Source organism: Sminthopsis crassicaudata, chromosome X (genome assembly GCF_048593235.1).
Source record: "Sminthopsis crassicaudata isolate SCR6 chromosome X, ASM4859323v1, whole genome shotgun sequence".
Classification (NCBI taxonomy): domain Eukaryota; kingdom Metazoa; phylum Chordata; class Mammalia; order Dasyuromorphia; family Dasyuridae; genus Sminthopsis; species Sminthopsis crassicaudata.
The window spans coordinates 67,788,478-67,858,477 of record NC_133623.1 but is presented as its reverse complement, the minus strand read 5'-3'; the positions used below and the strand labels follow the sequence as shown (position 1 = coordinate 67,858,477).

General features: G+C 40.8%; 1 protein-coding gene across 1 annotated transcript; it reads left to right on the top strand.

Annotated features, from left to right (window-relative positions):
• The first annotated feature begins 18,925 nt into the window (after positions 1-18,925).
• LOC141549050 (insulin receptor substrate 2-B-like) lies at positions 18,926-58,177 on the top strand. The gene is made up of 2 exons (XM_074278393.1): positions 18,926-22,994; positions 54,576-58,177. The coding sequence occupies exons 1-2, from the start codon at positions 19,178-19,180 to the stop codon at positions 54,578-54,580; spliced, it is 3,822 nt and encodes a 1,273-aa protein (XP_074134494.1). The 5' UTR covers positions 18,926-19,177; the 3' UTR covers positions 54,581-58,177.
• The last annotated feature ends 11,823 nt before the right edge of the window (positions 58,178-70,000 follow it).

The window sequence follows — 70,000 nt, the reverse complement described above, 5'->3', positions numbered from 1 at the left end:
TTAAAAGCATTTGATAAAATTTGATAAAATACAGCTTTTAAAAAGTTTTATAGATGTTCCTTTAAAAAAGTCATCAATAACTGTCCCATCCCAATGTTTTTCCCTCTCCAATAAAATCCTATCTTCAAACAAAAAAAATACAGTCAAGCAAAACCAATCAGCATTCTGGCCATGTCTGGCAGTGTATTTCTTATTCCGCACCTGGAGCTTACCACCTGTCTGCTAAGAGGTAGAAGGCATGTTTCACTGTTACACCCCTGAAGTCATGACTGGATCACTGACGCGATCAGAATTGTTGTTCTTCACATTATTGTGGTCTTCATGTAATTGTTCTCCTGGTTTTGCTTAACTCATTCCATATCAGTTCATGTAAGTCTTCCCAAGTTTCTCTGAATGCTCAATAGTTTAATTTTTATAGGAAAATAATATTCTATTACATGCATATACCACAATTTGTTAAACTACTTTTTCCATGCACACAACAGAAATCCAAAATAGGGTTCTATATTAAAAGACAACTGTCCCTGCATGCTTTTTGCTTTAAATATATAGACTTCTATGAATTAAGGCAGTGAGCAGAACCAAAAGAAAGCTGCACAGAGTACCAGCACTTTTGTACAATAATCAGCTGTGAGTGTCTTGGTTGTTCTTATCTAAGACAATTCTGAAGGACTCGTGATGAAAAATGCTGCCCACCTCTAGAGAGAGAACTGAGAGAATCTCAGTACAGATTGAAGCATTATTTTTTTCAACTTTCTTTTTTTTTTTTTTTTTTGCAACATGGCTAATATTGAAATATGTTTTGCTTGATTTCACATGCATAACTGATATCATATTTCTTGCTTTCTCAATGGGTGGGAAAGGGATAAAAGGAAGAGAATCAAGAATTAAATTGTTTTAATGAATACTAAAAATAAATCAATAAAATTACTTTTTTAAACAGAAAGAAAAAAAGCTTTATCCTTCCTGCTTTTCACGTGGAATACTTTTTGTTCTTTTCTGTCTTGCTGTAACATTTTTACAATTATCTTTTTTCTTTGGCATCACTATCACATTTTCTACCCTCCTAAATCCCCTCCCTTCAAGAGGGAAGAAGAAGGAAGGAAGGAAGGAAGGAAGGAAGGAAGGAAGGAAGGAAGGAAGGAAGGAAGGAAGGAAGGAAGGAAGGAAGGAAGGAAGGAAGGAAGGAAGAAAGGAAGGAAGGAAGGAAGGAAGGAAGGAAGGAAGGAAGGAAGGAAGGAAGGAAGGAAGGAAGGAAGGAAGGAAGGAAGGAAGGAAGGGAGGGAGGGAGGGAGGGAGGGAGGGAGGGAGGGAGGGAGGGAGGGAGGGAGGAAGGAAGGAAGGAAGGAAGGAGGGAAGGAGGGAAGGAGGGAAGGAGGGAAGGAGGGAAGGAGGGAAGGAGGGAAGGAGGGAAGGAGGGAAGGAGGGAAGGAGGGAAGGAGGGAAGGAGGGAAGGAGGGAAGGAGGGAAGGAGGGAAGGAAGGAAGGAAGGAAGGAAGGAAGGAAGGAAGGAAGGAAGGAAGGAAGGAAGGAATGGAGGGAGGGAGGAAAAAAGAGAGGGAAGAAAGAAAATAACTTGGCAATAAATAAGTGTAGTCAAGCAAAATAAATCCACTTGGTAGTCATGTATGTCTCTTAATCTTATTCCCACTCTGTCAGGGATGGCTAATATGCTTCATTATAGGTCTCTGGAGACCATTGCATTGGTCAGAGTTCTTAAGTTGTTCAATGTTGGATTGTTTTTTGTTTTATTTTGGATAATTCTATTGTACTTGTATAATTTTTTTCCTGGTTCTGCTCACTCCACTCTACCTCAATTCCTGCTTCCTAGGATACTCTGAGATCTTACCTTTCATCATTTCTTAAGGGACAATCATATGGCATTCTATTCCTATATCACAATTTGTTCTGCCATTCTCCAACTGTCTAAGGGACAATTCAAGGCAACCTCTTAAATTCTAGTTCTTTTCTTTTCCCCCTACCTTTTCAGTATCATGAATTTGTTTTGCTGGTAATAATACTCCTCCAAGTATTATCCTCCCTCTTATACTCTCCGTTGTTTCCCTATTAAGGTCGGTGTATTTCTATACCAAAATAGGTGTTTTCAACAATCATTTGTTCATTTTGGATTAGAGTAAGATTCTCCTGATGCTCACTGTCCTTACACCTTCCTCCATGTTTGTATACTCTTTTTATTCATTCAATTATGAAAAAAAAAGAATTCTCTCTTTTTCTCATTTCTATACCAGTGTATTCCTTCTTTATCCTCACTTCTCTTTCTCTTCCTCCTCTTCAGACCCTCAAAATACAACTATATCCACCCTCTGACACCATTTTCTAACTTGACTCTTTCAATATTCTATGAAGGTATTAAGGTTCTCAAGGGACACTTGTTTCTGTTTCTCCTCTCCCCCATTAGAATGTTAGCACAGCATCACCATTCACCTTCCTCCAATTGCTCAACTAAATTTCCCTTTTCAGACCTCTCTGGACTTGTGTGCTTGTATGTCAAAGTTCCAAAATTCCCATGCAGCTCTGGTCCTTTCATTAGAAATGCTTCAAAGTCCTCTATTCCATTATTGGAATATTTTTCCCCTTGTAGGATTTTATTCAGAGTTGCAAAACAAATTATTCTTGATTGTAAGCCTGTCTCTTTTTACTTTTTGAATATGATATTCCAAACTGTCCTCATCTATTGTAGATGCTATCATGGATTATGTGATCCTGAATGTCATTCCTTGGTACTTCAAATGATTTTTCATAAATGTTTGCATTATTTTTTCTTTGACCTGGGAGCTCTAGATTTTGGCTGCAACATTCCTGGAACTTGTCATTTAGGAGTTCCTTTCAGGAAGGGATCTGTGGATTCTTTCTATCTTTACTTTGCTCTCTGGTTTGAATATATCTGAGCAGTTTTTATTATGATTTCTTGAAAAATAGTATCTGGACTTTTAAAAATTATTATTATGATTTTCAAGGAGTCTAGTGACTCTTAAATTATCTCCCCTTGACCTGTTTTCCAGGTCAATTGTTTCTGATAATCATACATCTTACATTTTCTTCCATTTTTCAATCTTTTTACAGTGTTCTAATATGACTTGCTATCTCATGGAGTCATTGATTTCAATTGGCAATTTATCTAGTATAGGTTAAATATGTACAATCCTTCCAAACATATATTCCATATTTGTCATGTTGTGCAAGAAAAATCAGACCAAAGGGAAAGAAAAAAAACAAGAAAAAAGGTGAAAATACTATTCTTCAACCCACATATAGTCCCCATAGTTCTCTATCTGGATATGGATGACATTTTCCATCCCAAATCTATTGGAATTGTCTGAGATCACCAAATTGCTGGGTAGCTAAGTCCATCCCAGTTGATCATCACATAATCTTGCTGTTACTGTGTTGTGCTTTTCTTTTTTATTATAATTATTAGTATTTTATTTTTCTAAATATATATATATATATATATACATATATATATATATATATATATATATATATATATACACATATAGTTTTTAACATTCATTTTTGTAACACTTGGTGTTCCAAATTTTTCTCCTTCCTTCCCTTCTCTTCCCCTCCCCAAGACAGCAAGCAATCTGATATAGGTTAAATATGTGCAATTCTTTTAAACATATTTCCATATTTGTTGTATTTTGTAATTTTCTCAATGGCAATGATTGGAAACATTCTTTCACATGGTTGTTGATATTATGAATTTTTTTTTTGAAAACTGACTTCACATCTTTTACCACTTCAGTCAAACGGTTTCATTGGCAGATCTACAGAGAACTGTGTGATTACAAACTTACTATGTAAGCCTCAGACCACAGGTCTTACTACAGTATGAAATTGGGAGAGTACCTTTCTCCTCTCTGCCTTGTAAAAAATTCTATTCCCTATGTGTCTTTGCACACTATACCTCTCTCACATACCTGTTGGTTTTCATATTTAAGTTTTTCTATTCCTTTCTTTTTTGGGGAGAGGGGTATGTTAAGTCCTTATTCCTCTCTCTCTCTCTCTTTCTCTCTCTCTCTCTCTCTCTCTCTCTCTCTCTCTCTCTCTCGATATATATAATATCAAACTTCTATCAGACAAAAATATTTTTAAAATTCTCAATTAATTACTTTTCTCCTTTTTCTAGTAACATTGATTTTGTCTATGTACAAACTTTTCAATCGTACATAATTAAAATAATCTATTTTATCATTTATAGTAACTAATCAAGAATTGCACTTCTACTAGTTGGTAATGGAGGAGATATAATATTGGCCAAGTTTTGAATTGGTCTAATAATTTTAAAGCAATTTGGAATTATTGAAAGAAAGTGACTAAAATGTCCAGAACTTGTCACTCTACAAGTTCCCCTTTCTAGGTATATGCCCCCAAGAAGGTTAAAGACAGAAAAAAAAAAGTCCTACCTACAACAAAATGTATATGAAAGGCCATGGCTATTATATAACTCTTTCAAGTTGTTCATCATTATTTATCTTTTTAGGTTTCTCTTATGTTACATTTGTTTTTCAAAGGACCAATATAGCCCTGGTTTTGATAACAGCAATATTTGAAAGTCATTGAATGTATTCCAGTTTCTGGATCCCTCCAAGTACCGAAGTAAAAATATTACACATAGAAAATAACTTTATTTTCTCAAGTGGATGCCCATCAATTGGGGAATGGCTAAATAAGTTATGGTATATGTATTTTATGGATTATTATTGTTCTATAAGCAACGATCAGCAAAATAATTTCAGAAAGGCTTGGAGAGACTTACATGAATTGATGCTAAGTGAGGTGAGTAGAAGCAAGAGAACATTGTGCACAGCAACCACAAGATTACATGATAATCAACTCTGATGGACGTGGCTTTTTTCAACAATGAGGTGATTCAGGCCAGTTCCAATAGACTCATGATAAAGAGATCCATCTGCATCCATCTGGGGACTGAATCTGGATCACAACATAGTATTTTCATCTTTTTTGTTATTGTTTGTTTGCTTTTATGCTTTCTCATTTTTTTCCTTCTTGATATGATTTTTTTCTTATGCAGCATGATAAATGTAGAAATATGTAGAGAAGAACTGCACACATTTAAGCACTATTGGATTACTTGCTGTCTAGGGAAGGGATGTGGGAGGAGGGGAGGAAGAAAAATTTGGAACCCAAGATTTTGTAAGAGTGAATGTTGAACGTATTTTGAAAATAAAAAAGCTATTACCAAATAAAAAATAAAACAAAGGAAATATATGGAAAGAGATTGAGTAGCATGCAAATAACACAGCCCTCCAAATAACACAGGCTTAATCTAGACAACATAGTCCGGAGATTCTTAATCTCTGTTGTGTCCTGGATACCTTTCCTTTGGCATTTGGAGAGGTCAAAACTATGAACCCCTTTCCAAATTCATGACTTTAAATACATAGAGTAAAATACAAAGTAAAGCAATGCTACTGGAGAAAAAGATGGCTTTTTTCCTAGCTGCCATCATGGACTCCTTGAAATCTATTAATGTATCTATAGACCCCAATCTCTTCTGACAGCATAACTAGACTCATTTTGAGGACTCTGAGGTTGGAATGACTTTTAGAATCGAGGAGCTAAGGTTAACATATTGAATCGGTCAGTACATAATGGGTCAAAGGCATTAATGTCGGCTAGTTTCACTCCCATCCCTACATCACTGATTCCACTTATATTTCAACCAAATCATATCCCATGTATGCATGGTGATCATTAGAGTTGAACTTTAGGTCTAGCACAGGAAGACTATAATGCATGTGTTTTTGTTATCTCCTGACACCAGGGTGAGAATGAGGTTCTCCCATTTTTATTTTAGCACTCAGTTATTTAATATTCCAGTTCTCTGCTCCTGGTTTTTGATTCTTTTGAATTGAGAACAATGACTTCTTCCATGTCAATATTTGAAATTTTTCAATAAAAGTAAATGTGAGTATTAATTTGAAAATACTGCTATGGATCATCTAAATGGTAAAAAAAAATCTTAGCTTTCATACTTTGAGGGGAGAGTAAGTTCAGATCTGTGAAGTTATATGGGACAAGGATATTAGAAATTAAAATGATGATCTTCATGTCTGTTCTTTACTCCTTTGCCCCATAATCCAGCACTTAGCACAAAGCCTTGTACATAACAGACACTGAATCCGTTTGTTTATTAAATTGGGTTTGTTGAATTCCCAGTGAGGCATATCTTTCAAACGAGGGGAGATTGAAGTTTGCCATATGGTACCTTTCTTTAAAACACTTTCACTTATTCACCATCATAGTTATTCTCACATAGAGACAGCATGGAATGGCACTATGGAAGCATCAATACACAGTTACTAGACTTCCAATTCAAACACCTGTTGAGCGTGGTCAGCTCTCTAATTCTGTTTCCTTTTCTGTAAAATGAGAGGGTTGAACTAATAGGCGTCGGAGGTCTCTCCCAGCTCTACTTCCATGATCCTCTGCTCATTTTCCATCTAGAGTTTTCCATCATGCCCTTATGCTAGTATTTTCCTTTCTCTTCATCCCCAACACAAACCTTTTCAATTTCCTTTTGTATGTTGTGTTTCACACATTTGACTAAGTTTTTTGAGGGAAGGAAAAGTCTTTCTCTTTTGTATTTGTATTTCTAGTGTTTAACTCTGTGCCTGGCACATAAGAGCTATTTAATAAATGTTTACTGACTGATTGATCATATGGATAGAGTACTAGAATTTTAGGAAGGAAGACATGGATTTAAATTCTATGCAGGCCACTTATTTTCTATATGATCCAGAGTTTTAATGAACTCTGTGTTCTTCAGGCAAGTCAGTAGGACTTAGTTACTAGTCAGATACCAATTGTGATCTTCCTTGATGGAAGTGTATTTTCTATAAATTTAATCAGAAGATATGAGCATACATACGAGGCATATTTTGTTCCCATTTTCTCTGCCAAGGAAAGATCTTAAGGGAACAAATATGGCCGATAAGGAGTTGGTAGCTGAGACAATTAAGGAGATAACAGGAAGTCATCTGGGTGCCTTTGATGAACTCAAGTCACCTGTCTTGGATGAACTACATCCTGTGGCAATGAAAGAACTGGCAAATGAAATCATTATCACTGATACTACTGTCAGTCATATTTGAAAGACATGGGGAGTGGGAGAGGTGCCACAGAATTGTGGGTAAATTTCCAATTCACAAAAATGGGAGAGAACAAATCTGCAAACTATAGGCCAATAATCTTAGAAATTCCAGAATGATCCAACCATTTTGTAGAGCAATTTGGAACTATACCCAAAGGGCTATAAAACTGTTCCTACTCTTTGATCCTGCAATACCACTGTCTAGATCCAAGAGACCTCAAAAAAGGGAAAAGGACCTATTTGTGCAAAAATATTTATAGCCGCTAAATATATATATTTTTTTGGTGGCTAAAAATTGAAAATCAAAGAGATGCTCATCAATTGGGAAATGGCTAAACAAGCTGTGGTGTATAATTCTGATGGAATATCATTATGCTGTAAGAAATAACAAGCAGGATGACTTGAGAAGAACTGGAAAGATTTACAAGAGTTGCTACAGAATGAACAGAACCAAGAGAACATTGTTCATAGTAACAGCAATATTGTGCCATGGAGAACTGTGAATGATTTAGCTATTTTCAGCAATACAGTGATCCAAGACAATCTCAAAGGACTAATAATGAAGCATTTTACCCACCTCAAGAGAAGGAACTGATACTGTCTGAATACACACTAAAGCATTTTTCTTTCTTTCATTCTTTTTTATTCAAATCTTCTTATACAAAAATGACCAATAGAGAAATGTTTTCCATGACTGCATGTGTATAAACTATATTGGATTACTCACAAATCTCAGGAGAGGGGAAGTGGTAAGAAATAGGATTTGGAACTCGGAACTTTTAAAAATTGTTTAAAAGGTGTTTTAACATGTAATTAGGGAAAATAAACTGTATTTATGTAAAAAAAAAAAGAAAGAAAGAGAAATTCCAGAATGTATCATTAAAAATGTAGGCTGTGAATATCGAGTAAGGGAAATCATAATTTTTTTTTTAAAAATCAGTATAAACTCATTAAGATCATGCCTGGTTATTTTATTGTCATTTTCATAGGGTTATTAAATGTCTGACAAAGTCTCTCATGCTATTGTCATAGAAAAGATAGAGAGATGACAGCTAGACTGTTATATAGTTTTAGAACTGGTTCAACAGCTGGACTCAAAGAGCAGTTATTAATGGTTAGGCCAGTTTCGAAGGTCTCCAGTGGAGTGTCCCAGGGATCTGTCCGAGGCCAGGTGTTGTTCAGTATTTTTATCAATGGCTTGGAGGAAGGCATAGAAAGCATACTTACTGAATGCACAGATCACACACAAAGGTTGGAAGGAGAGTATCCAACTAACAAAACTGGCATCCCAAAAGCCCTCGACAGGCTTGAGCATCGGGAGTGAACGTAAGCTTAAATTGAGTACAGATATATATGGAGTTATAGATTTTAGACTTTATGAGGGAGAGACAGAGTTAGACAGCAGTAAGTGGGCAAAAAGATCTGGCAATTTGAATTCATTGGGAACTTAATGTGAGTCAGCAGGGAAATGTGAAAGGCAAGAAAGCCAATGTGGGCTTGCGGGCCATTAGGAGAGTCAAGGCGTCCTTGAATAATGAGTTGATAACCCCACTGTACTCTGCCCTGGTCAGACTGTAATACTGTATTCCATTAGGATGATGCTCTTTGTGGATGACACAGTGCTCACTTCCCTGACATTTCTCCACAACCCTTCTTCCAGTTTTTCCTTCCTTTCTATTCACATAAGCACCCCGCTAGGTCAGCTTCTCATCAGATCTTTCCGTCTCCCTTCACCAACCTGTCAACCATACAGTTGACAAATCACTATTCCTAAAACACAGACTTAATCATACCACTGTCCTACTCAGGAACTTTCAGGAAATAGTCCTGCTGGGTGTCCTGCCTCCTGCAAGAAAAGGAAAACCATCATTCTACATCAGTCTCACTTCTCCAGCTTCTGTGGGGAGGGGAGAAAAGTGCCATTTTATTATGCTAGTCTCTTGCTTGGTCTCCAGCCTCCCTTAGGAAGTAGAGCAGAACAGGAACCTTCTCTGTGAGGGAAATAAAGAAGTTATTCCTTCAGGTGTCCCACCTGGTCTCCTGCCTCAAAGGAAGGGAGTATAAGGCTCTAGGTACCTATCCCCTCATCTGAATTGCCTGAGGTCCTGAAAGGACTCTCCCTTGAGGCCAAGTCCCTAGAGCAAGGAAAAGGTTAATGAAATTAATTACCCACTGATTAACAAACTCCCTCTTGGTCATCACCTTCTCCATCCCAATGGTTCTGAATCCCAAATCTCATTCCCTGCTCCCTATTCCTCTCAACCCCTCCTCCTGCCCCTCAAATGTCCCCCTCTACAGCTATCCACAGCCTTTCCATTGTGCCCTCTGGAATGCTTGTTCCATGACCAACATTATTTAAGATCTTCTCCTTTCCCACTTCTTCCAAATTTTGGCCATCACTGAAGCTTAGCTCCCTCCTGATGATCCAGACTTATCAGTCTCCCTTCCCAGCACTGGCACATTATTCTGGTCAGAGGGGGATGTCGGAATACTCTTTACTCCTCACTGTCCCTTCTAGACTCTCCCTCTACTACAATCACTCAGTAATTTCTCCTCCACTGAGGTTCATTCAAGTCATGTAGACATGTCTACTACCCATTCAAAATGCTGGTAGCTACTGTCTCCTGTAGACCAGCATCCTCTCCTTCTTTCTTCATTTGATCCTTCCATTCCTGATCCTCGTATTTCTTCTGTCCTTTGTAGATAATCCCCCCCCAAGCTCCTCAGCTATAGATACTTTCATTCCTGCCCCTCTCACTCTCTTTGTAATTCAGCTTTTGACTTTAGCATTCCACCCAAACTGCTCTCTCCAAAATTACCACTGATCTCTTACTTGCCAAACTCAATGGTCTTCTTTTCAATCCTCATTCTCTTTACCTCTATGTAGCCTTTGCCACTATTGATCACCCTTTCCTCTTTGGTACTCTTTTCTCGGGTTTTTAGGACACCCACTTTCTCCCAGTTCTTCTCCTGCTAATCTGATTCATCCTTCTCAGTCTCCTTTTGCTGGATCCTTAGCCATCTTTATTCCCTCAAACCTCAGGCATCCCTCAGGATTTTCTCCTGGGCCCTCTGCTCTTCTCTTTTTATACTTCACAGGGTGAGCATCTCAGCTGATGAGCAGCTCAACCACCTCTATGCTGATGATTCTCAAATTTCCCAATCCTCTATCGATCTCTCTGTGGACCACCAATCTTGCATCTCCAACTGCCTTGGATGGGATATGCAGCAGACCTCAAACTCAACACGTTCAAAATAGAGCCCACCCTTTCCTCCTATTAATGTAGAGGGCAACACCATCTTCCTAATGCCTCAGGCTTTTAAGCTAGGTGTCATCCTAACCTCCACTGTTTTTCACCCACCCAGACCCAATCTGTTGCCAAGGCCTGTTGACTTCATCTTTGTGCATCTTTCCAACACACCCCCTACTCTCTTCTGACACTGCCTCCACTTTGGCACTGGCCCTGATCAATTGACATCTGGACTACTGCAATGGGTTGCTGGTTGATGTGCCTATTGCTCTCCTGTCTATCTTCTATTTAACTATCAAATTAATCTTAAAAGACAGGTCTGACCATGTTACCCCCCTACTCAATAAACTTTAGTGGCTCCCTATCGCCTCTAGGATCAAATATAATTTTTTTTTGGCATTCAAAGCCTTTCATACCTGCTCCTTCCCATACCTTTCTTTCTTCCCCCCTCTCCTTTTCCCCCTCCCCACGTATCACACAGTGATCCAGAGCCACTGGACCCCTGATGTTTTTTTTTTTTTGGCATTCAAAGCCCTTCATACCTGCCCCTTCCCATACCTTTCTTTCTTCCACCCTTTCCTTTTCCCCCTCCCCACGTATCACACAGTGATCCAGAGCCACTGGACCCCTGATGTTCTTCAAACAAGACACTTCATCTTCCCACTAAGGGCATTTTCACTTGCTGTCTATCTCCCATGCCTGAAGTACTTTCTCCCCTTATTTCTGCCCCCTGGTTTCTCTGGTTTCCTTCAAGTCCCAATTAAAATCCCACTTTCTGCAAGAAGCCTTTCCCAATCCTCCTTAACATCAGTGTCTTCTTCTCTCTTCTAATTACATATCTTCTGTCTATATTTTATCTGTGCATAGTTGTTTGTCTCCCACATTAGACTGGCTGCTTCCTGAGAGCAGGGACTCTGGGATTTTGTTTTTGTTTCTTGCCTTTCTTGGGACCCTCAACACTTGGCACTGTTTCTGGTATATCATTAGGTGCTTAATAAATGTTTATTGACTTTCTAGTTCACTAGTTCCTCTTGCCTTCAAGGGAACATAAGGCTTTTAAAGCCCTTTAAAACTTGACTCTTTCCAGTCTTTCCAGACTGATCCACTTTATACTTTATCACTTTATTTACATATCTATATCTATATCTGTATATATATTTATCTATCTATATATACACATATATATCTATATCTCTATCTATATCTAATACACCACAGTCTCAAAAAGAACACTTTGTAGTTCACCAGTCACCATATTGACCGGATCTGAATTCAAGCCCAGTAAAGTCTAATCCTTTCCTGCCCAGAGCACTTACTCTGGGGTTCCAGTGGGCTGAGGGCTGCTTCTTAAAATGTGGTTCAAGACCCCATATATGATCTTGTAACTGAATTAGGAGTCATGAAATTGTGATTTATCTATTTATAAAGTTTTTTTTTGACAGTACATATGCATGAGTAATTTTTTTATAACATTATCCCTTGTATTCATTTTTCCACATTATCTCCTCCCTCCCTCTACTCCATCCCCTTGAGAAATTGTGATTTATCATCAGTAAATGTTGTATACCTATTTTTCATATCTACATATTAGAAGTCACATAAAATTTTCTCAGGCAAAAAGGAGTCAAGAGAGGAAACAGTTTAAGAAGTCCTGGTCTGTACTACACCTGAGACTAGCTGCAGCTGGGCTTCCCTTTCTACCTAGGTCCTCTCAGCAGTCAGCATCCTGCCAAATGGGTACCCCTTTCTGTCCCCTCAATTCTACTTTCTAGTTCTAGCCCTCCAGATAAGATTTAAGTGCCACACAGGGTGAAAATCTTATAAAATTACATTGGATGACTGTAATCCGTAGATACCACATGCTAGGTATAGCTAGTTCAAGTAACATGCGTGCTCCCAGGGCTGGTTGATCCTGACTAAATGCCCAGGCCCCCCACAACAATAATTCTGCCCATTGTTGACTTTGCGTAGCCATGCAAAGGAAAGAAAGGACACCCGGAGGAATGGAATAGATACATGACTAATGCAGAGGCAGCTAGAAGAGAAAAAGCTTCTGTGCTCAAGGAAAAAGGAAAGGAGAACTTCAGCTGGGGAAATCTACTAGATTTCACATTGGGCAGAATGCACTGGTCTCTCAGACTTTTCAAATCAAGAAAATTGAATTTGTCCATTCCTGGGGGGAATCTGAGAAGCACTGGAAGATTTAAAAGAGTAAAGAAGAAGACCAGAGCACAATAAAAAGGCTGAACGACTAAAAGTTCAAGGAACAAATCTTGAGTACAAATCTCTTACAAATATATAAACCAACAGTGACCCAAAAAGACAGGTGAAATGAGTAAAAATATTAAGAGCAAATGTTATATCATAAGGAGAAATAACCCCCAAATCCCTGATGAAAATGAAAATCTATAGTCTCTCCAAAAATCATGAAACAAAAGCATAAGACTCCAGCATAGTTCAAAGAGGAAGAAATCTTTAAAGAAAAAATATTGATATCTTTTGTTTTATAACATTCATTTCCCAATATATTCCTTCCTCCTTCCCCATTCAGAGAGCTATTCTTTATGACAAAGAAGAAAAAAGAAATATAAGAAAAACAACCAAAAGAGCAATCAAGTCTAACAATATATAGATAGAGTTAGGAGGGAGATGTATATTCATACGCCTTCTCTGGGGCCAAGCATTCAATTAAGTTGTATCATTGTTCCTTAACCTATTATGGTCATTGTGTATTTGTTGACTTATCAATTCATATGTCTTCCCATACTTCCCCATGTTCTTCATATTTATCATTTCTTAACAGAATGGCAACAAAGAAAACAAACTTTAAAAATGCTAGCAATAAATTAAGGTTTGAAAAGAAAAGCTCTTAGTGCAGAATTAAATAAGACAAACAACAGGAGAGAAAACTAGAAAATGTGGATATTATATTTATAGAAATAGAAGCTCTAGAAGACAAAGGTTACAGATGTGGAACAGAAAAATCCAGAGGAAAATTTGGCAGAAGAGAATCCAAAGACAATAAAGAACACATGGATTCTATAGAAGCCCAAATAACTGACCTGGAAGACAAACTGTGCAGTGATAACTTAAGATTCAGAGATTCCCCCAATGGGAACATACCTTAAAATCTTCCAAATATTGTACTGCAGAAAATAATATAAGAAAACTTCCCAGGCATTTCAAACATATCCAGCAAAGTATTGATTAAACAAATCCACAGACACCATCTGAGAAAAACCTCACCCTTAAAATTCCAAGGCACACAGTAGTTATATTTCACAATTTCAAAATGAAACAACACATTTTAAGTAGCCAGGAGAACGATTATAAACTATAAAGGAACTCCAGCCCAAATTGACTTTGCAGGCATGAGAAATAATGGAATAGATTTAAGTATTCTAAAAAGCAAAAAAGCTTAAACTGTAACCCAAAATGAAAAAAAAAATTGGACCTTCAACCAGAGGCATTTAAAGTTTTCCTATGTGAGGAAGGAGAAGAACCAGAGGATTCAATTTGCTAACACTTAAAAAAATTGTGAATCACAAGAATGAATGAAGAGCTACACTGAGTAAATCTTTTTTTTAATTCATTGACATCCCCTCCTCAGTAATATTATGCCTCCAGTTTGGTTTGTTTGCTTGACACAAACATCAGCTGTTAATTGACTGAACTACACTGTTCTGTTGTGTTGAGTAAAAAAATAAACAAAACAAAACAAAAAAAAACCCACTCTCACATCCAAGCAATAAATCTCCATAGTTTCATGTACAACCGAAAGGAATTAGCTGGCCACAATGTACTGATATACCCACCACTGGTTTTACTATTAGCACATTTACACAGTACATGAAATTTAGTTTACTGTTAAAACCTGTATGAAAATTCATTATAGATTATTAGAGAGGCAGCTAGGTGGCACAGTGGATAAAGCACCAGCTTTGAAGTCAGGAGAACCTGAGTTCAAATCTGGTCTCAGACACTTAACACTTCCTAGCTGTGTGACCCTGGGCAAGTCACTTAACCCCAATTGCCTCAGCAAAATAAATGAATTATTAGATACCAAAACTGTTAATTTTGTTAGTGTTAAATTTTTAACAGATTTTGATTTACATTAGAGAGAGAAGGTTCTCCCCTTCTTCCCCCTTCCCTTCTCTTGCTTTTGTGTTACCTTTTCCCATTAGATTATAAGCTCTTTGAGGGCAGGAACTATCTCTTACTTTTCTTTGTATTCCCAGAACTTAGCATTGTACCTAGCACATGGTAGCACAATAAAATTTTATTAGCTTACTGATATACAAACACACACATATGTATGTCTACTGATACTGAGATATTATATACATATATATATACTGATATGCAACATAACATGTGTAAAACTGAAAAAAAAGTTTTGGATGTGGAAAAAAAACTGAGATATACTCAATTTTGTTGAAAACAGACAAAAATATGAGAAATATAAAAGTCTTCTACTTTATATATTGCAAAAAGGCAAAAAGAAATATGGATAATCTCTTCAAATCGAAATCTTCCCTTGGAATGAACAATGTGGGTATAAATTCTGTAAATCTCTTTCTATGTGTAATAAACTAGATTCTGTGAAAGGAGAGAACAGAAAGAAAATCTCAGGGCTGGAGTCTTTGTCCATGCTCCTGTGAGGTTGTTATAAACTGATGATCCATTCTTTTGAAAGGCAATACCCCTTTTTATAAATCCCCTTTAAGGACTTCAATTTCAAACCAGCCATTTGACTAAACAACCTTAATAGAAGACAAAATGGGCTGTAACCCTCATTTTCGATCTTTGTTCTGGTGACTGCAAGAATTTGTAAGTTTTCCCTAAAAGAAAAACCAGCTAGCTGACTGGCTTAGCGGTCTCTAGTTTTTTTTTTTTGTAATTGTTTCAAATTGTACTCTTCTGACACCTCATCATGGTATGGAAGTAACCCTAATTTTTCAAAGGCTCCCGTGGAGCACAAGCTGTCAGGTTCTACCAAAATGGATAGATTTTGAAATAGACACTGTCAAACTATTAAATAGCATAAAACTATAAATTTAGAGCTGGAAGGAATCTCAGAGGCTCCCCATTTTACAGAAGAGGAAATTGAGGGTCCTTAATCTTGAGCCATAAGCTTGGTATCCATCAAATTCAATCTCTTCACTTTACAGAGGAGGAAAACTGCAGCTCAGAGAAGTGAAATGACTTGGTAGGGTCACATAGCTAGCAAACCCAGGTCATCTGACTCAGGAGCCTATGTGTGGGTTTTCTATCCCATTAACTGCCTTTGTCTAGTTAAGTGCAGAAAGGACCATCACCGAAAGAGTCTATCAGGTAAAATGTGGTTTTGCCACAGCAAGCCACCTGCTAAATTAGAACACCTATTACAGAGGCATAGGAGGAGGAAGTGTTCACTCCAATGAAGGATGATCTGGTATTGAGATGTCAACTTGAAGCTCCCCCCCCAATCTCCCAATTTTTTTTGTCTTTACTAATACTGTCAACTACTTGAAGGGCTGTCACTTGAGATTGTAAGGATAACATTTGCTCTGCTTGACCCCAAAGGATAGGCTAGAGGCAATGAGGAGAAATTGCAGGGGGAAGGGGAGAGGAAGGAAGGGAGGAAGGGAAGAGGAGAAAGGCTTAGGTCCTTTAAACAGTTGAATATATTAGTAAAGAAAAAAGGTCAAGGTCTTTGGGGAGCCTCAAGTCGACATTTGAGCCCAAGGATATGGGACTTCATCAGAATAGTCACCTCCTTCTTTATAACAGAATCATATGTGAGCCAAAGGGCTGTTCCTCTTTGAACTCCTTATAGGCTGAAGCAGCATGATGTGCTAGAGAGGGCAAAGGCTCTGCCATTCAGCAACGAGGCTCAAATCTTAGCAAGTGGTCTTCAGGTACTCCCTCCCTCTGCCCCCTCCCCCCAGCCACTCTTGTTGATTCTACCTCTCTCCCCTCAATCCCCTTTCCTCCATGCATTTCAAGCACCAGAGTAGTTCAGGTCCTCAACACCCATCACCTGAATTCTAATCTCCTAACACTCATTCTCTCCCTCTCCCAGTCCATCCTCCACACAAATGCCAAAAGGACAGCTCTGAACATGTCCCATCCCTGCTCAAGAAATTTCAGTGGCTCTCTATTACCTTGAGGATAAAATACAAAAGTCCTCTGGCATTTAACAGCTTTCACAATGTGGCTCTAATATATGTTTGGAGCCTGATTTTCTATTATTTCCCCCACTCACACTCCAAATTCCAAGCAAACAGGTTCATTTGCTACTTCTCATACATGCCATTTCTTCTGCCTCCATGACTCTGCACAAGCTGTTTCCCCTCTGCTTTCAATGTGCTCCTTCCTCACTTCGAGCTCGTGGAACCTCGCTCCCCTCCAAGGCTCAGCTCAAGTGCTACCCCCCACAAGAAGTCTTTTCGAATTCCCCCCTCCCTAATTAGTACACTCCTCTGCTCCAGGAAATGGCTGCATTTTGTAGAGATTCTGAAGCCATTCACCTATGAACATGTTGTTTCTGCTCTGTAAAATGCAGACTAGTGGACGGGAGGGACTGTTTGAATTTTCCATTTTTTTTTCTTTTTTATTATCATCTTAATCACCAGTCGACACAAACATTCTGATTTACAGGCAAAAAAAAAAAAAAAAAAAAAAAAGTTCCATATGAAGCTGTGATCTTCTGCCACGTAGTTTTGTTTTCAAGTGTATGTTAGCTTTAACACCATGATTTAAAGAAAAAAGAAAAAACAAAAAGCCCCGTGCTCCCCTCTGAGTTTTCTTGTGTTTGTTTGTCTCTTCTCCCTCAGTCATCCCTTCATAAAGCAGATGTACCATTTTATTTTTTTACATTGTATTTTTTTAGCACCTGGTACAAAGCCTGACCCACAGACACTAACAATTAACAATCGCTGCCGCCCCAAACGGGAGGGTTTGTCTTCCCTGGAGATTTTCAAGTGGACGCTAAATGACCACTTCTTGGAATCTCGGAAAAGGAATTCTTTCTGAGGTCTAGTTTGGCTAACGTGGCCTCCGAGGGCTCTTTCCAATCCGAGCTTTATTTTCTTAACATCGGGGGATGTGGTATACACTCCAAGTACCCTCATTTGTTCTTGTTATCAGTGTCTTTTTAAAAAAGACAAGTGCCTCAGTTTCACTCTAGGGAAGGGGCCGGACTCATGGAGGGATTCTTTCTTTGAAGGGGAATTTCCCCAGCATTCATCATCTTCCCCCCTGGCAGATGTGATCGCTTCAACTGGCTGAGAAATCACAGCCCCATTTTTCAACATGGCTGTAAGGATTTGGGGACTCCCTCACTTGTGCCCTCACACAAACGATCCTGAATCCGGGCAAGAGGGAGCTCGGTCCTCTAACCTGTGTCTCCCTCTATATGCAGGCATGCATCCATACTACAAAAGTTCCCTTTGCTTCGATGTAAACAACTTCGTGCCTGCTTCCTCCAGCTGAGATCTAGAATCGAGCGTGTTTCTGGGGTTTAGGGGAGCTCAGGCTGGGGTGCAGAGAATCGAAGATCTCGTTATCGTTCTCTCTTGAGCGGGTCTGTGAGCGGCGGCGAGACATATACCGAATCGTACACCCGCTCCTACAGAGGGGCAGGACGGGGGGCGGAGGGGCGGGAAGAGACAAGGGCCAGCGGATGCATCCACCCTGCGGGGTACTCGAGGGGCCCGGGTGTATGTGCTGGGGGGGGGTGGGGGGGAGACAGGACGGGCTTGCCCATGTGTGTGCACACAGCTGTATACGGGTCGCTCGCGCAAAGAACCTGCCTGGGAGGATCCCGCTCTCTCCGGGGTCCGGCCCCTCCCTTCCCTCTGGCCACACCCTTTTTCTCCTCCGGCGGGCCCGCTCGCCACCTCCCCAGAAAAAGCTGCCATTGGTCTCTCGGCCGGCCTATCAGAGGCGGTAGGGGCTTCACCTGGCTTCGCTTCGCCTAACAAACAAACCAACGGAGGCAAGCGAGAGACCATTCGGGCCGCCCTGCCACGCCCACCCCCTCTCCCCTCCCTACACACACACACATACATACATACATACACACACATATATACACACACGCACACATACATACAAACACACATGCACACACCCCTCTCCCCCCTCTATACATACACACGCACCACTCCACTCCACCGGCCCTCATCTTGCCCCTACCTCGGCGCCCCGCCCAGCCCCTCTGTACTCCAACCAATCCCAGAGCAGGCTCCTCACCCCCCCCTCCTTTCCCCTTCCCAGCCCCGGACAGCTCCCGCCCCCTCGAGCCCTTTGCAGCAACCAGCTCGGGCCGGCGTGACTGGGGAGCCCCACCTCCTTCCGCCGTTTCCCGGGCCTCGGTTGGCCAAGAGAGCTAATACTGGGGCGGGGGGCGGGGGACCGGGACCGCCCCTCCGTCCCTCGCTTTACTTTCACACACTTGCACCCTTGCACACTCACACTTCCACACACCCTCTTGCACCCGCACCCCGACACCGACACTCTCGTGCATCCGCACATACATACATACATATACACCTCCGCGGGAGGCGGCAGCGGTGGCAGCAGCGGCGCGCGAGCTCCTCTGCCTGAGTGGCTGAAGCCTCCGCCGCCGCCACCGCCGCGTGAGTCCGTGGTCACGTGTTGTTTTGCCTGCTGCCGAGCTCTATGTGTAGTGGGCGGGGGAGGGGGTGAGACGCGCGGAGGGAGCGACCCTTTTCCCCTCGTCCTCCTCCCCTCCGCCCCCTCCGCCCCTCCGGGCCCCTTAAAAGGATCCCGCAGCCCCATGGCGAGTTACTCCGCCGCTGGGGAGCGAGGGGTACGGAGGTGGCGGCTGGAGCGGGAGACTGAGGCTGAGCAGCAGACATCAGCCCCGGTGCCCGGTGGCAGTGGCAGTGATAGCGGGAGCGGCGGCAGCGGCGCCAGCAGCACTAGCACCAGCACCATCACTAGCAATAGCAGTAACAGTAGCAGTGGCAGTAGCAGTAGCGGCGGCGGCGGCGGCGGCAGCAGCAGCAGCAGCAGCAGCAGCAGCAGGAGCACCACCAGCACCAGCACCAGCGGCGGAGGCTCCGGCTCGGGCTCGGGCTCCGGCTCGGGCTCCGGCTCCTCCGGCTCCTCCGGCTCCTCCTCGGGCTCGGGCTCGGGCTCCGCCTCGAGCTCCGGCTCCTCCGGCTCGGGCTCCGGCTCGAGCTCCCGCTCCGGCTTCCTTTCGGGCAACGGCGGCAGCGCCGGCGGCGGGGACATAGGCAGCAGCGGCAGCAGAAGCAAAGGCAGAGGCATCGGCGGCATGTGGAGGGGCGCGGAGGACGGCGCCCGCTGCTGCTCCCCGGATCGCGGGGACCCGGGCCTGAGGCAGCTGCTGCAGGCGGCCGGAGCCGATGTCCGCAAGTGCGGGTACCTGCGGAAGCAGAAGCACGGCCACAAACGCTACTTCGTCCTGCGGACCGCCAGTCGCCTGGCTCCGGCGCGCCTCGAGTACTACGAGAGCGAGAAGAAGTTCCGCAGCAGCCTTCGCGCCGCGGCGGCAGCGGCGGCGGCCGCTTCGGCCGGCCCCTCCACGGGCGCGCCCCCCGGCGCGCAGCCCAAGCGCGTTATCCCGCTGTACCAGTGCTTCACCGTGAGCCGCCGCGCCGATGCCAAGCACCGCCACATCGTCGCCCTCTACACCAAGGACGACTACTTCGCCATGGTGGCCGAGAGCGAGCAGGAGCAGGAGAGCTGGTACCAAGCGCTGAGTCTCCTCATGGGCCAGAGCAAGTCGCGCAGCTCCGCCGCCGGGACCGAGGAAGGCGAGGACGGCGCCGCCGGCGTGGCCACCGACGAGGGGGGTGCCGCCGGCGGCGCGGCGGCCGGAGCCTCCGGGGCCGGGGCCGCCGCCTCCGGGGCCGGGGCCGCCGGCCGCGCCGCCGTGGGCGAGGAAGACGACGAGGACGGAGCCTTCAAGGAGGTGTGGCAGGTGCAGGTGAAACCCAAGGGGCTGGGCCAGAGCAAGAACCTGAGCGGCATCTATCGCCTTTGCCTGTCCAGCAAAGAGGTGCATCTGGTGCGCCTGAACGCCGAGGTTCCCAGCGTGAAGCTGCAGCTGCTGTGCATCCGCCGCTGCGGCCACTCCGAGCACTTCTTCTTCCTCGAGGTGGGCAGGTCGTCGTCCATCGGCCCCGGGGAGATCTGGATGCAGGTGGAGGACTCGGTGGTGGCTCAGCACATGCACGAGACCTTCCTGGAGACCATGAAAGCCCTGAAGGCCTTCACCGACTTCAGGCCCCGGAGCAAGAGCCAGTCGTCCTGCAGCAACCCCATCTCGTTCCTGTCCACCAGGAGGCACCTGGGCTACCTGCAGCCCTGCCTCGGCATGTCCCGCAGGTCCCGCACCGACAGCGTGGCCAGCACCCCGCCCTCCTGCAAGAGCGGCACCTACCGATTCCGGACCTCCAGCGAGGGCGAAGGCACCATGGACAGACCCTTCAAAACGGTCACGGGCAGCCTGATGCAGCTGAACCCCGGGCGCGCCCACGCGGCCCGGCCCGAGAGCGGCAGGTACGTCCGAGCCGCCCTCCACGCCTGCTGCCACGCCCGCTCCGCCTCCCTGCCCGTGTCCCCCTTCCCCGGGGCCAGCCCGGCCCCGGACGGCGTGGCCAGGCCCTCGAGCTCCGCGTGCGGGGCCGCGGGCGAGCACGGCCCCAGCCCCGGAGACGTGAGGTATTTCCGACTGCGGAGCAACACCCCGGATTCCGCGGGGCACACCCCACCCATCCGAGAGGAGCGCTGTTCCGGCGAGTACATGGCCATGAACAAGCAGCGCGCCGGCAGCAGGAGCGCCGGGGCTGAGCAGATGGAGGCGGAAAAGTTCTTCAAGAAGAAAACTTTCTCCCTGCCGAAGCCGGCGGCCGTAACCACGCAACAGAAAACCACCCAGACGACTCCCTTCGACGAGGACTGTGCCGGAACCCCGCGGCTGCTCCTCTCGGCCGAGGCCCCGCGGGGAAGGGACACCCCCAGAGCCGACCTCGGGGAGCACGGAGCCGCTCGGAGCCGAGGCAGAAAGCGAGCCGAGGACGACGGCTACATGCCCATGATGCCCGGAGTGGCGGCTCCCCTCAAGAGCAGCGGCGACTACTTGCCCATGGCTCCCCGGAGCGCGTCCGCCCCCAAGCACGGCGCCTCGTGGGCGTCCTCGCAGAAGGACTCCCGCGGCTACATGATGATGTTCCCCAGGGCCGTCCCGCCGCCCCCCGGCCGCAGCGCCCGCGGGAGGTTCGCGTCGAAGGCGGCCGCCGCCGCCGCCGCCGCTCAGGACGACGAGGACAACGAGTACATGGACATGTCCCCGCAGAACCCTCTCCCGCCCAAGCAGGCTCAGGAGGCGAGCTCTGCCCACCCTCCCTCCTTCTCCAAAAGCCTCAGCTCCCTCTTCTCGCTGCCCAAAAGTTTCCGCAGCATCAGCGAGCACCACGACGACGACAGCGACTACGTCCCCATGGCGTCGCCCGGGAGGCTGCTGGGCTCGGCGTCCGAGAGCGCCCCGAGGGCTGCCCACGAAGCGCCGCCGCCGCCCAAGAACTTGCCCAAAGCTCCGGCCGCCAGAGGCGCCGAAGGGGGCTTCCTGCAGCGCAGGGCCGCCAGGCCCACCAAACTCCCCCTGGGCTCCAGGGGCAGCAGCGTGCCCCGCATCTACGAGCGGGCCCGGGAAGGGGACAGCCCCGGGGAGTACATCAACATCGACTTCGGCCGCAAGGCCGGCCACGCCCCGTACTCCTTCTCCGCCGAGTGCTCTCCCTCCGCCTTCGGCCCCGGCGGCGGCGGCGACCGCGCGCGCCCCCCCTTCGCCGACTACGTGAGCTTCGCCATCGACTCCAGCTCGCTCGACACCGCCAAGGAGATGGTCGATTCCTTAACCCTGAACGACTCCGGGCCCCCGCGCGGCCCGCCGGCCCGCGCCAGGAGCCCCCGCGGCGCCGCCGCCTCCGCCGCCGCCGCCCGCGCCAGCACCCCGACCAGCGGGGACGACGACTACACCGAGATGACTTTCAACCCCGCCGCCGCCGCCGCCGCCGCCGCCGCCGCGACCACCGTGCCTTCCGCCGCCCAGAGCGACGAGCCGCTCCAGATGGACAGCCCCTGCTCCGCCGTGAATCGCCTCCGCATCGCCGACCCGTCCCCCGAGGGCAGCACCTCCTCCCTGCCCGACCTGGGCCCCGACCCGCCCGCGGCGCCCAGCGTGGTCCGCGCCGAGCCGCGGGCCAGACGCCGCCACAGCTCGGAAACTTTCGCGCGCGAAGCGGCCGGAGCCGCGTCCGCCCCCCTCTTCGCCGAGAGCAGATGGCAGAATTCTGCCTCCTTTGACAGCATCTGGGCCAAGGCGGGCGAAGGTGCTTCTAATTCCGACGAGATCAAGATGTCCAGAATCACCTCAGCTGGCTTCCAGAACGGCCTCAACTACATCGCCCTGAATCTGCGGGACGCTCCTGCCCAGAGCGGGGCCGCCGCAGCTGCTCCCATTCCTCGCCAGAGGCGCGGGGCTTCCGCCCGCGACAGCGGCGCCTATGTCAGCATCGACTTCTCCCTAGGTGACATCTTCCAGTGCGCTCCTGCGAAAAAAGGTTGGCAACTTTTCCCACTTAGCCCCCGGCCTGGGAGGAGCGGGCGAGGCAGGGTCGAGTTCCGGGGAGAGCGGCCGCCCGGCTGGGCGAGAGCCGGGTCTGCGGGGTCCGTGGGTGACTTTCGCTAGCCAGGGAAGGTTGAATGCGGCTTGGCTTAGTCATTTGCCGGCTGCCCATCTTGACTACATGTCTATTTCCAATTTAAAACAATACGAGAATCCGAAAGGCTGGATTCTCCAAGCCATTGTGCCTTACCTGGAGCACTCCAAACTCAGGGGCAGCTTGTTTTCTCGCATTTTCTTACCATCGAGGACCCCCCCTCCCCCCAATCAGTTGTAGAAACTTTTTTTCCCCCGGTTTTAAAATGCTAAATTCTGTTTATTTTCCTATTCCCAGCATTTGTAGGGCTAGAACCAGGCTCGGTGTTATGGAGCAATAATCAAGTGTCTATTTAGCACAGTGTCTGGCACATGGCAGGCGGTTAAGAAATGTTAATTGATTGATTATTGATTGGGGCTGGCTAACTTCTGATGAGAAAGATCAGTTGTGTTTGCTTTTTTCCTGTGCCTTATGAATACAGTAAAAATCCTCATTATTGTCGTTGGGAAAGAGAGAAATGTGGGTGATCAATTTTTTTTTTTTTTTTTTTTTTTTGCTGTAAATGTGTATTTTATACAGGATGGAGGCCTGAGGGGCTTTTTTTTTCTTTTAAAATTTTTTTCTTCTTTTAAAATTCTTTTCCCCCCCAATATTTAGTGGTGTGAATTTGGAAAAGGGACCTAATTGTTCTGTGCCTCAGTTGCCTCATTTGTAAAAGAAGTGATTTCCACCACCCCCATTTCAGATAGGAGGTTCAAATGGCTGATTTGAAAGATTCATATGGACAAGTGATTGTTCTGGTTTTTCCTGTGGCTTCTAAATGCAGTAAAATCCTTAGTATTGTCATTGGGAAAGAAAGAAATGTGGCTGATCAGGTAATCAATTTTTTTCCCCCTGTGGAAGGTGTTTTACACAGCATGGAGGGCTGAGGGGCTTTTTTTTTTTTTCTTTTAAAATTCTTTCTTTGCCAATATTTAGTAGTGTGAATTTGGGAAAAGGACCTAATTGTTCTGTGCCTCAGTTGCCTCATCTGTAAAAGTGGTGATTTCCACCACCCCCATCTCAGATATGAGTTTCAAAATGGCTGATTTGAAAGATTCATATGGACAAGTGATTGTTCTGTTTTTTCCTGTGGCTTTTAAACACAGTGAAATCCTCATTATTGTCATTGGGAGAGAAAGAAATGTGGGTGATCAATTTAATTTTTTTGCTGTGGAATGTGTGTTTTATACAGAATGGAGGTCTGAGGGGCTTTTTTTTTCTTTTAAAATTCTTTGCCAATATTTAGAAGTGTGAATTTGGAAAAGGGACCTAAGTGTTCTGTGCCTCAGTTGCCTCATCTGTAAAAATGGTGATTTCCACCCCCCCATCTCGGATATGAGTTCAAATGGCTGATTTGAAAGATTCATATGAACAAATGATTGTTCTGTTTTTTTTTTTCCCCCTGTGGCTTTTAAACACAGTAAAATCCTCATTATTGTTATTGGGACAGAAAAAATGTGGGTGATCAATTTTATTTTTTTTTTTTTTTTTGCTGTGGAATGTGCATTTTATACAGAATGGAGGTCTGAGGGGCTTTTATTTTCTTTTAAAATTCTTTCTTTGCCAATATTTAGTGGTGTGATTTTGGAAAAGGGACCTAAGTGTTCTGTGCCTCAGTTGCCTCATCTGTAAAAGTGGTGATTTCATTCCCCCCATCTCATATATGAAGTTCAAATGGCTGATTTGAAAGATTCATGATGATAAGTTATTTTTCTGTTTTTTTTTTTCTCCTGTGATTTATAAATACAGTAAAATCCTCATTATTGTCATTGGGAGAGAAAGAAATATGGGTAATCAGGTAATCACTTTATTTTATTTTATTTTATTTTTGCTGTGGAATATGTGTTTTATGCAGGACTGAGAATTAGCCTGAGGGGCTTTTTTTTTCTTTTAAAATTCTTTGCCAATATTTAGTAGTGTGATTTTGCAAAAGGGGTCTAGCTGTTCTGTGCCTCAGTTGCCTCATCTGTAAAAGTGATGATTCCAGGCCCCCCCCCCCTCGGATATGAGTTTCAAATGGCTGATTTGAAAGATTCATATGGGCAACTGATTGTTCTGTTTTTTTTCCCTGTGGCTTCTAAATACAGTAAAATCCTTAGTATTGTCATTGAGAGAAAGAAATGTGGGTGATCAATTTTATTTTTTGCTGTAGAATGTGTATTTTATACAGAATGGAGGTCTGAGGGGCTTTTATTTTTTTTAAAAAATTCTTTCTTTGCCAATATTTAATGGTGTGATTTTGGAAAAGGGACCTAACTGTCTTGTGCCTCAGTTGCCTCATCTGTAAAAATGGTGATTTCCACCCCTCTCATCTCGGATATGAGGTTCAAATGACTGATTTGAAAAATTCATATGGACAAATGATTGTTCTGGCTTTTTTTCCTGTGGCTTCTAAATACAGTAAAATCCTCATTATTGTCATTGAGAGAGAAAGAAATGTGGGTAATCAGGTAATCAATTTTATTTTTTTGCTGTGGAATATGCTAGTAATACAAGGTTGAATTCAGGTTGGATTACTCATTTGCCAGCTGGTCATCTTGATTACAATTTATATTTTTAATTTAAAACAATATTAGAATATGAAAGAGTAGATTGTTTTATGCAGGATTGAGAATCAGAAAGCCTGAGGGGCTTTTTTTTTTTCTTTTAAAATTCTTTGCCAATATTTAGTGGTGTGATTTTAGAAAAGGGATCTAATTGTTCTGTGCCTCAGTTGCCTCATCTGTAAAAGTGGAAATTACCCCCCCCCCAGTCTGGTAAATGAGGTTCAAAGGGCTGATTTGAAAGATTCATATGAACAAGTGATTGTTCTGTTTTTTTGTTTTTTGTTTTTTGTTTTTGTTTTTTTTTCCCCTGTGGCTTCTAAATACAGTAAAATCCTCATTATTGTCATTGGGAGAGAAAGAAATGTGGGTAATCAATTTTATTTTTTGCTGTGGAATGTGTATTTTATACAAGATAGAGGCCTGAGGGGCATTTCTTTTCTTTTAAAATTCTTTCTTTGCCAATATTTAGTGGTATGATTTTGGAAAAGGGATCCAACTGTTCTGTGCCTCAGTTGCCTCATCTGTAAAAGTGGTGATTTCATTCCCCGAATCTCAGATATATGAAGTTCAAATGGCTGATTTGAAAGATTCATGATAAGTTATTTTTTCTGTTTTTTTTTTTTTTCTCCTGTGATTTATAAATACAGTAAAATCCTCATTATTGTCATTGGGAGAGAAAGAAATGTGGGTAATCAGGTAATCACTATTTTATTTTTTTTTTTTTTTGCTGTGGAATATGTGTTTTATGCAAGACTGAGAATTAGCCTGAGGGGCTTTTTTTCTTTTAAAATTCTTTGCCAATATTTAGTAGTGTGATTTTGCAAAAGGGATCTAGCTGTTCTGTGCCTCAGTTGCCTCATCTGAAAAAGTGGTGATTTCACTCCCCCCCATCTCAGATATGAAGTTCAAATAGCTGATTTGAAAGATTCATGATGATAAGTTATTGTTCTGTTTTTTTTCTGTGATTTATAAATACAGTAAAATCCTCATTATTATCATTGGGGGAGAAAGAAATGTGGATAATCAGGTAATCAATTTTATTTTATTTTTTTGCTGTGGAATATGTGTTTTATGCAGGACTGAGAATTAGAAAGACTGAGGGGCTTTTTTTTTCTTTTAAAATTCTTTGTTAATATTTAGTAGTGTGATTTTGCAAAAGGGATCTATCTAGCTGTTCTGTGCCTCAGTTGCCTCATCTGTAAAAGTGATGATTCCCCCTCCCCCATCTCAGATATGAATTTCAAAATGGCTGATTTGAAAGATTCATATAGACAAGTGATTGTTCTGGTTTTTTTCCTGTGGCTTTTAAATATAGTAAAATCCTCATTATTGTCATTGGGAGAGAAAGAAATGTGGGTAATCAATTTTATTTTATTTTATTTTTGCTGTAGAATGTGTGTTTTATACAGGAAGGAGAATCGGAAAGCTTGAGGGCTTTTTTTTTTCTTTTAAAATTCTGTCTTTGCCAATAGTTAGTGGTGTGATTTTGGAAAGGGGACCTAACTGTTCTGTGCCTCAGTTGCCTCATCTGTAAAAGTGATGATTTCCACCCCCCACCACAGATATGAGAATCCAATGAGATATGGATATTATTTGAAAAATTAAAATAATGCTATCATCCTATGAATAGGTGATCTTCTGACTGAGTCTATATAGACTGGCCATCTGGAAAACTTCAAACAAAATAATGAAGCTAGACTGGGAAAATCTTACTTGGGCTTTCTAGTTTTCCCATCCTGTCCTCCTAGCTCAGCACACTCGGTGCTTGCTGGCAATAGATTACTCTTTTCACAGGCATCAGTCTCTGAACTGTTCTCGTTGGCTCATCCTGCAAGAGGAAAGATGGTTAAGGGTTTAGATTTCAAAAGGCTTCCCTGCAGGCTGCATGTAAAGTAAATAGAAGGGAGTAGGAGATGTTGAGACGTCAATAGAGCAGTGAAGGCAGAGTCAAACTTGAAAGCCTGACTTGCCAGTGGATCAATGTGGATAATTGGAAAAGGGCTTGTGTTCTCTTCAGTGTTACCACATCACAATCTGTCAATTAATCAGTGAGATGATAGGCATATATACATACGTAAATACATTTGTGGATTTAAAGTTTATAAAGCCCTGGACATACATTAGCTCATTTGTTCCTCCCAACAACTCTTTGAGGTAGCTCCTCAAGGTAAAATCACTTACATCTGAAGGCATTTTAGAGATTATTTAGTCTTCATTTCATAGATGTGGAAACTGAGGCCCAGACAGGTAATGATTTGCCCAACCCTGAAAGGGCAGCAAATGTCAGAGCCAACATTTGAATCCAGGTCCTCTGACTCTTTGGTCCACTCTAGAATGATTTCCCCCATTCTCCAGCTGAGGAGACAGGCTGAGAGACTTTTAAGAAGCTTGTCTGTGGTCAATCAAGTGGGAGTGCAGCCAAAGTCTTTCCTGACCCCCATCTGGCACTTTTTGGACTACGCCACATTAGCAAGATGTGATTTTTCAAGTAGCTTTCGAACTCTTGCTTTCTTTTATTTACAAAATTCTTTAAGGAGGGGAAATGGCTGAAGTCCAGCAGTTTTTATAATAGAAAGCCCCTTTGCTTATGGTTTTAGCTTTGTTTGACTTGTGGTATGCTCTTGTGAGATAAGTACTGTTCCAGACAGGTAGAACATGTCAGGTACTGAGGACGTTTACCTTCTTTTTTTTAGGTATATCTAACAGGGGTGCTTTCCCCCTATGCATAGAATTAAAAAAAATAGTATGCACAAATCAGGGAAAGCAGATGACTTAAATGATGATACTTAGCAAGGAAAAATGATCTCGAGTAAACCAGAGGATTCTGGGCAGGGCTTCTGGGTAGATTTTAAATGATTTTGATTTGGATATTATTTCTGGGGAGCTCAGTTTTTGGACACAGCAAGAGAGTAGTTGATAATTTCAGTAATATACCATTAGATTTATGACTGAAGCACTTGGGAAAGGATTTAATATTTAAATCTTCCTCTTCCCTCCCAGTGTTCTGACATCCCCAGATTCACCTGTTGAGAAAAAGATTGTTTAGAAGAAGTTTGTAGGAAATGTCTATTGATTTTTGCTTGCAGATTTTTTTTTTCCTTTTTTAAGTGAAATGCATTTTCCTGACTGAGAAAAATCTGAACTTGATGCTCAGAGGATAAAATGAGGAGATTCACAATTTTACTCGGGTTGAAGTTTCAACAGATTTCATAGAATCACAGAATCTGAGTTACAAAAGGACCTTAGAAGCTCACTAGTCTGGCATGTATTTGAAGTAGTCCTAAGTGATATTTACCAAGTGGTCATCTGGCCTTGGCTAGAACAAATATCTGTGTTAATGGGACCCTCTATCTCAGTGGAGAATGGAAGAATGAACACAAACTCCAGAGTTGGTGGATGTGGGTTCCAGTCCCATCTCTGATGCTTATTACCTGTGTGATCTGGGGCAAGTCATATCACCTCCCTGGGCCTCAGTTTCCTCATCTGTAAAGTAAGAGGGTGGAGCCAGCTATCTGTTGAGATTCTTTCCAGCCCTAAGATTTAGGAGGCCTTTTTCCTTTGGGGCTAGGTTTAGGTGTTAGGAAGGGGGGAAAGAATCCATCCTTTTTATCAAGCTTATCTTGTCTCTTTCTAGCTCCTATGCATTTTTCTCAGTTCTTCCCTCTAAAGTGCAGCAAAACAAATTTAATCCTCTTCTATATTGAAGACAGCTCTCAGTCTTCTCACCTGAGCCTCATATGGCATAAATTTAAACCCTTTTAGTCTACTGGTTGTCTTCCTGTGCACCAATTTATCAGTCATCTTCCTGAAATGTGGTACCTAGAGGTAAACTGTATATAGTCTAGCCAGGGCAGAATAGAGCAGAACAGTCCAGACCTGGACACTATTTCTCTATAATGCAGACCAAATTTGCATTAGGGCTCTCTCTGTTGCCTTAGCTGGCCACACCTTGTTTTTTTTTTGTTTTTTTTTTTGTTTGTTTGTTTTGTTTTGTTTTTAATACTTATGGGGTTGATTTTTTTTCTGTACCCCAAATATATTTATCAAAATTAAATGGTAACTGCTAAAATTCCCAAGATTTACAAGATCTGTAGATTATATTTCTTGCAAAAATGATTGGTCTTAATGAAGTGAATGCAAACCCATGTTTTTGTAGCTCAAATCTATAACACTGATAGTCTTAGCAGGATGCAGAGGTGCTTGATATATAAGGTACTGCAATGGATAACAAGGGCTGGCAGGTTCTAGCTTCATTGGAAGGGTTTGGGTAAGGATTTGCCAAGCTCTGAGGCACATTTCAGGGTGGTGAAGTTTTCAGGGGTAGGAGCCCAAGAAGAGGCATTGTCATTTGCTTCAAGGGAATGACCACTTCACCAGGAACAGTCTGGAGCCCTCCACATAGCACTTTACCAAAGTTTCTCCTTGTGAGATGGGAGGCACAAAAGGGTACCCCATTTTACAGATGAGGAAACTTAAACTAAGGTTAAATGACTTGCCTACAGCTAATAAATTGTTACAATTGAGATTTAAACTCGGGTCTCTTAACTCCCCAAGACCAGTATTCTGCTTCCAATGCCACAGGGTGGTGGGAGGGAAGGGGGGTGCAATGTAAAGATTCGATGCATGAAATTACTTTAGATTTTTGTGCAAATGAATGTGATCATGTTGATTGCATAAACTGTAAATGTAGTGATACCTTGGTTGAAAGTAAGCTTTATTTTTATTTTCAGAAAATCCAAACGAAAATATTCTTGACCACAATCTTTAGGTGAAAAATATTAAAGCTCTTAGAAAGCAAAAGTTCAGAATCATTTTTTTTACTGGGCTTTTTTCTCTGTCTTCCTGGCTATTTACAGTAGCTTTAGAAGAGTACTCTCACTCCCTGTATAATCTTCAACCAGAAACTTCCCCCTCTGTGAGTCTTGAGTTCAATAATGAAAAGATTGGATTAGCTGGCTTCTCTATGCCCTTCCAGCTAAAACTATGAGAAGAGGAGAAGAAAAATCAAAAATCAGCTATAAGCTATTATATTAAACCAGGAAAAATCTTGGTTGTTAAGTATGTCAAACGTTTGTTTTGATTTCTTTCTCTAGAATATTTAACCTACACCTGAACTAAAATTCTCTCATAGCCAAAGTTACACTTCCTAATCTGTTTGCTTTATGTCGAATGGATACCTAAGTATTTTAAACTGTGTAACATGGTCTGTTTATAACCTCAAAAGGCAAAGCATGCCTGTGAAATATTGAGACTGATGTTCTTGGGTGGCTGATGGAAATTAGCCTTGTTGCTTTACAGTCAACTATTGAAAATCACCCCTCACAATCTTCTTAAAATGTATGCATATTTAAAAAAAAATAAAATGTATGCCTATTAGAATCTCCAGTCTATTTGGAAGATCTTTCATGGAGGATTTATGGAAGGAAATATTCAGTCCCCGTAGATATGGTTTCACTGATAGAGGTACTACCCACATTAGCGAAATCCCGGATCCATCAAACCTGAGTGGATAATTATATTTATTTCTTCAAACCAGCTAAAGAGAGACCTAGAAATAGTATCTGGTCTTACTCTTTAAAACAAAATTTAAATTAAATGACCCAAAAGCTTTTTTTATCTTGAATAGTCTTTTTAATATCTAAAACAACTAGATTGTAGTTCAAGCATTTGGAAAATTTTCATTTCTAATGTGGTCATTTGCACTATTGAACCCAGTGTTCTTGTGCCTTTAATGTCCTGATATGGTATAGAATCAGTAGTTTCAAACAATATGAAATAGAAAATCCTCTGCATTTTCCATCCTCATCGGAGGATAATGAAGAGAAGTTACTCTTCTTATAAAGAGCAAGAGAATTGATCAAATGAGACAATAGTGAATATGACTTTTTTTTTTGTATATTCCAATGGATCTCTAATCTCATTAATGTGGTATTCCTTCCAACAGTATAGATGATAATTATCCACAATTATCTAAATTTACTGCCTAAATTCTCCCCTAAGTTCACAGTGGATCCACCCAACCTGTTCTTCATTCTCTCTTGACACATTGCAAGGATGCTAAAAGAGTGTGCAGGTTTTCCATAGATTTATCTCTTGCCATGTAAAGAGCCCATCTGGTTTTTTAGATCATTTATTTGAAATCCTTGTTTGTAAGGTGCTGCAACCTGTTCACATTTACCTTGCACTTCTCAGCTGCCTTTTGGGATAATCTTTCCCCATCCTTTTTCATGAGATTTACAGACAAATTGCACTTGGTTGCAGAGTACTCTCCTTTGCAAATAAGTCAATTGTTTGCAGACTAAGGCAGTTTTTCAGTTATTTTGGACTCTTCGTTATGGCTACGGGTTTTATCAGTAAAACCTCTGGATGTAATTGTAATCAATGTCAATGTCCTTTACTCCATCCCTTTCCCATTTTTCATCAATAACCTATTTAAATAGGTCAGGATAGTTTCAATTTGAGTGGTGTATATTTTTTCTCATTCTTATTTTTTTTCTAGCTTTGTTTTAATTTTGATGTTTGCTTTAACAAGCACTGACAACTAATTCAGTGATGACTCTCCCATAGGTAACAAATCACATCCTGTCTTATTAAATCTAATCGATTGCTTTTGTACATATGTGTGATTCGGTGTCCACCATTTATCTTTATCAGGAAAAAAATATATTTATGTGAGCTATAACTGTGAAGCTCGTGTCATCTCTAAGCCTTTGACCATTCTTATCACTTCTTTCTGAATCTTATTTCCAACATGATTTTTTTCCACCCTCACTTCAAAGCTGCCCCTCCCGCCCCTGTTCTTTTTATTGAAGGGAAAAAGTAAGATTTTTAAAATCAATATTCAAGTCAATAAAATATCAGAAGTAAAGTGGCATTATTTAATATTTGATTTAAAATGTGGTTCATTACATTCCTGGCTAATGAAATTTTGTACAGGTCAAATCCTGTCACAGTGGAGTATAATGGCAGTGTCAAATTGCTTTCTCCGTGCTAGATTTATTCACTAGAAATACCAGTACAACAAAAGTCTCACTGTAGCAAAGATTCTAAGCCCAAATTGATAGCCTATTAATTTCAGACTATAGTCCATAAAACAAAATAATTTTGACAGTGTCTTTATTGTGAGGTGTTTGAGTTTGAGCCAGTTTTAAAGAAGTACTTCATCTTTTTAAGAGTACTTGTAGGAAAATATGTGTCTTACGATATTCCGGGGGAAACATTTGGGCCAGTCCTTCCCCCACCATTCCCCCCCATACACACACACACACAGGAAAAAAACTAAACTAAAAACTAACATTTACTTTGGAGTAAAAAAAAAAGAGAGAGAGAGAGAGAGAGAGAGAGAGAGAGAGAGAGAGAGAGAGAGAGAGAGAGAGAGAGAGAGAGAGAATTTATTTTTAGTCCCTGACAAGAGTTTGCAAATTTTCATGGTCAGCCAAACTCCAGATCCAGTGCTCCTTGTCTCTCCCCCAATGCCAGGCTTTGTAGTATTGACACTCCCTGCCTGGCCCATGCACATGCCTTGTTGCCTGAAGCAGCAGTTTTCTCTGAGGGAGCTTCTTCAGGAAGATCCTTGGAGCATGGAGTGAGTAACCTCACCCCGCCCCAGGTAGCTTTCAAGGGGCTTTTTGACATGTTAGTAGGATCTGGAGGGAGCTGTCATTTAGATAAATGTTCCCCAGTTCAGGGGGCTGTGGGAGACCCACAACTTCTCAGGTATCAGAACATACCAGCTACAGGTGAAGAGACATTCACTCATCTCTGTCTGCCAGGAATCATGCACTGCTGCTAGAAGCTGGGAGTCACTCGAATTTGCCCAGGGATCTTTGTCTAGTTGGACTTACCTGGTTGCTATAGTGATAAGAGAAGACATTCACTACTTTAAGGTTTGCAGAATGCTTTACATATATTTTTTTATTTAATCCTCACAATGCCAGGAAGGTATCACCACTATTGCTCAGATGGAGAAAAATAGACTTGGGAAAGTGAAATGATTTTTCCCTGGTCATGTATCAAAATCAGCATTTGAACCCAGGACCTGACTTAGAGCCTCTCACCCGTTTCTCTACCACCCCTGACAGTGAGGTAGAGAGGTTTTCTCAGTCTATCTCAAGTATCCCAAGGACCCACCTACTAGTTGGGAATTCTAGTTGTAGCTAGTTGGATAAAGTCCTTTCCTACCTCCTTGAAGCAATGGATATTTTTTTTTTTTGAACAGAAGTGCTCTCCAGCTGTTCGCAGAGATTCTCCCACTGGGTTCCATTGCTCAAAAGGAGGGTGGCAGTGAGGTGGGATGGAGAGTCAAGAAAAGCTTAGTAGCAAAACTTGGTAGGATAAACTATTATCTCCCCCCCAGAAAAGATGAACATGGAGCAAAAGGCACATGACGACTAAGGCTTGGTGATTGCTGTTACATTGTTGACTCCAGTCCTTCCATTCCAACAACTGGGAATGTTTTTGCTCTAATGGAATAATGGAACAGGACCTGGTGGAGGGGGGCAAGTGCAGCCACTCACTCTGAAGGGATCACCTGAGAACGATTACAACAGTTAGTTAGGCTTTTAATTGTCGCAAAAAGATTTGACCTATAGAGGAACTGAGAGCTTTAAAGCTAGCTTGTGCAAGAGATCTCTCATTTTCCTTTCCGTTAAGTGTGGCTAATTGGGTCCATCTAGAAACTTTCAAGTGGAAAGTAAAGAAAACAGAAGTCAGTAGACTATAGTAAGCAAGGATGACCATAACTCAAGTCGCCTTGTCCCCAATTACTGTAGCCAAGTTTTCAAGGTCTATTATCACAAGTTAGTTAATGCTCCTTGTTGGCTTTTGAGACATCACACTGTTCAACATGGATAACATGAAGGGAACAGGCCTCTCTCCTACCTTTCAGTTTTACTTAGCCTGAGGTCAGAGGATGACAGGGAGAAGGAATAAAGGTGTAGCCATATGAACTCTACTGTTGTTTTGAAAAAGCGAACTTGTTTTGACAGGCACGCAAAGTGGATTTTATATATTTTGAAAATTAAAATCTGCCCTTTTTGGACATGATAGTTTAGCTGATGTTTTCATACGTCATCAGACTGCACAAAAAATAACTGACCAATTTTATTGACAGCATGGGAAAACATTTTTGTGCCAGTACGGCAAACCTGTGGTAAGAATTATTCAAATATATGTTGCTACACTTCTTGGTTATTAGAATCAATTTAGAACTGAAACTCACTCGGACTGAGGCGAAAAGTGTGATTTTTTTTTCTAACCCTTTCTGTAGGGTTGAAATGTGTGAGTTAGAAAAAACCCAGTTTTGACCAGTGACATGTCAAAATATATTTGATCAAATTACCAGGATAATGTATGTTTTCTAGAAACTTAAGTGTTCTTCAGTAATTCTGCATAGATTGTGTATAATTCTATTAATCATCTTTCTTTTGAAATACAAAAGGAACACTTTAGCAATTAGGACTTTAGAAGTTCTTTTATGTGTAGACATATAAACTAAGCTTGATTGTAAACTCCAGTTTTTGATCAGTGGTCCTTTTAGAGGCTGTGATTCAACTTCTGGCTTCTGAAAGGTGTAGCTAAGAACAATGGGGAGAAGCTGTGGATTCAGACCCAAAAGAAGGAAATCCTTCTGACTAAAAAAAAAAAAAACTGTCCAGAGGTGGCTTGGGATGCCTCCGAATTTCCAGATTGATTCCTATGGTGGAAATCTTTAAGCAGAAACTCGATGATTTTAGGGAGCAGGTAGGTGGCTCTGTAGTGAATGGAACAGGGAGATCCAGACTTCAAATCCAACTTGAGATTTGAATTAGTTATGTGACCCTGGGCATGTCATTTCACCTTGTTTGCCTCGGTTTTCTCATTTGTAAAAATGAGCTGCAGAAGAAAATGGCAAAGCATTCTGGTATCTTTGTCTAGAAAACCCCAAATGGGATCACACAGAATTGGACACACTTGAACGCCAAAAGATGTCTAGGTGTGATTTGATCCCCGTTAACTCTTTTCCATCTTCAGGAATCTTTATGCTTCTATGCCAATAAATTGCTTTGGGCATCTTTTACTGGACAAAGATGTCTAGAAAGGGACCGATAGTTTCTTAACTTACCTTAGATAGAAAGGCAGACGTGTTACGACAGGTCTCCTCCTTGTCCCCCAGACATGACATGGTGATTCCTACCTCCCTGCCTTTTCCTTGCCCAGAACATGCATTCCATTCTTTTCTCCCTACCTCGAGCCTCCCTGTCTGAGTCATAGCTCAAATCCTATCTCTTCCATGAGCCAAAACTCATCTCCCCCTTCTTCGAATTCTTATAATGCTTATTGTCTGTAACACATAGTTTAGGGCATAATTATATTCTGTTTGGTGGCAATAGTGTTATTCACAGATGTTGATTTTTTTTTCTGTTTGTTTTTCCAATTAGATTTATAATTGTATAGACATTAGGTAGTCAAATGATAATTGTTTATATTCTTCATAGCCTGGAATCGTGAGTGCTCGTGATGATTATAATAATAATAGCTAACATTTCAGGTTTGCCAAGTACTTTTATATGTGTTATCTCATTTGATCCTCACAACTCTAAGTTATTATTATTCCCATTTTACAGAAGAGAAAGCTCATGCATGGAGAAGTTAAGTGACTTGCCCAGGGCAACACAGCTAGTGTGTGAGGAAGGATTTGAGCTTGGGGTGGGGTGGCCAGTGTTTCGATCTCTAGACCATCTAGCTGACCACGGCTCACTATTATCTAGTGCTTTGCCCTGGATAAAATATTTTCCTTGCAATAACCCCGGGAAAAAGGGAGGAGCCTTTGTTGTTTTTACAAATGAGGAAACTGAGGCTTACAGACTTTGGGTTTGCCAAGATTCTGTGGATAGTAAATAAGCTAAAGTTCAAACCTGGATCTTCTGGCTTCGGGCACAGGGTTGTTTCTACTGTGTTGTGATGCTTCTCATATTTACATGGTAGGTGTTCATTAATTATTTGTTGAATGGATAAACAAACGATGACTGAAGACAGTTTGAGACTAGCCAGGTTGCTAATTGCTACATGGGAACAATATATGAGGCAGGCCAAGGTTTGAGCACGTTACAACTCTTTGGGGTATTGCATTATTTCCATTTTATGATGGGTTTTTTTAAAAACTGATTTTTGAAGATGTCACTGTTATTTGCACAATAAGAATTATTTCTGGTTGTATTTTAAAATACTCCTTTACTAGTGTGCCACATTCAGATTATATCCAAGGGCCAACTTTGTATTCTGGCAATTGGGATTCAAAATTGAGATTCTTTCAAGAAATGAGAGATCAGAGTATCCGAGTTCCATTCCTAGCTCTGCACACTCACTAGCTCTTTCTCTCTTTGGGTTTGTTTCCTCAGGTGCAAAATGAGGGACATGGATTAAAGTTCCCTTTCAGTTCTAAATCTATGATCCTAGAATACCTAGAGAGCAACAGATTAAAGATCTGCTGTTTGAAATGTGAGAGCAGAAAAGACAAGGCCAAGCTGATGCTGCTTGTAAACTATAGATCAGGAGAGAAACTATGCCCATTTCATTGTTTACCAGAATCCTCCTGGCTGACACTTGGAAGCATCTTTTCTACAAAGAGAGTTGCCTAAAACAGTGGTGTCAAAATCAACTAGAAACAGGGGCCATTAAGCCACACTAAAGATTCCTTTGGACCGCTTATTAGTTTTTAAATGTGGGGTTAGCAGGTATTTATCAGATTTTGATTTATTTTGTTAAACTTTTCCCAGTGATATTTTCATCTGATTCTGGCTTGCTGGAGAGCAGCTGCTGTGTTTAATGTGTTTGGTTTAAAGCACTGAGGGTCATGTAGCCAGTATATGTCAGTCAGGATTTGAACCCAGGTTTGCAAGGCTTCAAAGCCAGATTTCTAGCCATTATATCACTTTACCTCTAACATTATTACTAGGAAGATATCCACACATATTTTACGGTCCCCATATCTGCAGAGACTTTTAAATCCTTAGTAGCTTTGTCTAGACCTGCAGGAGGAGTGACATTAGTTAATTCAGGGTCCCCAGACTCCTCCAGTAGTTTCTTCTTGCCTCTGGGATAAAATATAAATCCCTCTATTGTAACATTTAAAGTACTTCACGATATGGCCCCAAACTCTCTTTCCCCTCACTCCCTTTCATGTTACTCCATTTTATATAGTGCTTTGGCTTTCGAGCCAAGCTCTCTGGCTCATGTCACATTCTACCATCATTCCTTGATACAGATTTGCTTGCAGAGTTCCCTCTTGTCACCTCCAAATTCATTCATTTCTCTATATTTTGTATTACTTTCTCTATCCACCTGCCCACATACCAGAATCCTTAGTGCCTGGCATATAGTAGCCACTTAATACATATCTATTGAATTTCATAGAGATCACTTCTTGAGCTTTACAGATATTGGTTTTGGCATAATTCCTGTGAAACACACACACACTCGGAAGACTTTTTAAGAATTGTGGTAACCAGGTAAAAAATTTATCTCATAAAATTTAAATTGTACAGCAAAACAAAACAAAACAAGTAAAAGAAATAACTTCTTGGCTATTGTCCAAATGTGTGGCCAGCCCTTGTTATCCCCAATAAAACTATGGGTAATCCAGAGGTCATTCATTCCAAAGTCTAATACTGATCTATAGTTTTTTACAGCAAATTTATATTTCCTCTACATTAATATGGGGCTTTGAATTGTGATCTCCTCTACTTGTTATAGCCTTTTTGTAAGCCACAGGGCTACTTTACACCACAACCAAATCACCGAATGTGTGCTAAGAGGCAGAAGAAAGCTGACATGGGTTGAAACATTTTCTCTGTATGATCAATAAAGCAATCTGTGCACAGATAACCAAGAGTTGAGTGTTCATCACAGCTTAAGATTGAATTACAGCTAATGTGTGCAGTAAGTTAAAGTAATGAATTGTTTCTGTTTACTTTCTCATCATAAAGCTAATTATTTAAGTAATGAATTCTATCATCTTCTGAGTGCTTATTACAGGGAAGGTATATTTCCTAGACTTGAATGGCCAGTGGAAATGTATGCTTTGTTCAATGCGAGCATACTTATTTATTATGAACAACAGGTGAGGTAGATGCCAAGCATTTAGTCTTGTTATCTATCTAAAAAACAATGAAGGGGATGGTTTCTCGGAAATCTGGAAAGACTTGTGTAAAGTGATGTGAGGTAAAATGATTACAATCATTTGTATTCTTTTGTTGATTCACCGTCATTGTAGAAATTATCCAGAATTCATTATTTTTTTTGTTTTCTTTTTGCTTTATGCCATTACAAGTATTTAATGACATTAGAAACTAGATCGCCTGTCTTCACATTACCAATAGGTTTTCCCTACTACATTATATTTTTAAAGCTAAATAACATTTTTTAAACTAATAAGCATTTATTTTCTTTATTCCCCATGCTTACTAAAAAAAAAAAAAAAAGGTGGGAAAAGCTTACAACAAATTTCAGAAACAAGCAAACCAATTCCCATTTTGGCCATATCTGAAAATACATGTTTCATCTTGAATATCTATTTCTTCAACTCTCTGTTGCATCCTTCATCATCAATCCTTTGGAATCGTGATGGATTTTGAGTTTCTCAAAAATTATTTGTTTTTATAATATTTGTGTTATCAGTATCATTTGTTCTCTTGATTGTAATCATTTTACCTCACATCACTTTACACAAGTCTTTCCAGATTTCCGAGAAACCATTCCCTTCATTGTTTTTTAAGGTATGATAGTATGTCATTATATCCGTAATTTGTTTGGCTAGTATCTAAGTGGAGGGTATCCCTTTATGTTCTAGTTCTTCTAGAAACTACTAGTTTCTTTATGTTCTAATTCTTTAGAAACTACTGCTAAAAGTAGTGTTGTACATATAGAATCTTTTCTGTTCTCTTTGAATTCTGTATGGAACTTTATTTCCTAATTCCTAAAATTCCTAAAATTCTTCCAAGTCAAAAATTGGGGAGCTATTAAATAGGTGTCCTTAATTCCATTGCAAAATACAGAATTCATTCTTAGTGGCTTACATATCTTTAGTTGTCTTTTTGTTCCCATTTTCAAAAGGAAGTAAAAGCCAACCCTTCCTGACCATGAATAAGAATATATAGTAGGTTGTTAGTATTCAAGTTCAGAAGAGAACCATTGTTACATATCTAGATGTGAAGTGAATAGACATGGCCTCTGAGTAGATTGAGGATTGCAAACCTCATCCATTTTTCCTTTAGATTTTTTTTCTTAGCTCATCACAGAACTTACCTCTCACTTCACTGGTGAGCTATCCCAATCCTCATGTGGAAGTACCCAAAAGAACATTTCCCTTTCCCAGATAGACTGAATCCCCTCTCTACTTTGCCTCTGAGACCCAGTACCCACTGCCCCTGTGGATCAGATAGCTTGATCTGTAAAAGGACTTTCAGGTTATGCCATGAATCCTACAGCTGCATTCTGATAGCTTCCAGGCCTTTCCATCAGTCCTGCTACTGAACTTCTTCTTCAGTTGGATGGCAAGCTCCTTGAGAACAGGGAATGGCTTCCTTTTCTATTTGTATCCCCAGTGCTTAACACATAGTAAGCATTTAATCAATCATTGTGATTCATTCTTAAATAGTTAATATTTGGGGGGATTTTCTCAGCAGGAGGAAACCACACTTGTATTTTTTTCCTCATACGAGGAACCCCTTCCATCTTGCAGATTGGCATTTATTCTGCAATTTATAATCCTAGAGAGTTGTCTGGGACTTTTGTAGAGTCACACAGCAAGGATATAAGAGAGGTGATACTCAAACCCAGGTCCTCCTGACTTTAAGGTTATTGTCACTATCCATTCTGCTGTTTCCTCCCATGTTAGCTTCCAATATACCTTGGATATCAGACTTTTATCAGAGATTAGATGTCAAGATTTTTCTCAATTGAGTTTTTTCTTCTTGCTCTATCTACATTGATTTTTATTCATACAAAACATTTCTAATTTTGTACAACCTAAATTATCTTTTTTTTTTCCTTTTGAGAATTGCTTCTCTTTTTTGTTTAGGAACTAACTTCCTAGTCTTGCCTTTTGGCCTTCCAAATGAATTTTATTATTTTGTCTAGTTCTATAAAGTAAACCCATGGTAATGTGATTGGCAGAGCACTAAATGTATGAAGTAAGTCAGGAAATGTCATTTTTATTATATTTGTGTGGTCCACGCATGAGCAATAAATATTGTTTTAATTATGTCTTTCTTTATTTGGGTAAAGAAAGTTTTATAAATGTATATATGTATTGTGTTTGTCTTGGTAAATTGATTCCTAGATATTTTATAATTAGAGTGGAATTTTTCTTTCTCTTACTTTTCTCTTGGGTATTATTGCCATATACAAATGCTGCCAATTTTTGTAGATTTCTTTTGTATCCTACTACTATACTGAAGCAATTAATTATCTTAATTAGTTTATTTGATGATTCTCTGGGGTTTTCTAAGTAAACCATCATGTCATCAGCAAATAAGGATAATTTCATCACTTTTCCCAATAGTTATAAATTATATCATTTAATGTAACACTATTTCTGATATTTTTGACATGTCTAATTTAAGAAAACTTTGCATTCCCTCTAGCCAGGAGTTAACTGTAATTTTTACTATCTATTTCTAGTTCCCAGTTTTTAGTAATAATATTCAATTCTGGAAGCATATATGGACTTTGGATAAGGAAATTCGCAGGCTTGAGTTTTAATCTTGTTTTATTTATTTTTAGAAGATGATAACCTGGTATACTTTTGTCTCCAAGATATATGTTTCAATTTCTCAGTACAGGTTTTTACTGATAATTACTTATGTAGCTTGATTTTTGGTTAATCCTGTTAAGTAATTACCAATAAGTTTTGCTGATAACAGAGTGACTTCTGAACAAAATGAATAAGCTCAATACAGAGGCTCATAGCTTACATTTACAACAGTTAGATTTTCAAAGAGCTTTACATCTTTATCTCATTTGGTCCTAATGTGAGGTGGGTACTGAATATTTTTGGTAATAGCAAACCCATGAAACAAAGGATAATATGCAAAATATTTTTTAAATATAAGAGGAATAAAGTGCATTGTTTCATTTGAAGATTTCTCGGCAAAAGGTACACCTCAAAATTTAATAGAGGCATGTTTATGATTCATGCTAAAGTGGCCTGGTGAAACGGTCTTCTTGGCCCACCCTACATATTGCTAGGGGTATTTTAGTACTTTATTAGTATATTAAAATTAATGTTCAGGTTTATATCATTATAGAAGGAAAAATAGAAAAGTTAACTTCATTTGTTTTTTGAGAAGTAGATTCAGTAGAGAAGAATAGGGAGGGGTCAGACATTAGAATTCATTGAGAAACTATCCAAAAAGTTGTTCTTCCCTTACACCGAATGGAACTATTGTTAAAGAAATCTTTGATTAATTGGAAAAAATCAGTTACAGAATAATGAGAAAAAATCAGGAAGGCAACAAGTTTTAACATATAATTAGCCAATGTAAATTATAAACTGAAAACATGCATGCTTATCTGATCCATACTGGCCATATGTATGTAAGCCACTGCTCTGTAGTTTTTGTGGCCTTTCTCCCTTTTTATTTTAGGAGAAAAACCCCCTATTTTTTTCACCTAATTAAAATTTGGTCATAGTAATGGTGCTTCTTATAAATTTTCTGTAACATAGTAACATAAGTGAAATTTTTCCATATGATTTTTAAAAATTTTTATTTTTTTCCTCATTGCTCCACTTTTAAATTGGTGAACTCACTGGGAAATAAGTTGGATGATGAGTTTTAGATGGTAAGATCATGAAAATTCAAATATTTAAAGTATTATAAGTGTTGTGAGTCCATATTTCAAATATTTCCTTAAGGTCAGAAATCTCTAGAAACTGAACCAACTTCCTACATGACTGCTTTCTGACCTGTACCCCATGTTCAGTTAATGTGTGTCTAGAGGAGAGTACATTCAGATCATGAGTAACATTGCCAAGGTAGACACTAGATTGATCAAAGTGTTGGATGCTGGCCTTCTCCCACATGTAAATTTGGCATTGTCTTCCTGTTGTCGAGTAATAGCTTTGATACTTGCATATCTCTACAGATATATCTACTTTTATAAACTTTAATTGATGCCCTCTAAGGGACGTAATATGAATAAATCAAGACAGCTGCCAGGTCTAGGCCCACTTCTGCCTGCCTCCAGTTCTACTGATAGTACTCAGAGAATCACTGTCACTATAGTGGTAAGTCATGTCCCTAAGTTTGTAAGTCTCAGCTTTCTTCCTAGTGTGGAAAAGTTACATATTAATATATTCACATTACATATGTTCTAGTCCTAATAGTGGGTTTTACACACACACACACACCACTCACACACACACCCATGAAAACTCAGATGTATTTCATTGGGGAAAAAATTGACCATCCAGATTTAGGCTAGCTTCTTTTCCTACCTCCATCCACATCCCCAAAGCATCTAAGCAGCTTCTCCTTCACTGTCTTGGAGTGTGCTCAAGGAATTTGAGCTCATTTTAATATTGGCCAAAGCAAAGTAGGATTAGAAAGGCAAACACGCTGCCAAAAAACCTGTGCTGCATTTCAAAGGCAAATTTAAATTATTTTTGGATTATCCCATTTTAAATTATCTGTACCATTGCTCCTCTCTATTAACATGGCCAATCAAGAATCGACTAATGTATTTTATAATATAAATTTGAAATCACAGTATAATTTGACATTTGAGTCAAATAAGCATTCACTTAGTGCCTACTTTGCGCACAGTGCCATACTAAGTGATGTAAGAAAGTGGAGCTACAAAAGGTCAGGCCTGGACCTCTAGAGGATCACAGACTTTCAGAGCTGATAAAGGGAGTTCTGGAACCAATGAGGCCAATCCAATCCCACTTCCCTCCCCCAAATCCCCACGAAATCCCACCTGTCTAGTCTGTTTGAAAATCTCCAAGAATACTTCCCAGGGCAGCCCATTCTACTTTGGGATGGCTCTAACGGTCAAGAAGAATGGTTCTCAAAGTGTAGTTCAGGGACTCACTTGCAAGGGTCCCTGAGATCCTTTCAGAGGGCCTACAAGATCAAAACTTTTCATAATAATAATACTAACGTGTTCTAGTTTCTAATATAATGTCACACAGAGTATTTTGGGGGTCCTCACTAATTCTTGTAAGATGTAATGGGATCTTGAGATTAAACAGTTTGAGAACTGCTGGTTAAGAAGTAATAATATTAAGCCCAGTAAAAATAAGTAAAGTAAAAATATTAAGCCCAGATTTTTCTCTTTGAAATTTTCACCAGATAGTTTGGATTCTGCCTTGCGGGACTAATCAAACAAGGTGAATCCCTCCAGAACATAACTCTCTTCAAATGCCTAATGGTCATCATGTTCCCCCATGAGTCTTTTGTTCTCTTGGCTAAATATCCTTAGTTATTTCCCCCAGCCCTTCACTATCCTTCCTAAAACCTGGTAAAAAAAATGAACACAGATGTAATCTGATGTAGACAAAAGGAAAAAGGGATGCTGTCTGTAGTTCTGGATACTATACATCTCTTAATTCAGCCCAAGATCTCATTAGCATTTTTAAGCTGCTATATTACATTGTTGAGCTTCTAGTCCAGTAAGACCCCTAGATCTTTTTCAGACAAACTGATATCTAACCAATGCCTCCCCATGCTCTGGCTGTTAAAGGGGATACAGTAACATTTTTCACATGGCATAGGTTATTCCATAAAGCAGTGAGCTTGGAATAGCCATATTTCAAAGTGCTTCTTGCAGTCACCGCAGTCCACTAAAACAACTGAAAATGTCATATCCAGCATGGTTGCTAAGCCACTGAAGCTTCATGAATCAGTGGGCATTCCACTAGAGATTTCCTCTCAAGTTGCAGTTGCTAATATCTCCAAAAATGGCTTGTATTTCTTTAGAAATACAGGCTGACAGTTTGAAGAAAGGAATTTTTTACATGTTAACGTTTGTCCAGAAGACCAAGAATGTCCTGGCTAATTATAAATTTCAGAAATTTTAGTAGCGTGCCATGTCACTTAAAAATGCCCCTCTAAGCTATCTCCATGACAGAAGTGCAATGGTACAGCAGAGAGCACTGACTTGGCAGCTGTGAGATTGGCTTCTCGTTCAGGTGCTTCTCTGGCCCCTGGAGGGTAGCCACCTCCCCTCCGGAGACCCCATTTTCCTTGTTATCAAATGAGGGTGCTGGGCTAGTGGACCCCTTCGGATCCCTTCCAGTGTTAGCATTCTGTTGAAAAATTCTACTGTGCCCTTTAAGGAACATCTTGCTTTTGTTGGTTCCCAGTCCACGGGCATTTAATTCCCATCTCTGAGACAGAGGTTAGTCAAGTGAGCAATCAATCCATGGGATCTTTGCATACTGATGAAAACCACGCTTCCATTGTACTAATTCCAGTTGAAGAGTTCTCCCTGCCACATGAAGCTTCATTATTTAAGCAGCCGCCCTGGTTACCATTTCATCAGTTCAGGAGAATGTCCCAATTGGAAGAATCATATGGAGATGTGGCTATTCCAGCTGACTTATTTAGGAAATAACCTATGTGGCACAAAATATGGTCCTGCCTCCTTTAAAGGCACGTACTTAACACTCAGGACAGAACACAGTAAGGGGTCAATATTGATGGATTCGCTTCCACTAATAGAATGGGCATCAGGTGGCTTTTGATTTCATTTTGCTCTCACCTCAGCGGAAATGAGATTGTAGGGAATTGTTACTGGTTTGGGAATTTGAGGAGAGGGATTTCTTTTTTCCTTCTTTCTTCCCTTCCCTCTCTTTCTTCCCTCTCTCTTATCTTTCTTTTCTTCCTTTTGTTTTGGCCCAGCCAGTAAGGAAACCAAGAAAGCCATGACAATGACTGAAGTGGATGTAATATGAGACCTTCCATGTGTAAGTCTGGCATTCATTAAATGGGTTAATGCAGAACTGTGTCAAATAAGCATTCACAAAATAAGATTGACCTGGATGGTGAAAAGGGTATTAATTGAAATTTTATACAAACAAACATTGAGTAGCTAATGTCAGGCCTGCTGTTACAGTGATGGAGCATGGTTTTGTCAACGTACGAGCTCTACCTAAACAAGGCCGTCTAGTGTGCCATGCTGCCTTCAAATGAGCTTGAGCTCATGGTTAACACTTCCTCTTTGATTCTGCCCAGTCCTTTTCCTCTGATCCAGGCTGAGAAGTTTATCCTATTTCATTTAAGAAACTTAAACCATGTTGAAATTCATATTTTTCCTGAACTCTTAAGCAGCTCAATTGAAAACAGAGATGCTTGGGTATTTTTTAAAGCTGTCTGTAAAATGAACTCCAAAAGGAAGGACGTCTTTCTTATATCGTTTGAGTCTACTTGTTTTATTGTTTTCTTATTTGTGCTGTTTTGCCAAAAAAGCAGGCTGCTGTCTATTTACTGTTAGGGCAAGAAAGTGAGATGTAAGTTGGAGGAAATAGTGTAGCTCTATTACACTTTGTTTTCTTAACTCAAATGTGTGTGTGTGTATGTGTATATATGTATATATGTATATATACATATATACACATACACACACACACATATATATATATATATAGCTGGTTTGATATATTCATATCAAATATATATTTCAGATAATAAATTATAAATAATATATGTTATAAATAAATAATATATAAAATTCTTTTTATAACTTCACTTCCCCTTTATATTCACTAAGTGTTTTGTCCTGTCATCCTTCTATTTGTTTATTAAGGACTATCATGCGCCATGTTCTGAATCATTGAATTATTATGAGGTGCAAAGCAGGTGTTCTGGTAGCAACTTTCACCCTCAACCCTAGCTGATCAGAGGTCAGAGGAAGACTGGCCGGTTAGAGAAAGCTTATAGAGATTTGTATTCTTTGTTTGCTTTAAAAATAAATCTGCTTTTGACCAGCATTCAAATGGATTTTAGAAACCTTAAAAATCAAAGCCTATCTTTTGGACATTAAAAACCTAGTTAAAATTAAATTGATGAAGTTTGGTACATTTTTTAAACTGTAAGACTATGTAAAAATGCCTCGGACATTTTATTAGCAGTACTCAAAAATCTTTTTGTCCGAGCCTGGAAGCCTGCACTGATGACCCAAGGATGATAGAATGTCTTGTGCTGGGGTACTTGGGATCACTTAGAAGTGGAATTCACTGGGACTTAAGTGAAATGCAAGAAATTTGTACTCTTCTTTTTGTAATGATGAAATTGCTCTATATAGCACTCACATTTGATCAAAATTATCTTTAATAGACCACCCTTTTTATTGATGAAATTGCCCAGATAATATGTCTTCCATAGAAACTTAAGTGCTCTTGAGTAATTTTTCGTTGATTGTGAAGCTTCAGGTTATTTCTGTCCATCATTCATCTCCCTTTTGAAAACTAGGATGAGCACTTCAATAAGAATTTGAGCAATTCTTTTTTCTATATAGATAACAAACTAGATTATAAACTCCTATTTTTAGTCAATCCCCTTTTCTGTGCTCTGAGAAGGAAGTAGCTAGTTGTTCTCCCAGGAGCCACAGCAACTGCCAGGTACAGGATCATTCAGGAAGGATCAGAGGGAGACTTGTGGATCGGGGAGGAACTCTCTGCTCTGCAGGTTTGAAGCACCTGGTCATTGTCTAGATTATAACAATACAGAGAGGGCTGTTATCTTTCTGGAGCCCATAAGACATAACAGAAACCCTCCCCATACTGGTTTCCGAGCTACCTATCTGATGGAGAATAGCTGCGATGAAGGAAAGAGAGCAGCTGACACCAGAAATAATGCACTAGAGACAAAATCCTAGAAAGGAGCCAGGAGGAAAACCTTAAATGCCTAGGCCAGAATGCAGGAGTTTAGGCAATTGAAGGAGAAGAATTCTAATTTGAGGAGGTATATTTGACCTCATAGCATCATTGAGAATTGGTGGGATTAATTCATGACTGGACTTTGGCTCTGGATAGGTAAATTGAACTCAAAAGAAACAAGAGAGGTAAAAAAGGAGAGGGGGGTTGTTTTGTATACTCATGTAAGGAAATCTAGCAACCGGAGCTGGGGAAACAGGGTGGAGAGAATTTGAGGAAAGATCAATGGGAAGAGAAACAAAAGCAGCATAATGTAGATGACTTGAATGAAAAGATAAAATAAGAGTGCAGGAAATGGATTTCCTCTCTCCCCCTCCATCTCTCCCCTTCCTTTAGTCATGTCTTATTCCCCAAACTAGATTCTGAGTTCAAGGTAACGTCTTAGGACATTACCTTCTGAAAGGCCTCCCTAGTGCCTTGCATGTAGTAGCCATCATTGTTTACTGAATGAATAAATGGTCCTAGGAATGTAGCTTTGAATCAGAATAAAAAAGAAAAGTGTTGTGATCCAGAGTGATTGTGGCATCTTGTTAACACTAAATTCCATTACAAATGCCCAGCTATTAGAGGTTTTTTAAATCTTGGTGGGGCAGCAAGGTACTGCTGTGGCAAGAGCACTGGTCCAGGAATCAGAAGGGCCCAATTTCAAATGTGGCCTCTGACACTTGACACTAGCTGTGCAACCCCTGGGCAAGTCACTTTACCCTGATTGCCTCAACCGCCTCCCCAAAAAATATTCTTTGGCACTACTTTGTAATGTCAACAAAGAACTAGAATCCAAGCGGATGCCCATGCATTGGGAAATATCAACTGGCACGTAAATATAACGGGATATCACCGTACAGTCAGAAAAGAAAAATATGCAAAAGAGAAACATGGGAAACTTTGTACAAACTGATGCAAAGCGAAGTAAACAGGATCAAAACAGTAGACACAGTGACTTCATTAATCTAAAGGGAAAGACCATTCAAAGCTGGACTTTTGATTAATTATAATTAGTCAATATTGGGCCTAGAGAGCATATGAAACCCACCTCTCTCCATCAACACAGGCAGGAAAGAGGCTACAGGAGCAGATGGACCTGTTGGTTGTTTGATCTTCATCATTAACTTTGGTTATGAAGGAGAGTCCAATTCAGATTGTGTCCAGAAATAATAGATATAAAAAGATATATAAAAAGAAATAAAAAAGATATAATAGATATAAAAATAGCTTTTGCACCAGGAAATTCTTTTTTTAAAAAACCCCATGGAAATTAGGCTAACTCTAACAAATGCCACAGAGCTGGGTTCGTATTTTACCAAACCAGCCTTTAGGTACTTGGCATCACAGGGAATATACAGACATGTAGTGACTGAATAGAAACAATAGAGTAAGATATTGATTTTTTTGATCTTCATTGGAAGCCTTGAACAGAAGGGATTCCTAACTTACATCCATCATCACTTTCATAAAGATACCAACTACCAAAGAGCCCAGTTCTATTAAACCCATAAATAATTAGGCAGAGGAAGAGGACTCGGTGTTCAGAAGTGGGCTCCCCAGGCCCCAGTTGGGCCACAAGGAGAGTGATCAAGGTGATTCCAGAGGTCAGAAAAGGACAGTTCACCCTTCTTTTGAAGTAATGTGAAGGGCTCCTGCTGGTATACTCTGTTAACTTTGCATTCTAAAGGACAGGTGCCATTATAATCCCTTTTCCCCTTTTTCAGTGGTTTTGGTGTGTGGCAATGGCATTTCCAGTTTTAGAAGAGAAGTCAATGGGAAAATAGGATTAACTTTGTTGAACCTCTGAGATGCCTATATGATACCACATGAAAGTCCCTGACTTGCACTTTTGATATCTTAATTCTGGGGTTGCTTGAATTTGTATTTTAGGATTAAATGAAAAGAAATAAACATTTACTGTAGATCATGACTGATAGCCACAAGTAGGTGGAAGGGGAGTGGAGACCTCTGATGCTACATTCCAGCTATGAGTTTGTGTTTTTAAGCCTCTTATAAAAAATAGTGACTAGTTAAAAGTATCTGCTTGAAGCCCGTGTGGCGGTGGCTTTCTCCCATTCTTTTAGGTTCATTCAGCAAACTCAATATAGTGCCTGGGACTTAATACTAAGATCCCTGGGGTAAATTTCCTCCATCCTCTTTCCCTCCCTTCTAAGAAATTCCCTTTGGATTGATTTCTCCTTGCCTCATTGGAGTGGATCTCTGTCTTTGAGGATTTCTCAGTCAGGAAACCTGATTTCAGATCCTGCCTCAGACTCTTCCTAGCCATGGAAGAATGCTGTCATTGGCACCTCTCAGGGCCTTACTTTTTCCCCATTGGCTAAATTGGGATACTAATAATTGTACCGCTGATTTCATCAGGCTGTCATGAGAAAAAAGTTCTAAATACCCTAAATCTGATTTGTGTGCGTTATGGATGCCATAAAAATTGGATGAATAAATTTTAAAAAGTATTTACGAAGCATTTACTGTGTGCCAAGATGTCTTCGAGGATTCTAACGGAAGAGACACTAAATATAGAGGTGCAGCAACAAGGCCAAGGAAAGCTGCCTCAGTTTGGAAAGTCACAGGGAAGTTGCTCTTTAGGGTTCCCTGAGGAAGCTGGGGTGGGGGGGTGGGGCACAGTAGCTAGTAGAAGGCTGTCTTAGAATAGGAAGCATGGCTGGAGCCAGCAGGCTAGCCCCAGTCTGCAAGTTGGGCCCTCCAAACTGTCTCTACCCTGCCTTCTCCCTTCTCCCCCCTCAAATCTCTTGCTACCAAGTGAATCTGTTCTTGTCTGTCTGCAGACTGTTCAAAGCTCTGTTTTCTCTGGAGCTATTTCCTATGGAAGTTGCCCTTTCTGGAGACTTTTAGTCCCAAGTTCTTCACTCCTTATTTTTAGGCATTTCCCCCCAAGATCCAATTGTCTTTGCCCCCTAAATGCTTGTGGGAGTGCTGCAAGTTGCAAATGTTGTTTCTGCTTTCTAGCACCTTGTATTCCGCAAAGTTTTAATACTAAAGATCTTTCTCCATATGTGATCATTTGCATTATCCCCACCTTTGTCTATGGCTCAGCAGGAATTGGAAGGACAGGAAGTTTGAGTTCCTTCCTTTTTAAACCTGAGCACTTAATTAGCACTCCCCCCCCCCCCCTCCACATACTTCCAGAAGCATTAGCTGTGGGAGGGGAGGCACTTCCAGTTGAACTTAGCAGTCCCTTTTCAATAGGCTCTCTAACAAGGGAAGAGTTGAATTTAGGAAATAAGAATAGAGTTTCCTCACTTAGGTTGGGGTTCCATAATTTAAGGGGCCCATTTGTTAATGCATCATTTTATGTTGTAGTTACTTGTACACCACAGTGGTTCAAGCAGAGTTCTGGGTAATATCTGAAATTTTTTAAAAAAAGGCATAGCTTTAGAGACCGGATAGGAATTTGGCCTAGTGGGGGAGTGGTTAAAGGGGAGAACAGAGGGGAAAATGCTTGAAGGAATTGGGAAGGTTTAGCTTGGAGAATAAAAGACTTTGGTTAAGGGCCATAATAAATGTCTTCATGACTTTGAGGGGCTTTCACCCCAAGAGATTGGGCTTGTTGCTCCAGAGGGAGGATGGAGTTGTGGAGGGACAGGTTTTTGACTGGATGTTTGAAGTACTTTTCTAACAATGGGAACTGTCCAGATGTGGAATGAATGGCCTGAGGAGGTAGTAGGCTCCCCCTCAGGCAGAGGGGATTCCTGTTCAAATACTGCTTGGAGTCAATAACCTCTGGAGAGTATATCAACTCTGCTTCTGTAAAGGAAGAAGCCACTGGAGGCACAGAATAGACAGAGATAGGCCCCCTGGGGGCAGTGGTAGTTCATTATGGCTGGAATCCATACAGCCAGCAGATGGAAAGGAGTTATTTGCTAAGGTATAGGTGGCCCTTAAGAATCTGAGCACAAGCAAATCCATGCATGGGGAAGATTAAGTTGGAAGAGTCCATTAAGTAGGGAGGCAGTTGAGGCAGGAAGCTGTCGTGGTTGGTATGAGACTTGGTACAAGACTTGGCAATCGGAATGCGTGGGAGAAAATAAATGTGGAAAAGATAGGAAAGGTAGAATTAGTGACTTATTAAGTCTAAATAGGACAGAGTCAATGATAAAACTTTTTTTTAATAGAAAAGTGATTAAATTGGGGTAACAGTGATAGAAATGGCAAAGGGAGGAACACATTTTGGAGAAAAAAAAAAACCAACAAAGTCAGCTTGAAGTGGCACTGGGACATCTTGAGTGGAAGTGAATCATCTGGGTGGAAGGGAATGAGAGGCCAAGGGAAGCCCATGTTGAGAGAGGGGCTGAGGTCAGGACCTTGGGAAGTACACTAAGGAAGAAGAACAGAAGACTTTACAAAGCTAGGGAGAGAACCAAAAAAAGGTCGAGTCTCCAAAGTCATGAAGGATTGGCCAGACATAGATCACTACTGTCAAAAGCTGCAGGGAGGTCAAGAAAAATGGAGATTTTTTGGATTTGGTGATTAGGTTAGTGGTGGGGCAGAAGCCAGGTTGCAAAGGGTTGAGGAGAGAGTCAATGAGAAATGAAAAGTATCAGAGGTAGAAATTTCAGAAGTGAAGGGCAAGAATGGTGAGGAATCAGTAGATGGGGCAAGAGAGGGAAAGAATGAAAATAGAAGAAAAAGAGGACACAGAGAATAGGTAGAGCACAGTCCCAAAGGAGTCTGGAGGCAGCAGAATCATTGGTGCTTATCGAGTTTAGTCGTGGGGAGGAATAAGGCTATCTCTTCCTCTGTAGCCCACTCAATTGAATATAAAAGAGGACAGAATGGCTGGTAATTTAAAAATTTAGATGGCCTCAATCTCATTGAAGTTGAGAAGTGGTTAGAAGCAATCATCTTCGTGTGGGAGGTAGGAATGTGATTGAAAGGGAAGGAGAAAAGATTTGGAACATTCTCTGAGAAATGGATGTGTGTACCAGAGAGACAGAGACGAGCACAGAGAATAAGTCACGTGCAAATGATGCGGTTCGTGGCGGGGCAGAGAGTTGTGGGCATGCACTGCCACGAACCGCATCACAAAGAGATCCTAAAGTCATTTTTTTATTATCATTAGCCATGTTACTACTGCCTTTTAATATCCTTGTGAATAATGGAGAATAGACTGTAATATGTACAGACAGGTACATAAAGAATTGGATGTTTAAACTTTCATTTCTCAGAGAAAGAAAATAAGATTGTTAGCATTTGTCCTTTGTTCTCGAGGACCATGACGTCAGAGAGGTGATGTCATGACATACAAGAGAATTAGATCTAAGTGAGGGGAGGGCTGAGCAAGGTCACCTGCCTCAGTTTCCCCTCCAGAGCCATCTGGGTCCAGTGGCCAGATATGGATCAGGATGACTGGAGTTGGCCCTGGATGCAGTGGGAAACCTCTTAAGGTCTTCAGCAGGTCTCATTTGAGGCAACATCTATTCAGTGATTAAGGCTGGGTAGCAATGGAGACCAAGACTCTCCTCTTTCATCTAATCCAAAGAAATCTAAATGAATGAATGAATGAACAAATGAATGAATGGATGAGTAGGTGACTCTGGGAAGGGAAGAGACCCTCAGGGTTTCTGGCCAAAGCTGAGACGACTGCTATTTGCATTCCATCTGACCAAGTGGGCCTTGGCTGGTGGCCAATTAATAGGAGTCATGACCTGAGCCAAAAGAGTATCCACACCAATGAAACCACAGTGGCTTTATTTAGAGCAAAGCTTCTTAACTTGGGGGCTGCAACCCCATAATTGAATGTGGGGGTCACAATACTCTGATTTCTTATCAGTAAAGTATTGATTTCTCTACCTATTTGTTATACCTCTATATGAAGGGTCTGGTAAAAATTTCTTGGGAGAAAAAGGGTCTTGAGTGGAAAAAATTTTAAGAAGCCCTGGTGTAGAGAAGGGGAGTTCTAGACTTGGAATAAAGAAATAAAGAATAAACAAATAAATAAAATAAATAAGAAATTAAAAAAAAAAAAGGAATAAAGAAACCTCGGGGGCAGCTAGTAGAGCACCAACATTGAATTCAGGAGGACTCAAGTTCAACTCTGCCCTCAGACACTTAACACTTCCTAGCTGTGTGACCCTGAGCAAGTCACTTAACCCCAGCTTCAGGGGAAAAAAAAGAAAAGAAAAGAAAAGTCAGATTTAAATCCTGTCTTAGATACTTCTAAGCTGTGTAGCTTATCACAGGTCACTTAACCTCTCTGGGCCTCATCTATAAAATGAGCAAATCAGACTAGACTGGATGGCGACTGCAGACCCTAAGCTCAAGCTGAATGAGCAGATGGGCAACCTTGGCCATTGCTTACCTTCCACAGAGGAAAGGATAGCCTTTTTGGGCCTCTGAGTGTCCTTTTAGCTTTAGATAAATAGGCTCTTATGTGGGACAGTTTTCTCTCCACTATCTAAGATTAAAGTGGTTTCTTAAAAAGAACATTCAATGCAGGGAGTTAGAAAATCTGAGTTCAAGTCCCTGTGACTTTGTGCAAATCAACCTTTGTGGCCCTCTGTACTCTCATCTGTAAAATGGGAATAATAATACCATAATTTTGGGGGTATTTGGGGGGATAAATTGGATCATCTGTGTTTGCTTTTAATTTGGACATTTAGAGTTTAAGAAAGAAGTTGACTTGGGCTGCTATGTAGGAATTGTGTTTAATTGACAGATCAACAGTGGATGGGTAGGTGAAGAAAGATCCTCTTCATCTGGCTCTCACCTGGGCTGTAACTTAGTCTGCTGGGAAGAAGAGGAGCAGTGCACAGCCATGCCAGACTGTTTGGTTCCCTAGGCCAGAGATGGATTGGGGAGGGGGGTGGCTATTGTGGAAGAAAGTACAAGTTTTTCTGCATGTCTGCTAGAAAGAGTTCTTTTTGAAAATGAAATAAAAATGAGCTAGCAATAATTGCAGGAGGAAAATGATCTTCACACTTGAATTCTGAAAGTAACTCTCATTATTCTTCCTAGATTGAATCCATCGCCTTGGAAATTGTTTTGAGAAAGAAGGTACTGGTTGTGGAATTTCAGCTGGTATCCTCAAGACCTGCTTTTGAAGAGACCAGAGGTTTCGGAACAGAAAGCAACTTTGGTTTCGTCGAGCCCAGAAATGGACACCGATGGTGTAACGGCTTTGTTCACACCCAAGTTGGCCAACTGCCTTTGATCTCGCTATTTGGAATTACTGATATTGACAACTTGCTTTGAATTGTCATTGTTGTTGTTGTGGTTGTGGTTGCTGTTGTCATTGTTGTTGTCTTCAGTTTGCCTCTTTAGGAGGAAACAAGTGCTTAATGAAAGATTTGGAGCCCCCCTTTCTTCTTGAAAAGGTTTTTTTCTTCTCACATTAAGCTATACTAAGATGGTGGCCCATAGCGTGTTTAATAACGAGCTTGCTTATCTAGTAAGTAGTTTTCATAGCCTGTAAATTTTGCTCACTTTCCATTCCATTTTTGAACTTGAAAAACCTTTCGAAGGGGCCAGAGAAAGAGGGAGAACACTAAGAACATGGCTCTATGAAACAGGCTCTTGTTGCTCAGTGCTATGAGAGGCACTTCTTGATCACAGAGCTTGCATTTTTGGAATTAAATATCAACTAAACTGATGCCTTGATTGAAAATTTCGAATACTTAAAAAGTTCAACCAAAAGGCAGACTGATTGGTTTTGGGATTTTTGCTACTTGCTTAATACTTAAACCTAACATTAAACTAGGGGGCTTCTGTTCATTCCAATTGGACATTTCCAAACATTTTTTTTAATCACAGATGATGTTTTTGTTCCATAAGTCCCCCACCCACTCGCAAGTAGTCTCATCTTTACCAAGTTATACCATTCCCCTCCCCTACCTCAACCCCAATTTTGGACCAAGTTTCCATCCTGAAAAAAAAAAAAATCGACTTGATCCTCAATTTATCACTTGCCTTAAAAACAAACAAAGAAACAAACAAAGCTTCTCAAAGGTCATTTTTCACCTTGGAAAATGAGCTTACAGAAAATGTTAGGAAATTAAAGTAAGCTCTGCTACTTCTGCTCTTATTTGAGTTGGAGCTGATTTAAAATTGTAATGCTGACCTTTGAGAGTATTTCATTGATTGGTGGTAAGTGCAAAGGATCCTTACCCAGGTTCTAGAGACTGCTCGAGGGTTTGTGAGATGGTGCTGGTAAAAATTCGTTCCACCTTACGGCACTACTCCCAGCAGACCTCCTCATTGTATATTGTGGAAGCGTATGTGGTGTTCGTTCTTGTGTGTGCGTGTGTGTGTGTTGTGTGTGCCTCGTGTGTAAGTTGTGATATGTGTTGTGTATTATGTATCCTGTACGTTGTGTGTGTTTAGTTGATCACCTCTAACATACAATCTTTATAAAACAATGTATGGTTTCTATAACAGTTTAGCCACTCGGTTTTGATGTCAAATATAACATGCATTTTTATTTTCAAGAAGTTTTAAAGTACGTGCTAACTCAGAAGCAATTATTTGATGTCAAAAAACATGTACTTTTTTCGAGCAGTCTTAAAGTACATGCTAATTAAAAATACCAACCAGTTGATGTCAAATAACATGTGCTTTTTCTGAGCAGTCTTAAAGTTCGTGTTAACAAAAAAAAAAAAACAACCCAAAAAACAAAAACAAAAAAAACAAAAAATAACTAAAAAACAAAAAAAAATTAAAAAACATAAAACACATAAAAAACAAAAAAATTACAAAAACAAAAAAACAAAAAACCTACAATCATTTAATGTGTCAAATAACATGTGCTTCTATTTTCAAGCAGTCTTAAAGTACATGCTAACCCACCCCCTCCCCGTCATTTGATATCAAATAACATGTGCTTCTACTTTAAGTCTTAAAGTACATATTAACTAAAAAAAAATTATTTCACATCAAATCACATGTTGAACACTCTTAAAATACATGCTAACCAAAAGAAATCAATGCACTCATTTGATGTCAAATAACATGTGGTTCTATTTTCAAGCAGTCTTAAGGTACATGCTAACTGAAAAACATTTAAAATCAAATAATATCTCTAACACTCTTATAATACACACTAAAAAAAAACCCCAACACAATCATTTTGATGTCAAATAACATGTGTTTCTATTTTCTAGCAGTCTTAAGGTACATGCTAACTGAAACGACCAAAAGAAAACAAAACAAAAAGCCCAACATGTAGTTATTTGAATTGGGTAACAAATAGCATGTGCTTCTTCTTTCTAGAAGTCTTAAAAGTACATGCTAACCAAAAATCAAAAACAACAACAAAATCTCCAGTACAATCATTGGATGTCAAGTAACATGTGCTTCTGTTTTCAAACAGTCTTCAAGTACATGTTAACCAAAACAAAAATAAAAAGCTCTCCCGCCCCCAAAATAATCACTGGATTGTCAAATAACTTGTACCTTTATTAGATACGAGGTACATGTTAACTAAAAAAAAGTTATTTGATGTTAAAAAATGTACTTTTTCCTTAGCAGTTTTATAGCACATGCTCACTAAAAACCCATTCATCTAAGAAACTAGTTAAGCCCCACTTCTTTGTAGTGGTAGAAGGTGTATGGGGGGGATTGTGGGAGGGAGATGGTGGTGGTAGTGGTGATGGTGGCAGGCTGAGCTCTTTAGCTCTTTTCTTGTGAATCTTGCTGATGGCGATCGTTGGTACACTTACTAGTTGCTGCTGGAGCATAGACTCACCCAGTTCAAAAGTTATATTCCTTCTGTAAACCCCATCCTATCATGCTATGTAGCTTTTCTTCGTTCTTTAACAATGTGATGTTTAGATGACCTTTTTTCAAGCTGTGTCTTTTTTCCTTAAAAAAACAAAACAAAACAGTAATTTGAGTGTTAATTGTTCAGAATTATGAAAAAAGTGGAATGGGGGGGGGGAAGAATGTTAACTTTATATTTCCATGTTTGGGCCTGAGGCTGTCGGCGCGCAACAAGGGCAACACTATAATCTGTGCTGAATATATAGGTGACCTCAAACACAACACACACAATTTAGTAACAGGTACGACATATGGATCACATATGCAATCTTTCCAAATCTCTTAGTTTACAGACAAATAATTTATTCAGTATTGTGCTGGAAAAAAATTTAAACTATCACTATATGTATGTATGTATGTGTGTGTATATATATATATATATATTTATATGCATACATATATATGTATATGACTTTCCAGCTGCCAGTTGACGCTGCTGTATAGTACAGAAATACCAATGATGGAAGGATGTGTTGTGACCTGTAAATTTCATTTGATATTGGACCTAGTAATTTTTGTCTGTAAAAACTAAAACGTATGGTGGAAACTGTGTTATTTTGCTATTCCTGCTTCACAAATCTGCTTTGAATTGTTTGCTCTTTGCCCTCCATTGTAAATACTGTCACATTGTTTTCTCTGTAAGCACATTGCTTCGCTGTTTGGGGAGACTGACTTGCACCTCTGTATAGTGTTCATATTTATCTGACTTGGCTTTCCATAGAGCTACTTGCAGTAAATGTGTTCGTTATCCTCTTTGTGTGTGTGCGTGTGTGGTTTTTTTCCCCCTAAAAACAATGTTCTATATTAGATGGTAATAAATATCACCCTTGAATGTGGTGAAATTGGCTTTGCTCACTTCTTTTTCATGGAAGAATAAAGGAATCGGGAAGTTTTAAAGTGGGATAAAGTTATTTTCCCTGGGAATGCAATTGTCCCGCTAAGGCCATTCCTTTCCTAAAAGCGGGGTTGGGATAATCAGTTCTTGAGCCCCCCAAAATAGAGGGGGGCAGGGAAGAGAGCTTTAGTGCAGAAAACCCAAGCCAGCCATTTGCTAGGGCTCTCCTTTCTTCAGAGTCCCTTGCTGAAGAGCCAAAGGAGGGGGAAGGTAGCCAATAGATCCCCTCTTTTCTATATGACTCCTTTTCATTTTATCTCGTACTAGAGAAAGATAAGACAATCACACAAAATAGACTGTTTGCCTTTCTAGCAGGCAGGACTTTATTTTTGTTTTATTTTTATTTATTTATTTAATTAATTTATTTATTTATTTATTTTTGCATAGAGAGTTGAATGTCAGGAACTGGCCAGAAGAGTGGGATTTAAATTAATACCAGAAAAATGACTGCCTTCACTCTATCTCCCTTTGTCCAGTCGTGTCCACAGAGGGGGCAAAGAAAGTAAACAAGCCTTTATGTGGCTCTGGGAAGGAAGCCTGCCCGGGGAGCATTGGGCAGGGGGAGGGAGGGAGCATCTGTGGGACCAGATGGACAATTGGAGTGGGGGGGGGTGTGGAAAGAAAGGACAGCTCCCACAGCATATGTATGATCCATAAACAACATAGTGATTCTACAGGCAGATAGGGTTGACTGGATCAAGTGACCCTCGCTTGATGTCATTCACTCATAACACAGAGAGTGTCCTCCATCCATGGCACATTTCTGGAAAAGTTGAGTTTAAAAGGAGAATTTCTCTTATCACTATGAAAATACAATTAGGCTTCCATTTAAAATTCCAGTGATGTTGTTATGCATAATAACAATCACATTAAAAATCCCAGTCTTCTGTTCAAGGGGCAGTTTCTTTTATCAGGGCCAGTTCAATTTGCATCAAAGGCTTTCCACCCAGCCTCCACCTGAGAAACAAGAAACGTGTAGTATGTGGTATATTGATCAATCCACATGATCTCGTGCACATAAGATGCACCCATTTTACTGGATCTGGGGGGGGGATGATTTGAATACTTGGAGCAATGACCTATTTGGCTGCTGTTCCCCAGCCCAGAGAAGGATGGGGTGGGCGGGCGGGGCATATTGTGGAAGAAACCACCACCGGAGAATAGCTAGTCCACGTGAGAAGGAACCATTTACTGGACAGAGCGGAGCTTTCTCCAGTTCACCGGTACCAACTAAATCGGATCATTTCCAAGTTTGATGGAAACTCGGTCTAACCTGTACCCGAAGTGGCCAACCTCTAATTGACCCTTGTGGAAAATATACCCTTCTTTTCATTGTTGAATGAATCTCATTTTTAGAAAGTTCTTCCTAATATAGAGGCAGAATTTATATCAATCATTGATTTCAGTTCTCTCCACTGTTGCCTAAGAGGAAGAAAATGGAGATCTGTCTAAAGAAAGCAACCAAATTAAAATTTTAAAAGGCACGTACAGAAAATGGAAACAAGGGCAGTTAAGAGAGGATGAGTATAAAAACGTCACGTAGGACTGGGAGCACGTGACCAGTAAGATAGCCACATAATGGTTTTGCTCAAGCCTCGGCACTCAACAGCTTCAGAAAAAGTAATGCATGCCTGATAGAAGCGTAGGGCTGTGTTAAATCTGAATCCACGAGGTAAAACAGGAACAACCCAAAGTAAAAATCTCACACAATCACCTCGTTCTAAACACTTAGAGCTCTGCCAGCATGCCCACTCTGGACCACACTCGTGGGCACTGAGTATAAATGAAGCTTATGATATGGGGTCCGGCTGTGGCCATACTTGCCTGGAGCCACTATAGTAGGGAGTCACAGGCTGAATCCCCACCCACGAGAAGTGGACAATTCTGATTCTGCCCAGCCATGAAAAGGGAATGGTGATTGGGAGGAGGAGGGGGAGGACAAGTAGGGGGGTTCAAAGGATTAGAGCCTGGAAAAGGGGGTCTAAAAGCTCAGTCGAAGCTTGAGTTTCCTTTGGGCAAGGACCCAGGGTCCAAACTTCCTCAATATGAAGTGGATGAGGATGCACACCATAAATAGAGGGATTGAGGGGGAAGGGAACGTTAAGCTAGGGAAGGAAGGAGGTTTGGTCGAGACGGAAGCGGAAAGGGGCAATGAGTGAGAAGAAAAGTCATGAGGCTAGTTTAGAACAGAAGAGAAAGAATGAAAACCCAAAAAGTTCAAGAGACAAAAAGTCTTCCTATATGAAGGACAGGCAATTCTCCTAACTCAAGATAAGAAATCAGAAAAGAGAGTGCAAGAGGAGATTCCCAAAACTGCAGCCTCAAATAATGTAGATGGCAAAGCTAAGTCCAAAAGAAGATGGACCTTGGACAAAGAACAAACAAACAAACAAACAAACAAACAAAAAAACGAGCATTACAGTCTATCCTATAAAACAAAACAAAGCAGAAAAATGCAAAAACAAGCTATCCCCCCCAAACCCAGATAGACCAGTTATTTGCCTTGCAAACACCCCCAGAATTACAGAAGTACATGAAGGTTAATCAAGTACAATTATCAAGAAAATATTAAGTAGTGTAATTAATTCTCTCAAATTTATAGGTAACTTTTTAAAAATTAAATTACAAAAATAACAAAGAGGGACCATCAAAGGGCCACAGAGATCTAAGATTTAAGAGTAATAAGCAAAGGGAAAGGTGGAGAGGCAAATGGGCTCTTCTAGGAGGTGATAACAGTGGGAAGTTTCACGAATGAAAGAAGGGAGGCAAGAGACTGAGAGGATTAGGTGAAACAGCTAAATTCCAAGATGACAAGAATTTAGTTTTTCAACAAAAGAGACGATTGTGGGAGAATATAATGGAAAGCCTTGGAGAGGAGGACTTGGGATGGAGGTGAGGGAGAAGAGGAAAAGAAAGACCTACCTAAAGAATGTTCTTCTGGGGGAGCAAGAGGGTTTATGGTGATAAAAAGGGAACTTGTAGTGGATTCCATGGGATGGTGTGATTTGCCAATGGACTGGGCGAGGCAGGATTCTCAGCTTCTGAGGCTGCCACTAGACCAGGCTGGGCAGATGACTCGGACACTGGGCAGCTGCTTCTGGGCCAGGGCAAACAGGATTGAGCCACCGGGTTCTTTGCAGGGTGCAGTGTCTCTGACAAGCAGATCAAGGGGCTAGATTCTCCCATCCCTCTGTTTGATGTGCAGTCAGGTTCAGCTGAGTATCACTGTCCTTTTTTCAGCTTTAATGCTCCAGTTCTCTTTTCAGCTGGAGAACTTGCTCTTTAAGCAGTCAGGGCAACAAGTTTTGGGGCCCGGAATTGGAAGAAGCTCGGGGGTGTGCTGAAGCCAGTTCAAACTGTCTAGCGAGAGCCACTTGTTAAATTTTCAGTGTGAGCATGTGGCATGCGGTAGATCAGAGATGGATTTATTTTGCTATCAATTGTCTAAACTTAAGAAAACGTTTGTAAAATGGTAAGAATACAGATTAAACTTAAATGCCTGAATGGATTTTGAAGGGTCAGGGGAGCTAGTTGATAAACATTTGCCAGCCCATCCATCCCTTTTGACCAACGTGGGGGCCTTGACTCTAACCACTTCCGACAAGAAATGGGAGAGACCCCTTAGTCCCCTCTTTCATTTTTCCCAGTTCAGAACATGCTTCTCTCAGTGAGGGATCACCCCCTTACTCGGTGATCAGCCAGCTACACTGACCAGATTTCTGTGAGGATCTTAATAAGATGAATTCCTGGGTACAGAGGTAAGGAGGAAGTCTGTGGCTGGGGTCAATTTCTTTGTCTTGGCTGAACCGTTCATATGTGGTTGAGCTAGCTGAGCCTCTGACCCTTTTCAAGGTCTAGAATGCTTCTTTTTGATCTGAATAGATATTAATTTGAATGCCTCTCTCTTTGGCCCTTCTGACCATTGGCTTTTCTGAAGTTTAAGCAGCATTTCAGTGAAAAATCTGCAGTCCCTGAAAATCTCTTGAGGGGAGTCAAGGTGCCTGGGGTGTACAAAACATCACATAATTAACTCAGGGTTAGCAGAGCTCCAGTATCTTTAACATGAAATTCCCTCTATAGAATATGATATATAATGTGTACTCTGGCATATAATATTTGTTCTATAATCATATAACAGTCAAGCACTGTTCTAACGGTAAGCATTTTAAGTGTCGGGGATACGAACAAAACCCAAAAACCCAACGCCGGTCCTCTAGGACTTCATCTTCTACTGGGGAGACCACTTTCCAACAGTTGTGTCTACTTTATAAGACACATTACAGAATGAACTGGAGATAAAAAGAAGAATAAACTGAGAACTGAGAATAAACTGGAATGGGGCAGGGGGAAGTGCTAGCAATAAAGGACATTGGGAAAATCTTCTCCCAGCCTAGCACACGAATGTAGCACAAATCATAGACTTGCGTGTAATAATAATGTATATGGTTCACATTTAATAACATGACAGTGTACATGTAGTGGTACTCCATGTCTAGAAAAACATGTATTAAAAGCAATATACCATATACCATCATGTAGACACATACGTGCATTCACACGTGTGTATATATATAGAGCATCCGTATATACACACACAACACATGTATATAAATATTACATACTAATAGGAGGACGTGGCATGTTATACACATATGCATGTGTGTATACGTGTGCACATGTATATATATTGCAACGCTGTACATACAGTAAAGAAAGACCATCCGGCATCATAACCCTAATGCACAGTATAATGAAATATGTCATAAAATATATCTCAGCAGCATGCAAAACACACATTAGATATGCTCGTTAATGAATTCTCTCTGGCAAGATGAGTAAGCCCTTCTCCTGTTTTTCTTGAAGAATCATAAATAAGTCTGGTCACTGGGCAAAGAGCCCTGGCATCCCAATAGACCAAAACCCCTTCTACCACTTCTGCCAAAATTTCAGGAGCTCTGCTGACAATCAGGATCCTGTAGACCCAAGCTTTTTTTAAACTGTCAGAAACTCGGAATTATGGATAGCTTTCCTGCTTTGGGATGTCCCCATGATTTGGGGGTCATGAGGCTGATGGGACAGACCATCATCGAGCATTGGTGACTGGTGCTACTCCCCATCTGCTACATCCCGAGCAGCATCCACCTTTCACAATACATCCACCTAAAGGCGTGGTACAGTGGATAGAGAATTGGCTCTGGAGTCAGGAGGACCTGATTTCAAATGTCATCTCAGACACTTACTAGCTGTGTGACCCTGGGCAAGTCACTCAACCCCAATTGTAAACAAAAACAACAGTCAAAATAGATACACCTGTTCAAAATACAAATCAGTGAATTTTTATCTACTTAGACTTGATTAACTCTATCTAGAGAGTCTTTTAATTCAGTGATAGTCACTTAAAAGACAAGAACTTCAATAGAGGTACAGGATACTGAATTTCACTGCTAATAAATCCTGTATTAAAGAATAAAGCAAGGTTTTTTTTTGTTATTGTTGTTGTTGTTTTGTTTGTTTTGAATAATGATAGTTTTCCTATATGCTACTCCACAAGCTACACAGATGGTTGAACTATTCAGGTTCTGATCCTGGCTTGCTTCTTAGAGAGAATTGTTAGTATCTTGAATAAACTGAAATGATTCCCAATAAACGTTAGTGTACAAGAAATGTGCTCTGGGTCTCAACAAGCAAAGGCAAGGTATCTACTTCCCTGTCGACATCAACCACTTGCTTAGCAGACTTCAGGATCATTCTGATCTAGTCTGGGTCACTTAGCTCAGAGGGTCCTAAGTCTTACATAGATTAGAATGGGATTTTTCTCACGTCTTTCATAGAAACATCAGAATCTACCGGTCACCTAGGATCCATTGTCCAGTACAGAAATCCATTTCACATTTTTATTTCTTCATGTCACTTCTATAGATGATCTTTTGTTGTTGTTCAGTCACATCAAACTCTTTGCGACCCCCTTTGGGGTTTTTCTTGCCAGAGATACTGGAGTGATTTTCTTCTCCAGCTCATTTTACAGATGAGGAAACTGAGGTTACCAAGGTTAAATAACTTCCCCAAGGTCACATAGCTAATAAGTATCTGAGGTAGGATTTGAACTCGGGTCCCCTTGATTCTATTCCTGGTGCTTTACCACTGCACTATTTAGCCTAGCTGCCCCTGCATATAAATCTAGTTGTATTGATACATACACAAGTGGTGTCAAGCTCAAGCTTAGTGTCTTCAGAGCCAGAGAAACCTCCATCCTTGGCCCCATCTTTGTTTCCTAATACCAGTTCCAGAGGAATGAACCATTTGCACACTAACCGTACATCCCTCTCTTGAGTGTGCACATCGCTCATGCTCAGACTATGGCTGCAGCAGAAGATTGCTTTGCCCTTTCACCTGCTGTCTGTCGATGGTGTTGTTTCAAGAGGTCGTGACCTCTGGTCTCCCAGCCTCTGGTTTTTCCCAGTGGAATAGTCTTGTCTGATATTCTGTCTCTCTACATGACTACCTACAATTCCTCCAATGATATAATGGCTCCATTAAAATCCTACTTTGGGAGAAAGAAAGGCAAGGGGTTCCTGATAGAATGAATAAGACTACAGAGGGAGGAGAACACAGATCTACTTCTGACTTTGGTACTTGATCATTGCGTGACCTTGGGCACTCTCTCCCTCTCCCCACCATCTGTAAAATGGGGATAAAAATACCTGTCTTTTGCCTACTTCACAGAAATTTGATGAGGCCTCCGAGTTATCCAAGAAAAGACCCTTGAACTGCTCAAAAGGAAATATGTGGGAGACATTTTGTTTAGTGGCCAAGTAATAACTTTATCCAACCAGGATTAAAGTTCTTTTCCAAAAAAAAAAAAGCTTTTTTATTTTCAGAATACACACAAAGATAGTTTTCAACATCCACCCTTGCAAAACCCTGTGCTCCAAATTTTTCTCCCTCTCTTCCCCTCTCCCCTAGACAGCAAGTGATCCAATATACATTCAACATGTGCAATCCTTCTATACAGATTTCCACATTTATCATGCTCAAGCTTTATTTTTATAAGCAGAGCTTTGTTCTGTGTGTGTTCGTGTATGTATGTGTACGTGTGTAAACACAAACCTCCATTTTGCTGTATTAAAAAATCACCTTATTTCCCACACTCCTCCTATATCTCCGAGAAGCGGTGTCTTGTCTGGTCTATATGGCGCAAACGTGAGAAGATGTCCTAAACCGACATTAGGAATTTTTCCAAGTAAGTTCATTTTGCACCATAGAAATCATATATAAGCCAGTTTACTTTGTCCATCAAGTGATCAAAATTTGGCAGGTTTTTGCTGCCTGAAGACCAGTTAGGGATCCTTAAGCAAGAAGGAGCGAACCATACCCCAGGACACTCGTTCTGGTGGTCTAACCTCATTTATTTCTTTTGTCTCTGTCAGTCTGTATAATTGACTACCCACCCAAGTTAGCTCCTCTTTCTGCGGAATGGTAGGCTGAATAAACCATCACCATATCACTTTTCTAGTATCTTAACAGGGATTCGTGACATTTGATTTCCAGTTTTTAAATCTTTACATTCTGTAAAATTCCAAATGTTGTTCCTTTAAGACTTTTTACCATCTTATCTCTTTGTACGGGACGTGCACCAAAGCCATCATGCTTAGACCAAATTCCTGATCCATCTGTATCCACTTGCTATTCTCCCATATCTCTCTTTTGTAGTTAAACTCTTTGAGAAGCCCATGGATGATAGCTGCCTCTACTTCCTTTACTCTCACACATTTCTTAAGCCTGGTTTCCAAACTCATCATTTAACTGGGAGTACTTTCTCCAAGGGCAGCTAGGTGATAGAGCACTGAGCTTGGAATTAGAAATCATTGTCATGAGTTCAAACCTGGCCTCAAGCTGTGTGATCCTGGGCAAGTCATGTCACCCCTGTTTGCCTCAGTTTCCTCATCTGTAAAATGAGCTGGAGAAGGAAATGGCCAACCACTTCAATATCTTTGCCAAAAACCATCCCCAAATTGGGTCTTGAAGGATTGGATGTGACTGATCAACAATAAACTTTCTCCAAAGTTATCAACAGTCTTCTAATTGCCCAATCTAATGCCTTTGTCTCAGTTCTCATTCTTCTTGGTCTCCCTGTAGCCTCTGATACTATCAGTCACTATTTTCTCCTTGATACTTTCTCCTTCCTAGATTTTTGAGAAACTGCTTTTTCCTGGTCCTCCTCCCTACCTATATGAATGCTCCTTCCCAGTCTTTTGGATTTTCACTCAGGTGCACTGGATAATAGTGGGTATCTCACAAGACTCTGTCCTGGGTCCTCTTCAGTTCTCCTTTTATACGATTTCACTTGATCTCATCAGCTCCCATGGATTGACTTTTCGCCTCTCGGATGATGATTTTTAAATCTAATTTTCTAGCTCTAATCTCTCTGCTGATCTCCATTCATGTATCTCAACTATCTGTTGGGTATCTTGAACTGAATGATTAATAGATATCTTTAATTTAACAGATCCAAAATGAAACTCATCTTTTCCCTCAAACTCTCTCTCCCTTCCAGACTTTCCTTTCCCTGCCAAGAATACCACTCTCCTTTGATCTGGGTGTCAGCCTAACTTTCAACCTTTCATTTCCAACATGTTGTCGTCCCCTGTTGATTTTTACCTTTTGAAGCCCCTCTCTCTCCTTCGATGCTTGCCAGCACCCTAGTGCAGGACCTCACTATCTTACATCTGAACTGTGGAAGTAGCCTGTTTGGTCTGTATACAGCAACTCTCTCCCCACTTCATTCTATCCTTTATACAGAAGTCAAAGTGATCTAATTGAAGAGTAGGGTCTGACTTTCTTACTTAATCAACTTCAGGGCTCCCTCTCACCTCCAGGATCATTTGTAAAAATCATTTATATTTATATTTATTATATTATTTCTATTATTTATTATATTTATTTATTTATTATATTTATATATTTATTATATTATATTTATAACCCTCTAGTTGGCATTCAAAGCCCTTCATATCCTGCCTTCACCTCCCCACACCTTTTCAGTCTTCTTAAACAGTACATCCATTCACAATCTCTACCATAACTACCATATTTAACATGTATTGGTCTACCTGCCATCTGGGGGAGAGGGTGGGAAGAAGGAGGGGAAAAGATGGAGCAAAAGGGTTGGCAATTGTCAATGCTGAAAAATTACCCATGCATATATCTGGTAAATAAAAAACTATAATAAAAAATTAAAAAAAAATAAACACACCCAATCTCTACCATTCAGTGCCACTGGTGTCTTTGCAGTTCCTGAAACAAGACATTGCATCTCCCAACTCTAGAAAGTTTTTGCTATTCCCCATGCCCTAATGTTCTCCTCATCTCCTGGCTTTCCTGAATTTCCAACTAAAATGCCACCTTCTACAGAAAGCCTTCTCCAGCTCCTCTTAATTCTAGTGCCTTCCCTCTGTTGATTATTTCCTATTTCTTCTATCAATAGCTGGTTCGTACATAGTTGTTTGCATGTCGTATCCCTCATTAGACTGAGAGCTCCTTGAGGGAAGGGATTGTTTTTTACCTTTCTTTGTATCCTCACCATGACATCACAGTAAGTGTTTCATATTAAAAATTAAATATAAATTTATTTATAAATATATAAAAATTAAATATAAAATATAATATTATTTTAAAATAATAAAAACAGCAAGTGTTTAATAAATATTTATTGACTGATTGTCTGACTGTTTTAGATATTCTCTTTGTTTCTGTTTGTTTGGTTTTTTTCCCCTAGGGGAACATGGCTCTTTTCCTGAGAAAAGACCTAACCTAGTGGTTTCCTTGTGGTACACAACACAGTGTTAACACTCTCAAGTTTGGAACACTAGCAGCATCTGTAGTTGCTCCTCACACTTCAAATGTTTTTTCCTTCCAAGTCATTCTTGAGAATCTAACTCTAGATGTGTCCTCATTGGTGAACAGTAATCCATACAATATCTTCTCATCCCCTGTGAGAAGCCTAATCATCAGTCCCTAAGTACTTTACTTTCTGAAACTCCTATCCTTTTTTTTTTATTTTTTTTTCCTGAGGCACTTGGGGTTAAGTGACTTGCCCAGGGTCACACAGCTAGGTGTTAAGTGTCTGAGGTCAGATTTGAACTCAGATCCTCCTGACTTCAAGGCTGGTGTTCTATCCATTGAGCTACCCAGCTGCCCCTGAAACTCCTATCCTACCAGAGATTTCAGAAAGGTCCACCTTCTCAGGTAACAGAGAAAACAGTTAACAGTTGGCCATTTTTCTCAATTCACTTAGTGAAAGAAAAAATTCTCTCCAGACTTTGGAAAGCATCTCTTGAAGAGTCGTACACTTACCTCAGGTCATGTGTTTTAATCAGAGTACTCTGTGGCTCTAGCTACATCCATGGTTCTAGAGACGGGACGTCCATACTGCATGGACCAGCTTCCACACTTGTAATAGATGCACTAATGTCATAGACCTTTAGGCTGAAACATTTAACTAGGCAAAAAGTAGTCTCAAAGCAACGGGTCTGATTTGGAAAGGAAGCACACTTGAAAATTCACTATCCAGTTACAGTCTAGAACAGTTAGTCAATGAGCCAACAAGCATTTACTATGTACCAGCTACTGTGCTAAGTACTAGGGATACAAAGAAAGGCAAAAACATTTGCTTCCCTCATGGAGTTCACAGTCTAATGGCGGAGACAATATGTATACCTCCGTTTACATGCAAGATGTGCGTTTGGTGACTCCATTTGGAGTTTTCTTGGCAAAGACACCAGAGTGGTTTGTCATTTCCTTCTCTAGCTCATTTTGAAGATGAAGAAACTGAGGCAAACAGGATTAAGGGATTTACTTAGAGTCATACAGTTAGTTAGATTTGAACTTGTGAAGATGGGTCTTCCTGACTCTAGATCCAGTACTCTATTCACTGCAGCGGCATCTAGCTGCAAGATGTACGTGATATTATATATACATATAATGAAAATGGAGGCTTATTTCAGGGTGAAGACATTAGCAGGATTGGGGGGATGGGGAGGACCAAGAAAGGCTTCTTACAGAAGATGGGAATTACTCAGAACCTTGAAAAGAGGACAAGGAAACCAGGAGACAGAGGTGATGAGGGTGAGTATTTGGGGCATGGAGGATAGCTGGTCAAAACATCTGGAGTTCAGAGATGGAATATCCCATCTAAGAAACAACAAGTAGGGCAAGTATTTTGGGATCAGATAGTATATGGAAGGTAGTAAAGTATAAGAAGGACTGAAAGTTAAGAAGATAAAGGAGAAAATAGAAGGGGAATATTTCTGAGTGATGTGAGATATGGAATAAGGGAAAGGTAGAATCTCAGAGTTAATGGTCTTTCTTTTTGGTGAAGTGTAAGGCGAAGGCTTCCACTGAGAGGATTGGGGGGGATTGTTCTTAAGAAGAATGTTTTTTTATATAGTATTTTACTTTTCCAAATACATGCAAAGATAATTTTCAACATTCACCTTTGCAAAACCTTGGGTTACAATTTTTTTCTCCTCCCCCTTCCCCAAGATAGCAAGCAATCTGCTATAGGTTAAACATGTGCAATTCTTCTAAACATATTTCCACATTTGTCATTCTGTGTAAGAAAAATCAGACCAAAAGGGGGAAAACACAAGAAAGAATAAAAAAAACAAGCAAACAACAACAAAAAAAGGTGAAAACACTATGCTTTGATCCACATTCAGTCTCCATAGTTCTC

What these genes read in the sequence shown, in the direction of transcription:
- LOC141549050 (XM_074278393.1), top strand. Translation starts at nt 19,178, where the DNA reads ATGGCGAGTTACTCCGCCGCTGGGGAGCGAGGGGTACGGAGGTGGCGG.